The 72,089-nt window shown below is 39.3% G+C and overlaps 1 protein-coding gene across 1 annotated transcript; it reads right to left on the reverse strand.

Annotated features, from left to right (window-relative positions):
- Positions 1 to 13,597: 13,597 nt before the first annotated feature.
- Positions 13,598 to 42,475, reverse strand: CD53 (CD53 molecule). The gene is made up of 9 exons (XM_007977619.3): positions 42,425 to 42,475; positions 40,458 to 40,550; positions 22,381 to 22,460; positions 21,316 to 21,504; positions 19,450 to 19,524; positions 18,796 to 18,891; positions 16,790 to 16,870; positions 15,626 to 15,709; positions 13,598 to 14,398 (listed from the first exon to the last, which is right to left on the reverse strand). The coding sequence occupies exons 3-9, from the start codon at positions 22,441 to 22,443 to the stop codon at positions 14,327 to 14,329; spliced, it is 660 nt and encodes a 219-aa protein (XP_007975810.1). The 5' UTR covers positions 22,444 to 22,460; positions 40,458 to 40,550; positions 42,425 to 42,475; the 3' UTR covers positions 13,598 to 14,326.
- Between the last annotated feature and the right edge of the window lie 29,614 nt (positions 42,476 to 72,089).

Raw genomic sequence — 72,089 nt, forward strand, 5'->3', positions numbered from 1 at the left:
ACTTGTTCTCCTCCTCCATGGATAGTCACTGCTCTGACTTTATGATAATGACTTTTCTTCCTTCACTTTTGCTGTTGGTGAAGGTATCCCTAAATAATATGGTTTTGTACATTTTTGAACATAATTAATAAATTTATTTTTATAGCCTTTTTATAGTTTAATATTTTATTTGTAGGATTCATCTATGTTGTTAGAAATATTTGTAGCTTATTTTTTACTATGTACTATAATTCCTTATGTGGCTGTACTATAATTTATTTGCCCATTCTAAGTTTATGATAATGTAGATTATTTCTAGTCACAGGTAGTTAAAAATAATGCTGCTACTGACATTCTCATACTTTGTTTTGGTGCACATAAACATGCATTTATGTTGAGTATATACTTAGGAATGGACTTGTTGGGTCATATCTTCAATTCTACTATATAATGACGTACTGTTGTAAAACATTGTTGTACCATGAAACATTTCTACCAGCAGTTAATCAGGTTTCCTGAGGCTCCATATCCTTGGTAAGATCTGTATTATTTATATATCTGATCTTTTAATTATTTTCTAATAATTATTTTCTAATCTGATCAGTATTTCTTTCTTTCTTTCTTTCTTTTTTTTTTTTTTTTTTTTTTTTTTTTTTGAGTCAGATTCTGTAATCCCAGCACTTCAGGAGGCTGAGGCAAGTGGATCACCTGAGGTCAGGAGTTTTAGACCAGCCTGGCCAACATGGTGAAACCCCATCTCTACTAAAAATACAAAAATTAGGCAAGTGTGGTGGCTCATGCCTGTAATGCCAACTACTTGGGAGCCTGAAGCATGAGAATCGTTTGAACCCAGTAGGTAGAGGTTGCAGTGAGCCAAGATCGTGCCACTGCACTCCAGTCTGGGCGATAGAGCCAGACTCAGTCCATAAATAAATAAATAAATAAAAGAAATGCTATTGATTTTTGTACATTGGTTTTGCATCCTAAAACTTCACTTGTTTACCAATTCTAGGAGCCTTTGGGCAGAGACTGTGAATTTTTCTAGGTACAGAATTATACTGTCTATGAAGAGAGATAGTTTGACTTGCTGTTTTCCAGTTGGTTGTCTTTTATTTCTTTCTCTTGCCTGATTGCTCTGGAGGGAATTCCAGTACTCTGTTGAATAGGAGTGGTGAGAATGGGCATCCTTGTCTTGTGCTGGTTCTCAAGGGGAATGCTTCCAGTTTTTGCCCATTAGTATGATATTGGCTGTGGGTTTGTCATAGATAGCTCTAATATTTTAAGGTATATTCCCTCATTGCCTAGTTTTTTGAGGGCTTTTAATATGAAGGGGTGTTAATTTTTATCAAAAGCCTTTTCTGCATTTCTTGAGATGATCATGTGGTTTTTGTAGTTCTGTTTATGTGGTGAATCACATTTATTGATTCATACATGTTGAACCAAACCTTTTATCCTAGGGATAAAGCCCATTTGATTGTTTGGTAGATTACCTTTCTGATTTGCTGCTGGATTCAATTTGCTCGTATTTTGTTGAGGATTTTGTGTTTGTGTTCATCAGGTATATTGGCCTTAAGTTTTCTTTTTTATTTTTGTCTTTGCCATGTTTTAGTATGAGAATGATGCTGGCCTTGTAGAATGAGTTAGGAACAAGTCCCTCCTCCTCAATATTTTTGAATAATTTTAGTAGAATTGGTATCACCTCTTCTTTACACATCTGGAAGAATTAGCTGTGAATCTATCTGGTCCAGGGCTTTTTCTGGTTGATAGGGATTTTTTTAAAAATAGCTCATTCAATTTTGAAACTCGTTAATTGATCTCTTCAGGATTTCAGTTTCTTCCTACTTCAGTCTTGGGAGGCTGTATGTTTCTAAGAATTCATCCATTTCTTTTAGGTTTTCCAGTTTGTGTGCATAGGAGTGTTCATAATAGTCTCCAGAGTTTTTGTTTTTTGTTTTTTGTTTTTTCCTGTGGGGTTGAGGGTAGTGTAACCTATGTCATTTCTAATTGTATTTATCTGTATCTTCTTTTTCTCATTTATTAATCTATGGTGAACTATTGTTCTTGTTTATTCTTTTGATGGACCAACTCTTGCCTTCATTGATGTTTTGTGTGGATTTTCACATCTCAATTTCATTTACCTCAGCTCTGATTTTGGTTATTGCTTTCCTTTTGCTAGTTTTGGGGTCGATTTGTTCTTATTTTTCAGTTTCTCTAGGTATGATCTTAGGTTGTTAATTTGAGACCTTTCTAACTTCTTGATATAGGCATTTAGCACTATAAACTTTCCTCTTAACACTGCTTTGGCTGTGTCCCAGAGATTCTGGCATGTTGTATTTTTGTTTTTATTCATTTCAAAGAACTTTTTGAATGTTTGCCTTAATTTGATTCTTTACCCCAAAAGTCATTCGGAGCAGGTTGTTTAATTTTCATGTAATTATGTGGTTTTGAGAGATCTTCTTGGTATTTATTTCTATTTTTATTAAACTGTGGTCTTTGAGAGTGTGGTTGGTATGATTTTCAGGTGTTTTTGTTTTGTTTTGTTTTTCTGAGACAGAATCTCACCCTGTTGCCGAGGCTGGAGTGCAGTGACAAGATCTTGGCTCACTCCAACCTCTGCCTCCTGGGTTCAAGCGATTCTCCTGCCTCAGCCTCCCAAGTAGCTGAGATTACAAGCATGTGCCACCATGCCCAGCTAATTGTTTTGTATTTTTGATAGAGACGGGGTTTCACCATGTTGGCCAGCCTGGTCTCGAACTCCTGACCTCAGGTGATCCACCCACCTCAGCCTCCCAAAGTGCTGGGATTATAGGCATGAGCCACTGTGTCTGCCCCAGGGATTATTTTTTTTATTTTTGAGAATTGCTTTAAGGCAATTGCGTGGTTGATCTCATAATATGTGCCATGTGTAGATGAGAAGAATGAATATTCTGTTTTCAGGTGGAGCATTCTGTTGATGTCTGTTAGGTCTGTTTTTTTCAAGTGTCAAGTTTAGGTTCTAGATATCTCTGTTAGTTTTCTGCCTTGATGATCTGTGAAACTGTCTGTGGAGTGCTGAAGTCTCCTACTAATATTATGTAGTTATCTAAGTCTCTTGGTAGGTCTGTAAGAACGTGCTTTATGAATCTAGATGCTCCAATGTTGGGTGCATGTATATTTAAGATAGTTAAGTCTTCTTGTTGAATTGAACTCTTTTTCATTGTATAATGTCCTTTTTGATTGTTGTTGGTTTAAAGTCTGTTTTGTGTGATATAAGAATAGCTACCCCAGCTGGGCACGGTGACTCATGCCTGTAATCCCAGCATTTTGGGAGGCAGAGTTGGGCGGATCATCTGAGGTCAGGAGTTCAAGTCCAGCCTGATCAACATGGAGAAACCCGTCTCTACTAAAAATACAAAAATTAGCCAGGCATGGTGGTGCATGCCTGTAATCCCAGCTACCTGGGAGGCTGAGGCAGAGGAATCACTTGAACCTGGGAGGGAGAGGTTGCGGTGAGCTAAGATCACGCCATTGCACTCCAAGCTGGGCAGCAAGAGCTAAACTCCATCTCAAAAAACAAAACAAAACAAAAACAAACAAACAAATAACAACCACCAAAAAAGCTACCCCTGCTCCTATATGTATCATTGCATGTGAGATGAATCTCTTGAGGACAGTATAGAGTCGGGTCTTGTTTCTTTATTCAACTTGCCACTCTGTGTCTTTTAAGTGGGGTGTTTAGCCTATTTACATTGAAAGTTAACGTTAATATGTGAGAATTTTATTCTATCATGTTGTTGGCTAGTTGTTATGTAGACTGGTTGTATAGTTCCTTTATAATGGCAGTAAGCTCTATGCACTTCAGTGTGTTTTTGCGGTGATAGGTATTAGGCTTTCAATTTTATGTTTAGCCCTCCTTAAGGACCTCTTGTAAGGCAGGTCTGGTGGTGATGAATTTTCTTAGCATTTGCTTGCCTGAAATGGATTTTATTTCTCATTTGCTTATGAAACTTAGTTTGACTAGATATGAAGTTCTTGGTTGGATTTGTTTTTTCTTTAATGATGATGAATATAGGCCCCCAACTTTTTCTGTCCTGTAAAGTTTCTGCTAAGAGGTCCACTGTTAGCCCTTGTACATGACTTACCCCTTCTATCTAGCTGCCTTTAAGATTTTTTCTTTCACATTGGCTTTAGAGAATCTGATGACTCTGTGGCTTGGGGATAGTCATCTTGCATAGTATCTTACGGGGTGGTGTGAATTTCCTGAACTTGTGTGTTGACGTCTCTAGAGATGTTGGGAAAATTTTCATGGACAATATCCTTAAATATGTTTCCAAAGTTGCTTGCTGTATCTCAATCTCTTTCAAGAATCCAATGAGTTTGGTCTCTTTAGAGGTTTTGTTCATTTTCTTAAAATTATTATTTTTTTATTTTTATCTGCCTGTGTTGATTCAAAAGAATGGTCTTTGAGTTCGGAGATTCTTTGAGTTCTGAGATTCTTACCTTAGCTGGGTCTATTCTGATATTAATGCTTCCAATTACATTATGAAGTTCCTGTGCTAATTCATTTTGGAAGTTCAGTTTCGTTCTCTCTTAAAATGAATATGTCATCTCGACTCTTGAACCATTTTACTGTTTTCTATGGATTGGGTTTCAACCTTCTGTATCTAAATGAGCTTCCTTGACATCGAGATTCTGAATTCTATGTTATTTCAGTCATTTCAGTCTGGTTGAGAACCATGGCTGGGGAGCTAGTGTGATCATTTGGAGATATGAAGACACTCTTGCTTTTAGAGTTGCTGGAGTTACTGCACTCGCACTTTCTCACCTGTGTAGGCTGATGTTCCTTTAATCTTTGAAGTTATTGTCTTTTGCATGAGGTTTTTTGCTTTTATATTCTTCACCATCATGCCCAGCCTCCCCAAAGCTTTCTATGTTTGCTTTTACATCTAAATATTTAATTCACTTGAAATTGATTTACAAATTGTTGTGATGTGAGATAGGAATCAAAACTTGTTCTTTTTATATAGAATTTCTGTTTTCCCAGGAACATTTGTTGAAAAGACCCTTCTTTTATCATCTCTCTGAAAGGTCACTGTGATATATATCAAGCATCATATTAGCATTTTGAAATATACACAAGTTGGGCACAGTTAAAGCAGTAAAGGCAAATTGTATTCAGTAATAACTATTGCAATAGGGGAGGGAACCATGTGTCATCTGAGTTCAACTCTGTTGAAACAAAAGGCAAGATATTTTTTAGCATCTAGAGTATGCTAATGGTAAGGTGCTGAAGGATATGAAAGTGGGTTGGTGTGTGTGACTAGGCCATCTGGGTTTACTAATTGGCACTTACTGGAAAAGAAACAAACTTCTCAAATCTTTTTTTTTTTTTTTTTTTGAGATGGAGTTTCACTCTGTCACCCAGGCTGGAGTGTAATGGTGCCATCTCACAATCTCAGCTCACTGCAACCTCTGCATCCCGAATTCAAGCAATTCTCTGCCTCAGCCTCCTGAGTAGCTGGGATTACAGGTGTGTGCCACTAAGCCCAGCTAATATTTATTTTTTTGTATTTTTAGTAGAGAGGGAGTTTCACCATCTTGGCCAGGCTGGTCTTGAACTCCTGACCTCATGATCCACCCACCTCGACCTCCCAAAGTGCTGGTATTACAGGCGTGAGCCACCATGCCCGGCTCCAATCTTAATCACAGGAGGCAATGGTGGAAGTTGGAGCAAGATGACCACCAAAATTAAGTCCTTACCCTCCCACAGAGACTGACAGCAAGTTATCTCCCTTAATGTTTGCATTTCTAAAATCTCTGAGAAGAAAATTCTGGTAGAACACTTACATCTCAAAGGGTGGCAAAAAATACATAATTGCAAGCCTTCTAAAGTCAATGTTTTAAGAGGAGGTTCAGGGATCTACTCACCTATCACCAGGTTTTGGCTGGAACAAACAGGAAATTATCCCATCAGAAAGGGGGATTCGGCTATTTTTCAAGACACGACCTTAGGCTGCTAGAAGCCATGCTAGAGTATGGTCAGGTCTCTTAGTGCAGGGGTTTGGACTGAGTTGTTACATGCTGAGAATTCTTTTGTACTTCTCAGCATAGGGCCTCTTTAAGAACTCTCTAATATATTCTACTGGTCTGTTTAACCTGTCCCTGAAACAACATAAACTATTATAATTTCCATACTATTGTAATAACTTTAAAATATATATCAATATTTTTAAATAAGTTCTCCAACTTGGTGTTTTTTCTTCAAGAGCGTCTCAGTTGTTTTGACCTTTTGTATGTACATGTAAATTTTAGAATCAGCTTGTTCAAGTTCCATTAAAAAAATCTGTTGGGATTATTTTGAGACTGCATTGAATCTATGACCCAATTTGGAAAGATTGGGCATATATAAAATATTGAGTCTTACTGTTGGTGAGTATGGTAGTATCCTGTAGGTATACATCTTCAGGATATAGCTCTCTTCTTTAGAATTCCAATCAAATTAGAATATTTTCTGTGTAAAGGTCTTGTACATCTTTTTCAGGTTTATTTATTTATTTTTTTGATGCAATCATAAATGTTCTCTCTTTTGAGACAGGATCTCACCCTGTCACCTAGGCTGGAGTGCAGTGGTATAATCATGGCTCACTGCAGCCTTTAATTCCTGGGCTCAACTGATACTCCTGCCTCACCTTCCTGAATAGCTGGGACTATAGGTATGAGCCACCATGTCTGGCTAATTATTTAATTTTTCTTTGGTAGATATGGGGTCTCACTATGTTGACTAGGCTGGTTTCAAATACCTGGCCTCAAGCAATCCTGTGCTTCAGCCTCTCAAAATACTGGCATTACAGGCATGAGCCACTATGTCTACTCTGTTATCTCTTTTTTATTTTATGTTTCTGGTAAGTAGAAATACAGTTGGCTTTAGTATATTGATTTTATATCCAATAACATTGCCAAAATCTCTTATTAATTCTTATAGTTTATCTGTAAATGTTTACATTTTTACTGGTTGTTTTGTGGTCTTCTCTTCCTTCTTTCTTTCCTTCTTGTCTTCCTTTAGTGAAGATTTTTCTCTGATGACATGATTTAGTTTCTTGCTTTTTATTCTTTGTGTATCCATCATATGTTTTCGCATGAGACTTGCAAATACTATCTTATATCCCATTATTTTAACCTGATAACAACTTAACATTGTCTGCATTTTAAAAAAAGCAAAAAGAAAACTAATAAAAACTCTGTGCCTTAACTTCATCCTTCTGCTCTTTAACTTTTTGTTGTTTTTATTTATATCTTATTGTACTGTCTATGTCTTAAAAGTTATTGTAGTTATTATTTTTGATTGGTTCATTGTTTAGTCTTCCTACTTAGGATAGAAGTAGTTTACACACCACAGTTACAGTGTTATAATATTCTCTGTTTTTCTGTGTACTTACTATTACCAGTGAGCTTTGTACTTTGTACAGGAGCTATGATTACTTATTGCTCATTAACATCCCTTTCTTTCTGATTGAAGTACTCCCTTTAGCATTTCTTGTGGGACAGATCTGGTGTTGATGAAATCCCTCAGCTTTTGTTTGTCTAGGAAAGTCTTTATTTTGCCTTCATTTTTGAAGGATATTTTTGCTGGTTATACTATTCTAGGGTAGGTTTTTCTCCTTCAGCACTTTAAATATGTCATGCTCTCTTGGCTGGTAAGGTTTCCACTGAAAAGTCTGCGGCCAGATGTATTGAGCTCCATTGTATGTTTTTTGTTTCTTTTCTCTTGCTACTTTTAGAATCCTTTCTTCGTGCTTGAACTTTGGGAGTTTGATTATTAAATGGCTTGAGGTAGTCTTTTTTGGATTAAGTCAACTTGGTGCTTTATAACCTTCTTATACTTGGATATTGATACCTTTCTCTAGGTTTGGGGAATTCTCTGATATTATCCCTTTGAATAAACTTTCTACTCCTATCTCTTTCTCTACCTCCTCTTTAAGGCCAATAACTCTTAAATTTGCCCTTCTGAGGTTATTTTCTAGATCCTGCAGACATGCTTCATTGTTTTTCATTCCTTTTTTTTAAATCTCCTCTGACTGCATTTTAAAATAGCCTGTCTTCAAGCTCACTAATTCTTTCTTCTTCCTGATCAATTCTGCTATTAAAAGACTGATGCATTCTTTAATATGTCAATTGCATTTTTCAGCTCCAAAATTTGTTTGATTCTTTTTCATTATTTTAATCTCTTCATTAAATTTATCTGATAGAATTCCGAATTCCTTCTCTGTGTTACCCTGAATTTCTTTGTGTTTCCTGAAAACAGCTATTTTGAATTCTGTCTGAAAGGTTGCATTTCTCTGTTTCCCTGGATTGGTCCCTGGTGTCTTCTTTAGTTTTTTGGTGACGCCATGTTATGTCATGTTTTCCTGGATGGTGTTGATTCTAATAGATGTCCTTTAGTGTCTGAGCATAGAAGAGTTAAGTATTTACTGTTGTCTTCACCATCTGGGCTTATTTGTACCTGTCCTTTTTGGGAAGGCTTTTCAGACATTCAAAAGGACTTGAGTGTTATAATCTAAGCTGTATCTGCTTTAGGGGCACCCCAAGACCAGTAATGCTGTGGTTCTTAGGGACTCATAGAGGTTCTACCTTGATGATCTTGGATAAAATCTGGGAGAATTCCCTGGATTACCAGGCAGAGAATCTTGTTCTTTTCCCTCACTTTCTCCCAAACTAGGGGATTCTCCCTCTCTCTGTTCTGAGCCACCTAAACCTGGGGGTGGAGTGGCACAAGCGTGCCTGTGGCCACCACCACTATGACTGTGCTGGGTCATACCTGAAGCCAGCACAGCACTGGGTCTCACCCAAGGCCTGCTGTAACCACTCCCTGATTACTGCCTATGTTCACTTAATGCCCTGGGGCTCTACAATCAGCAGATGGCAAAGCCAGCCAGGCACCAAGTTCCTCTAGACCCTGGGTGATTCCAGAGGTGCTGTATGGGAGTCAGGGACTAGGGTGGTAAACCTTAGAACTCTAGCTGGTATTCTGTTGTACTGTGGCTGTGCTGGCATTCAAACCACAAGACTCAGTCCTCCCCACTCTTCCCTCCCCTTTCCAAAGGCAGAGGAGCCTCACCCTGTAGCCACCACCATCACAGGCCACAGGGAGTACTGCCAGACTACTGCTGATGTTCCTTTAAGGTCCAAGTACTCATAAGTCAGCTTGTGGTGAATGCTGCCTGGCCTGGGACTCACCCTTCAGGGCAGTGGGCTCCCTTCTGGCCCAGGACAGGTCCAGAGATGCCATTCAAGAGTCGAGTCCTGGAGTCAGGGACCTCAGGAGCCTACTTGGTGCTCTATTCCCCTGTGCCCATGCTGGTACCTAAGGTGGTAGATAAAGTCCCCTTTACTTTACCCTCCACTTTTCTCAAGTAGAAGGAGTTTCAGCCAATAGCCACCACAGCTAGTAATGAATCTCACCTGAAGCCAGCAAGTCTCAGAGGGTCACCAAAAGCCCTCGACATAGTAACTTGGTTTCACTGCTGGTTATTCAGAGCCTGAGGGCTTTTCACTTAGCAGGTAAAGAATGACGCTAGGACTGGGTTCTTCCTTTCAAGGCAGTGGGTTCCCTTCTGGCCCAGAGGTTGTCTAGAAATGTCATCCAAGAGCTAGGGCCTGAAACAGGGGTCTTGCAACTCTGACTGGTGTCCTATCTGCTGTGGCTGACCTGGTATCCAAGATGCAAAACAAGTCCTTCTCTCTCTTCCCTCCCCTCTCCTTAAGCAGAGGGAAGGTGTCTCTTTTGGAGCTGTGAGCTGTGCAGCCTGGGGTTAGGGGAGGGGTGATGCCAGTACTCCCTTAGCCACCCCCGCTGGTGTCTTAGTAGGTCACATGCCCCTCCCAGTCCACTGTCTCTGGGCCTGGTTCAATGCTAGGACTTACCTAAGATTTGCCATCCTTATGGCCTAGACTGCCTTTCAAGTTTACTTAGAAACACATAGCACTGTAGCCGTTGGTGATGACGTTTGCAGGAACTCAAGTTTCGACAATTGGGATTGGCAATTTCCCTCTGGTTAGGGCTGATTTAAATGCTCCCTCCATGGGTAGGCACCAGCAGAGTTTGGTCCAGTTTCCTTTCTGCTCTAACGGGATGGCACTGAGTTCAGTGCCTCACAATTGCTGTGTTCTCCCTCCCCCGGCACCCAGAGACGCTCTCCGCATCACGCTGCTGCTGCCGAGGGTCGCATTAGAGATTCAAAACTCTCTCCAGCGTGCCTTTCAGTGATACAAACTTAACAGCAGGTCCTATGAGGACTCACCTGATTTTTGTTTTTTGTAAAGGTGTTTTTTTTGTGTGTTAGTTGTTAAATTGGTGTCCTTGGGTGGGGAGGGGAAACTGGTATTCTATTCCACCATTTCACTATACCTTCTATCTTTTGTTTATACTCAAAGAATACATTGTTATAACTTTTATAAAATCAGTGGTCATTTATATTTTCCACGTATTTACCTCTTCTCTTCTCTTTGATCCTTCTTGTGTTTCAGACTTTCCATCTGCGATCACTTTTTTTAATGCCTGAAATTTATTCTTTAGAATTCTTTCTTCCTTCTGCCTTTCAGTCTGTACTCCTTTTTTTTTTTTTTTTTTTTTTTTTTTTTTTTTTTTTTTTTTAGTGATTGATTTGGTTTGATTTGATCGCTGTAAGCAAGTGGGAGCATGCTATTAAAGGATGTTTCTTGCCCTTGTTCACAAAGCCTTATTATGAGAGGTTTACATATACCCATTTAAAATGTAAATCTAAGCATGCTTCTTTTAAGATGCACTATATGCTGTATTCTCTTGGTGAGTAAAACAAAATGAGAATGGCAAGAGGAAGGCTAGAGAGCTAAGAGTGGGCCATCCCATGTAGGGCTTGACAGCTATAATAAATAAAAAAAATCTAGACTTTATCCTAAGAACAACAGTCATTGAAGAGTTTCAAGCATAAAAGTGTCATTACTACATTTATGTTTTAGAAATATTACTTTGGCTGCTATATGCAGAATAGTGTAGATAACGGCCAATGGTGAATACTAGAAGAGCAGATAGTAGACTGTTGAAGGAATACAGGCAGTTAATGAAATAGGGAGAATGAGTGAATTAATGATACTTGGTGGGTGAATCCTTAGAGCCTCATGACTGACGGTGACTTGTTTTTGGGAGTAAAAGACAGGCTAGAGTTAAGGACAAAGCCTAGGCTTCTGGCTAGGAAAACTAGGTGGGAGATGTTATCACTCACTAATATGGGGAACAAAGAAGAGAAGCAGATTTGGAAGATAGAATGATAAGTTTCATTTTGTGCATGTTTAATGTGAGATACTTTTGAAACTTGTGACAATCAAGAGAATGTCTCACCATGGATGGTGGCTCACGCCTATAATCCCAGCACTTTGGGAGTCTGAGGCAGGTAGATCATCTGAGGTCAGGAGCTCAAGACCAGCCTTGCCAACATGGTGAAACCCCATCTCTAGTAAAAATACAAAGATTAGCCAGGCGTGGTAGTGTGCACCTGTAATCCCAGCTACTCGGGAGGCCGAGGCTGGAGAATTGCTTTAACTAGGGAGGTGGAGGTTACAGTGAGCCAAGATCAGGCCTCTGCACTCCAGCCTGGTGATAGAGTGAGGCTCCATCTTAAAAAAAAAAAAAAAAAAAAAGGCTGGGTGCGAGGTGGCTCACCCCTGTAATCCCAGCACTTTGGGAAGCCAAGGCGGGCAGATCACAAGGTCAGGAGTTCGAGACCAGCCTGACCAACATGCTGAAACCCTGTCTCTACTAAAAATACAAAAATTAGCCAGGCGTGGTGGTGTGTGCTTGTAATCTCAGCTACTCAGGAGGCCGAGGCAGGAGAATCACTTGAACCCAGGAGGTGGAGGTTGTAGTGAGCCAAGATTGCGCCGCTGCACTCCAGCCTGGGCAACAAGAGCAAAACTCTGTCTCAGAAAAAAAACAAAAACAAAAAACAGCAAGAGAGAGAATGTCTCCTCTGCTACTTCTTTGTCTCAGGAAAATGCAAAAGCTGTAGGCTTTTCTATAGACTACCACTGAAATGACTAATTTTTTTATTTTTTTATTTTTTATTTTATTTTATTTTTTTTTTTTATTTTTTTTTTTTTGAGACGGAGTCTCGCTCTGTCGCCCAGGCTGGAGTGCAGTGGCGCAATCTCGGCTCACTGCAAGCTCCGCCTCCCGGGTTCACGCCATTCTCCTACCTCAGCCTCCCGAGTAGCTGGGACTACAGGCGCCCGCCACTGCGCCCGGCTAATTTTTTTCTATTTTTTAGTAGAGACGGGGTTTCACCATGGTCTCGATCTCCTGACCTTGTGATCCGCCTGCCTCGGCCTCCCAAAGTGCTGGGATTACAGGCGTGAGCCACCGCGCCCGGCCGACTAATTTTTTTAAAGGGAGAGGGGAGATGATACATAAAACTTCAAGAAGAGAAACCAGTTCTTCTCTATCCCTTTCTCTGACTTCTCTACATTTGGCTACCTATTAGATGTGGTCTTATTTTCTGCCTTACAAAGTGTGGTTATATGTAGATAATTAAATTTAGCTTATAGACAATTCAATTTAGCTTCTTTTTTTGACCAAACAAATATGGTGGGGTTGGCAACCTCTTAGATGACCTCCAATGATCTCTATCCACTACAGATTTACACCCTTGTCTATAATCTCCCTTTTTTTTATTTGAATGTGAGCTGAACATTTCAAGTCACTTTTCTTTAATTTTTTTTTTTTTTTAGTTATACTTTATGTTCTAGCGTACATGTGCACAATGTGCAGGTTTGTTACATATGTATACATGTGCCATATTCTCACTTTTTAAAAACAGTATATGGCAGAAATGATATGGTGGCACATCTGAGGTTATAAAAAAAAAAACTGTGACGTGGCTCACGCCTGTAATCCCACCACTTTGGGAGGCTGAAGCGGGTGGATCACCAGAGGTCAGGAGTTCAAGACCAGCCTGGCCAACATGGTGAAACACCATCTCTACTAAAAATACAAAAAAAAATTAGTTAGGCATGGTGGCACACACCTGTGGTCTCAGCTACTCAGGAGGCTAAAACAGGAGAATCGCTTGAACTTGGGAGGCGGAGGTTGCAGTGAGCCAAGATTGCACCATTGCACTCCAGCCTGTGACAAAGCCAGACGCTGTCTCAAAACAACAACAACAACAACAAACTGTGGCTTCTGTTTTGGGTGCCGAATCTCATGCTCTTTCTTGGATGTCTTTAAATGCGGGGAAGCCAGCTTCCATGTCATAAGGAAGCCCTGTGGAAAGGCACAAGTGGCAAAGATCTGAGGCTTGACAACAGCCAGGTGAGAGAGCTTGAGAGTAGATCCTCTTTCAGTTGAGCCTTAAGGTTACTGCAGCCCAGGCTGACATGTTGACTGCAGTTACATGAGATACTGTGAACCAGAATCACCCAGCCAAGCTGCTCCTAGATTCCTGACCCACAAAAACCAGGAGATAATAAATGTTTGTTGTCCTCAGCCACTAAATTTTGGAGTAATATTTTATGCAGCAGTAGATAATTAATATACACCTGGCTTGGTGCATTAATCAGGGTAATCAGGCTGGGTCATGGAAGGAGTGTTTGATATATAGGAATATTGTGATTCAGATAATAAACTGTTTTATTTATTGAAGAGTAAAATAGTACATTAACAAAATCTTATCTGATAGAGAGATAATACCAGAAGTCTTCTTACTGTGATTATCAGCTAAGTTACTGGTTGAAGTTAGGATATAAATCACTGGATAGTTTTTGTCTGGAAAGATTTAGAACACATCAATAAGGCCCTCTAATAAAGAAACTGAAATGAGATCTTGCCCTTTAGAGAAAGAGAACTGTGTAATTCCTGTAGCCAGGGCTCTCAGTCAAAGAGAAACAGAAGGTTGTGACAATGGTCCAGTGAGCTTGGCCCCAGAATTCCCTTCAACTTGTCTCTTGCTTGACGTTGGGGAGAAGACTGGGCATGATTTAGAGGCTGGAGACTAATTCGACAATGGGAAGATGCAAAAATTCATGTCCTGGGTTCACCTTTGATGTTGGGCCATTAGATCCAGTTTTTCTTTGCCTCTCATGTCTCAAAAATGCTCAGATATTAGTTTCACCACTTTGAGAGACATGGTTGCTGCCATCAGTGGGTGAAAGATTGTCTTGCTGCCTGAGGTGGGATGTGCATGGCCAACACCCACTTCTCTGGTTGTATAAGACAAGGACCTAAAAAGGGAAAGGCTGGGAGGAGGATCATCCAGCAGGTGATCATTTAGGACTTCATGCTATAAATGGTTTTGCATTTCCAGAGATGAAACAAGTCTCTTCACCACAGGACAATTGCAGATCATAACCCTATGCTCTGACTGGTTTTATCAATCTGGCAGTTCAGGGTCAGTGCAAAGGACATCCCCAACACCTGTGAAAAGAGTTGGGAAAATTTGAAGTCTTCATAAGAAAAGCCATTTCTTTCACAATTCCTGGGATTGGCCTCTGAGAAAAAGAATGTATCCATTACACTGAAACCACCCTTCCCACCATTACTTTCAAGTCTCTCTCAGGAGCTCTTTCCTTTAGTTAAAGAATAGCAGTGGGGAGAGAAACGGGGTCAATGATGACAAGATAACAGGCTGTAAAGTACTGGAGCATGTTTTATCTTCTGAGGAAGTCACAGAAGCCCTACTACTAGGATGGTCATATTCTGCTCACTGAACACTGTGCAATGACTTATTTCTATCCATGCTCTGTGCCTCCTTTGTTTCCAAGCAGAGAAAAGTCATTTTCTCTGAGCTTCCTGGTTGAGTTTTAACTAATCTATGATATAGCCAACACTTGGGTGGAAAAATGTTAGAAATATCACATTATTTTTGTCCTTTTTTATTAAAAAGGACAAAAAACTACCCTCAATTCACCCATCACTTGTCAAACTAAGCACAGAAACAAAGAGGAAATTGATTACAATTTTCATCATCAGCCCCTTAACATGCAAGATCAGGTTTTCAAATGAAATACTTTATCAATTCATCTTTTTGAGACCAGCTGAGGAAGGATCAAAGTGGGAGTCTGCTTGTTGGCTTTCTGTTTGACTGCGAATCAGGTGAATCACCCATATCTCTGAGGAATAAATTGACCAGAGAGATGTTCTTTTTTTTTTTTTTTAAGGAGACGGAGTCTCGCTCTGTCGCCCAGGCCGGAGTGCAGTGGCGCGATCTCGGCTCACTGCAAGCTCCGCCTCTGGGGTTCAGGTCATTCTCCTGCTTCAGCCTCTGGAGTAGCTGGGACTACAGGCGCCCGCCACTATGCCCGGCTAATTTTTTGTATTCTTAGTAGAGACGGGGTTTCACCGTGTTAGCCAGGATGGTCTCGATCTCCTGACCTCGTGATCTGCCCGCCTCGGCCTCCCAAAGTGCTGGGATTACAGGCGTGAGCCACCATACCCTGCCAAGAGATGTTCTTACAGCACATTTTCTATATACCTTAAAGTAAATTGTTAATTACATTATTTGCTACTTGGCTGGGGGAATTCAGATACTAGTAAAAATAGCTAACATTTATTGTGTAAATACTGTGTACCTGGTACTATTCTGAAACCTTACCTGACTTAACTCATGTAATCCTCACAGTAACCCTGTGATTAAGTGCTTACCTCAATCACACATACACAGATGGTGATGATTCCGATATACAGGAAATTGGAATGAAACCACAGTCTTGCTTTCGCATAGCAACCCTAGAAAACATTTCAGTTACAAATGATGCCACTCTAAACATTTCAGTTACAAATTGCACCATATCAAGAGGATTATTTGGAAGATACAGTGCTTTGCATTTTGCTTTATGTAATACAAAGAGACTGAGGTATTATATTTTTATTTTCTTTGCATGAATGAAGAAACAGGCATAAGGTGGGAAATATTAAACTAGAGATTTTTCTGGTGTTGTTATCATTACAGTGGTACCTAATGTAGAAGTCCTAGATCCTTACCCACTGAGTTAAACTAGCTTCTAAGAGGCAGGTCAGCCACCAACATCCTACTGTCTTTGAACACTCAGTGCTGATCAGAGATTAACATACGGCATGCAATACTAAAATTGGTTTGCATTTCACTTTCTGCTTCAAGATTCAGTAAATCCATCATAGCCCTACCAAGCACCAGGGCAGCTCTGGTCAGTGCGTGTCCTAGTCTTTCTCCACAAACCTGAAAAATCCTGGAGATTTCCAAACCCCTTCAGGAGCAGATAACAGGAGGACACAAGACCTCAGGGATTTGGTCTAGTTGGAAGATAGTTATGCTTCTTCTCAGAGCCTATTCTGGAGATCCAAATTAATTGGACAGGTTGTTTCAATAGTTCCACTAACTCTGTCTCCCTCAACTCCTTACTCCTTCACTTATGATTCATTTCCCTAAGGGGCCGGATTCTGCCATCTCCAAGGAAGAAGAGCAGAGAAAGAGGGAGAGGGGAAAACTTTTCTATCTTGACCCTATTCATTTCACTTTTAACCATAAGGAGACCTACTTCTTGCTTAAGAAATATCTAGACACAACCCTCTGCTACTTTCACACAAACTGTTCCTCTCTAATGTAATAGTCTAGTGTAGCAAGATCAATCATAGTCTCTAGTCTAAATGATTTTGTTCCTATGTTTTTCTGACTTTTCTAATTACCCAAGGTTGTTGCCTTGGCCTCTCTTTTATTCAAGGTCCCCTGTTTCTCGATAAAAGGTCTAGGTCTTCTATGACTGCAGTTTCCAAGGTAATTAAACATTTAAACAAAGAGGTCAATAACAGAAACATTGCTAACAAAATTACCTCCACATTTGGATCTGAGGGGCAAGATGCTGGTGGGCCACTGGTCCAATCACTCGTGCCATTTATACCACAGCACCGGAGCTAAAAGCCAAACCCCCAAAATGATGATGGTTAGAAAGTCGACAGTGAAAAAAAGCTGTGGACCTTAGAGGAAAAGGTGGGCCCTTCAGAACTGACTCTATAGCAGAAGTCCAGAATTGGTCTGATTACTATGGGCTCCTTGAAACAAAGTGCTTTCTAATCTGTTATACCATTTCATTCCCATAAGATCCTTGTGGAGTAGAGACCCCTGTGCTTAATCTAGTCACATTTTACAGATCAAGAATAAGGCACCCAGGGACTGCATAATGGAGGGATTAGGCTGACCACCCTTGGACTCACCAGACAGTCTTAAGATCACAGAAAGTAGGACCATCAAACATGATGTACCTGCTTACATGATGCAATAGGAAGTGACAGCTATGGCAATCTTATCACAAAACAAAAACCACATCAAACTTTTAAGTTCACGGGGCTTACGGGAGACAGAGACTCCCTGATACCAAAATACTCGAGAAAGCAACTAGCCAGATCTAGAGAGTGGAGAAGTCTAAAGAACAAACAGCCTAATTTCTTTCCACAAAAAGCAAGAACAAAGAGGGGTACTATTATAGATTAAAAGATAAATAGAGAGACCTATCATTCAAATATAAACACATAGGCCTTGTTAAGATCTTGATTTGAACAAGTCAATTAAAATTTTTTGAGAAAATTAGGGAAATTTAATTATATACTTTATTAGTGGTATTAAGAAATTACAAAATTTTAGGTGTATTAAAAAGAAGTTCTTTTATATTTAGTGGGTGAAATAATATATTGTCGCCGGGCACGGTGGCTCATGCCTGTAATCTCAGCACTTTGGGAGGCCGAGGCGGGCGGATCACAAGGTCAGGAGATCGAGACCACGGTGAAACCCCGTCTCTACTAAAAATACAAAAAATTAGCCGGGCATGGTGGTGGGCGCCTGTAGTCCCAGCTACTCAGGAGGCTGAGGCAGGAGAATGGTGTGAAACCGAGAAGCGGAGCTTGCAGTGAGCCGAGATCGCGCCACTGCACTCCAGCCTGGGCGACAGAGCGAGACTCCGTCTCAAAAAAAAAAAAAAAATAATAATAATAATAATAATAATAATAATATATTGTCTAGTATTTGTTTTAACATATTCTAGCAAAAAAGTGTGGGGAATTAGAGGAGATGACATTGGAAAAATATTAACTATTGAAGAGTTGAGAGATTCATTTTTCTGTTTTTCTCTTTACTTTCGCATATTTCTAAAAATTATATAATTAAAAGTTTTCTAAACTGAATTGAAAAAATAAAGAATTGGAGATCTAAAGAAGTTAGGTGACTTCCCCAAGGCTACCCAATTGTGGTCTCCAGGTTCTAATTCCTGTGCCATTTCGTCTACTCCACACTAAGCCAGCGTGCAGTCATAGTGGTACTGTTTTGAGACACAAATCGTTTATACTGGTGCAAGGCTCCATCTTTATCTCCCAACACATCACGTCAGGAACGTAGAGCTTGTATATGCTGTACATATACATATACATGTTTGTGGGTGGAAACAGCGCATGAGGAATGGGGTGTTGGTGGGCTATGTAACAAGCCTGATTTGGGCAACTCAGGAATTCAATGGCAATTTCTTCTGTTATACAATGCTGTTTTCAGTAAAATTTTGGAAAATACATAAACTAATCCAGTTTGCTGTGTTTGGGTCTTCACATCCTAGTAGAACTTAGATAATAAACCTATTCACGTTAGAAAAGGATGAAAGAGAGAATGTAGAGAACTTTGTATGAATCAGACTAATTACTGGGCTCCCATATTTGTGATAGCCAAGGCATTATTCTGGGATTCAGCAGTGTGGACCTTAGATTCTTAAACTTCCAGAAAAAGGAACTAGCCCCCAGGGTTTTAGACTTGAACATGACGTCTGGGCTGATCTGAAGAGGATTCCACTTGTACTCACAAATGACTGGATGGAGTCCCACGCTGCCTTGGTGCTGTTGTCTGAGTGGTAACGGTGGATGCTGTCGGTCAGACCCTTAGCCACATACTCATTCAGCTGGGCAGGCACATTCCAGCAGAGGAGACATGGTAAAAAGCAGGTGAGTTCAAGGAATAAGGAATTTCCAGTATAGGTTAGTGGTTCCACTTGCTCTTCCCTTCCAAATGGTCTCCTCAGAACTAAGGGTGAGGGGAGGGTGTTTATCTATGGGCATGCTGAGCATGAGATGACATTGAAGGAAGAAGTATTTAGTAGGCTTGCTTCCTTCTAGAGCTCTGGCTTTACAAGGGAGGAAAAGGGGTAATTAAAGCAAGGACTATCCTTAGGCACTGAGGCAGACATTCTCTCCTGCTAAATACACAGAGGAAAGCAAGTAGAGGAAGAGACATTTGTTTTACTGTTCTTTCCAGGCACCCCTCAAGATACCACTCAGATACAATCTCTTTCATACAAATTTTTTCTCCCCCCAATTACAATTACTCTCTCTTTCCTCTATCCTTCCATTTCATTTCTATCTCTATTATAGGACTTATTTTGTAATTTTGTAACAACTTCTCCACTGCATACTCCCCACTTTCAGTATTAAGATAATGAGTTGTGCTCTTTATAACTTACCTTCTGTTCATACACAAAGAGCAGGATGGCCAAGGTCACCTCGGCAAGGAGGATAATCAGCAGCAGGATGAAGAACTGGGACAAAGCAGATACATTCTCACAGCACTGATCCCCATTCTCGTCCCACTCCCACTCAGCTCTGGGAGCATCCAGGGGTATTTGCACATGTGCAGGATGTTCCTGTTCTGCCTCCTCAGGCCTTTGTAAGCCTTCTTTTGTTTTGTGAAAATATGTGTTTTTTTTCTACAATTAGACTCTAGAGGGCAGATCAACTGTCTTCTTTGTTCTCTCCTACCTGCTGTGCCTATCAGAGCACTATATGCGTAATACATACACAACACCATCTGTTGAATAAGTTAAGCAATTTTGACATCTACCTATTGAAGCAGTTAAGCAAAAGGTCAATAAACTAGATCATTTGGGGCCTGGTCCTTTCTACAAGATCAGGATACCTCTGCGTGGAGGACTGCTGGTAGTGGCTGAGAGGAGGCCTATACAATGGTGAAAAGAAGGGTCCTAGCCATGGTTCTAACTCATATTTGTTTCCAGCTTCCGATGCTTACTCCCTTTATGCTAATAACACACAACATAAAACATTTTCACTTATTCCTTCTCCTTTACCTTTTTTACCCCAACATTAATTTTGACTGCTTAAAACATTTACCTTACCCCATGTCTGCTATCTTCCATCCTTTGCCATTAGTCTGAGAACTAACTCAGAAGAGGGACTTTTTTTTTATTCCTTCTCTTGGCTGCAGTTTAAGAGTTGACCCATACCGACTGGGCGCAGTGGCTCACGCCTATAATCCCAGCACTTTGGGAGGCCAAGGCAGGTGGATCACCTGAGGTCAGGAGTTAGAGACCAGCCTGACCAACATGGAGAAACCCTGTCTCTACTAAAAATACAAAATTAGCCGGGCATGGTGGCGCATGCCTGTAATCCCAGCTACTCGGGAGGCTGAGGCAGGAGAATGGCTTGAACCCGGGAGGTAGAGGCTGTGGTGAGCCAACATCGTGCCATCGCACTCCAGCCTGGGCAACAAGAGCGAAACTCCATCTCCAAAAAAAAAAAAAAGAAAGAAAGAAAAGAGAAAAAAAACACCACGAAAAAGTTGAACCATAATGGAAAAAAAGATTAACCAGATGACTTAAGGAAGAACCAAGCTGATTAGAAACCCACGTCTATTGGTAGAGTGGCACTGTTACACCAAGCTCTGTTCGGGGAACACTAGAGAAATGCAGAGCTCAGTGCTCTACAGTCACTGTGCTTACAGGCAAAACCTAAGCCTTAACGTACTCCTCGGGATAGTACCTGACAGGCAATATGCAAAAGGCGCTAGCATCTCTCACATTACACCTTAATGGCTGCAGTCAGAGCCCTCAACTAAGTTGGATCTCTGCGGAGTACCTTGTGCATATATGAGTTAAGGAAGCATCCTCTGGCATTTGGGGAGGAAAGAATCTAGAAATTATTTTTCCATTAGTTAGTGACTCTGAGTCAGATCCTGAAAGTACATAATAATAGCTAGCATGAGGAGGATTTTGGAAGATAGATGACACCTGGTTTCATCCAGACATAAAGAAAAAATAAAATGCTATGAAGGGGAATTATAATAATGACAAAGCTCATTATCAGCGGTGTAAAATGGCTACCAAGGGGGATAGCAATGCCCTTTCTCACCTGTCCATGGGACCTTAGTCATACATAATATACTATTGGTCTGGGAAGACTTGGCTGATCTGAGGTACCAATCTCATTTTCCTAAGATCTTTCTGTGCCTATAAGTGACCTACCAAAAAACATCTTGCCTGGGACTTAGGCACCATCTCCCTGACTTGGGGCACCACATCTCTGTAAGGACTCACCGACATAAGCAGGCACTTGTTTTCCTTGATAGAGCCCATGCAGCCCAGGAAGGCAACTACCATGATAATGGAGCCCACGATGACAAACACATTGCCCAGCGTGAGGGAGGGGAGGTTATGGAAGAGCACTCCGAAGTTGTTGTGGATCAGCAGGTAGATCCCAAAGCCCAAAATGCAGCAGCCGCAGATCTGAAAGGAAGAATCCCACAACATCCTGAAGCAAAATGTGGTTCTTGGGTATCTCCTCATATTCTCACTTCCTTGAGATCAGAATCACTTTATTTTTAACTGGCTCAATCAGAGTCTCATGAACAATTTTTTTACCAAACTTTTCCATGCTTACATTGGAGAGGCAATCTCAGCTTTCTCATGTGAAGACCTACTCACAACTCTTCCTACCCATTTCGAAATACCAAGGAAAGAGCACTCCTGTGAGCCGCACAATATCTTCACTATATATAGGTCTAACTTCCTGTTCCTTATCTTTTCAGTCGCTCACACATGGCTTTCCCTGTGGAAACCATGACCATGCAGAGAAGATGTCCTGCTTGAGGAAGCTCATCTTGCTAGGCAGAAAACTAGAGAAGCCAAACTTATAATAATCTTCTCATATACACAAGTACCAACCCATCCTGTATCTGAAATTCAATTGCTGAATTTTGTACAGTGAAACCTCCCCGGAAAGGGTGACTTTCCTTTCATTCACTTATTGTTTCAAGGAATCTAAAAAAAAAAAGACAAGAAAAACAGAGGCACTCAATACCCAGAGCACACAGTCTCAGGTTTCTCACCTATACATATGAGCTATAAGTAGTAGTAAACTAAAGCCCTCAGAGAGAAACAGCACCTCCATTAATAACTGCACTAGTACCTTTCAATTTTGCAGGTTTATTCTGTGGCAGAAAGAGGGGAAAAATTATTATTCCTTTGTTTCTAGGATGGTTGTGCTGGACATGACCCAAACATGCATGCATTTTACCCCACACCAGCCTCTTCAGTAGAGGAGAGAGGAGAGCTTAGCTGGGGAAAGGTGAGCTTAACCATGCTCAGAAGAGATACACTTACCCAAAAGAGCAAGTTGAAGAAAAACAGGACATACTTCAGCAATTTCAAGCTACTCATGCCCATGCTGTGATATTCTTGCCCTAAGGAATAAGGAAGAAGAAATTAAGTTACCTGGCTCTGTAAGGTAGCCAGAGATCAGAGTGTGCAAATGTTCAGGGATCTCTAGCATTACCTTGGGGTTAAGCTGTGGCTCTCCTCTGGAAAGTTTCCCCAAACTCTCCACTTTCCTAGTTTCTGAACTGAAATACCAACTGGCTCATCTAAGACATTCAGTTTCTGTCCAATTCAGTAAGTCAACAATGCTTAACACTGAATTAAGCACTGTAGAAGAAAATAGAGCCATTCTTAGAAGAGGATGGGTCACAGTGACAAAGACCAGGCCAGTGCTTCAGCTCTATCTGCAGCATTAGCAACTAGTGTCTGGGCACTTACTTAAGACCTTGAAGTCAGGGATGAACTGGTCAATCAGCCATCAAGAAAGCCAACAGCTTGATGGGCCAGTTTCTTAAATACTCTATGATTCATGTACATACTACATTTGATAGTAAACTTCTCCACATGAAAGTGGGGAGAACATAGCCACGCCTCATTTATTCTTTTACTGCAGAAACATTTATAATGTTTTCTGTTCTAGATGTTGTGGAAAACACAACTGTGACTAAGCAGTAGCTATCCTCCAGAAGATAACAGTCTTACAGCAGAGATAAAACAAGCCAACAAATATGCAATGGGGAAGTAAAAAAAGATAGCAATGTAAGTTTTATTTTTTTTTTCAACTAGAATATCATTTTCTTAGTGAGGACATCAGTTTCCAATGTCTGGTCCTCAATTCTAGAAATCCAGATACAGAATTTTGACCTCTCCTCCCTTCCCCTCCCCTCCCCTCCCCTCCCCTCCCCTTCCCTCCCCTCCTTTCTCTCTCTCTCTCTCTTTCTTTCTTTTTTTTTTCAGAGTCTCAATCTGTCACCCAAGCTGGAGTGCAGTGGCACAATCTTGGTTCACTGCAACCTTCGCCTCCCAGGCTCAAGTGATCCTCCCATCTCAGCCTCCCAGGTAGCTGAGACTAAAGGCATGAACCACCATGCCCGGATAATTTTTGTATTTTTAGTAGAAAGGAAGTTTCACCATGTTGCCTAGTCTGACCTCAAACTCCTGACCTCAAGTGATCCACCCACCTCGGCCTCCCAAGGTGCTGGGATGATTTCAGGCATGAGCCACCGTGCCTGGCCAGAATTTTGAATTTTCTGTCAGAGGTAATGATATTCTATAAAGTGACTCATTTTTAAAACTGTGCACCGGACTGATATTTAAAGCAGAATGTTGAGGCAGTGTTCCATTAACATTATGCCTTTTCCAGTGCATGGATCAGTTGTGCAATCCATAGTATCTTCTTTGCAGTTTCAAGGTACCTGGGAATCACATGGTCTTGAGGGAATAGTTCATCCAGGCTGTAGATAATCCTGGTGAGCTACTTCTCTTCCACAATAAAGTGAATTTCTCTGTTGTAAACACCAAAAATTTACATCTATTTCATACCCTTTTCCTTTACTTTGTGCTTTTTTCCCCCTTTTTCTTCTTGTCTTACTCCTCAGGATTATCCTTAAATCTACATCATTACTTTAATAAAATTAAAATAAAATTAATTGGATTATAAATGTATTTGAATATATATCAAGAGTCAAGTGTGATGATTTACTACCCAGGCTTTGAGGTCAAACTCGAATTTTCCTCTTACATATGCCATTAAACAGCTTTGTGAGAATTGGACACCAAACTTAACAGTTCTAGTCACAAGTTCTTCCTACCTATGTAAAACAGGCCAATACTTATCCCTCTTAGGGTGGATGTGAAGATTAAATGATCTTATCACACAGACTGGGATACAGCGAGACCGGTACTCAGTAAATTGAACCCATGATTATTTAGTCTTTTTTTTTTTTTTTTTTTTTTGACAGAGTTTTGCTCTTTCACCGAGGCTGGAGTGCAGTGGCATGATCTAGGCTCACTGCAACCTCCGCCTTCCGGATTCAAGCGATTCTCCTGCCTCAGCCTCCAGAGTAGCTGAGATTACAGGTGCCCGCCACCACGTCCAGCTAATTTTTGTATTTTTTTTTTTTAGTAAGGACGGGGTTTCACTATGTTGGCCAGGCTGGTCTCGAACTCCTGACCTTATGATCTACCTGTCTCAGCCTCCCAAAGGGTTGGGATTATAGGCGTGAGCCACCACGACCTGCCAATTATTAAGTCTTAAAGAACTACGCTGTTTATCAGGAGTGAATGATGAATTTGGGTGTTTCCCAGCCCTTTATCAGTATCAAAGTACTCAAGAAACAGTGATAAAAAGAAAATCTTAAAACAACCAGGGGAAAAAAGACCTGTTAAGGAATAAGGAACAATTGTAAGGATAATAGCAGACTTCTTACTGGAAAATAGGCAAGCTGGAAGAAAGTGGAGCAACACCTTTAAAATACTAAAGAAAAAAAATTGTCATCCTAAAAATCTATACCCAACAAAAATACATTTTACTAACTTAAAAAAAGGACTTTAAGGTATACAAAAGGTGAAAGAATTCCACACCAGTAGATCCATACTACAAGAAATGTTAAAGGCAATCCTCTAAGTAGAAGAAAAATGAGACCAGATGGAATTACAGATTTACACAAAGGAACAAAGAGCACCAGAAAAGATGGCTACAGGAATAAATGCACAATACTTTTTTCTTTTTATTTAAATCTCTTTAATTTATTTTTATTTTTATTTATTTATTTTTTTTGAGACAAGGTGTTGCTCTGTGACCCAGGCTGGAGTGCAGTGGCATGATCTTGGCTCACTGCAACCTCCGCCTCACAGGTTCAAGAAATTTCCACGCCTCAGCCTCCTGAGTAGCTGGGATTACAGATATGCACCACCAAGCCCAGCTAATTTTTTGCATTTTTAGTAAGAGGGGGTTTCACCATGTTGGCCAGGCTGGTCTCGAATTCCTGACCTCAGCTGATCCGCCTGTCTCAGCCTCCCAAAGTGCTGGGATTACAGGCTTGAACGACTGCACCTGGTCTTAAATCTTTTTAAAAGATACTGAACAGTTCAAACAAAAATAATAACAATATTGCATTGCATTAATAATAAATGTAAAAGTAAACTTTATGATAATAATAGTGTAGAGGCTGGGAAGGGAGAAATGGAAGTATACCATTGGGAGCTTCTTATATGTGAAGTGGTAACCTCACTTGAAGGTAAAAATCTTTAAAAATACTAGATTAATCAAAAGAAGCCAGAAAAAGAGAAAAGGGGGAACAACAGATGGGAAAAATAAAGAACAAATAGAAAAATGGACAAATAAAAAACAAATATGCTAAAATCCCAACCATATCAACATCACAGTAAATGAAATGGTCTGAATACTTAAAATATGAAGCAGGAATAAATAGATGAATTATAAAAACAAGACCCAATTATGTTGCCTACAAAAAATGCATTTAAAATATAAAGAAGCAAATACATTTTAAAGTAAAACGACAGAAAAAGATATACCATACTAACACTAATAAAAGGAAAAAAAGGCTGGAGTGTCTATATTAGACTAAAACAAACACTATTACAGAAAAAATCATCAAGGATAAAGAAGATTATAATTATAAAGGGACTGATTGAGCTAAAGAACATAAAAATCTTAAGCGTTTTTGCACCTCGTCAAAATTTGAGACAGAAATGAACAGAACTGAAAGAAGAAATAGACAAGTATACAGTTATACTTGAATAGTTCAATATCCTTCTCTTAATAATTGATAGAATCAGTAGACAGAAAAGCAGTAAATATTTGAACAACAGCACCAATCAACTTAAACTAACTGATTGTGATAGAACACTCCACCCCACAACAGCAGAATATACATTCTTTTCAAGGTTACATGAAACATTTACCAAGATAGACCATTCTGGACATAAACCAAGTTTCAATAAATTTAGAAGGAATTGAATTAGAAATCAATAACAGAAATATCCCTGGAAAATCTCCTCAAATTGGGAAACTAAATAGCGTACCTCTAAACAGTTCATAGATCAAAGAAGAAATCAAAGAGAAAATTAGAATTCTGAATTGAGAAAAACTTTAAAAACATGTTGAAAATGTGTGAATGTCACTGAAGCAATATTTCGGGGTGAATTTTAGTGCTAAATGTCTATAGCTGAAAGGAGAGTAGTCTCAAATTAATGATTTCCGATTGCATCTTGAGAAACTAGAAAAAGTATAACAAATTAAACCCAAAATAAGCAGAAGGAAGTAGGTAATAAAGATAAACACTGAAATCAATTAGACAGAAAAACAAAACAAAACAAAAAAAACCTCACGAAAGCTGGCTCTTTTAGAAGACTGATAAAATTGATAAACTTATACACAGGTAATCAATTTTAAAATAGAGAACAAAAATTATCAATACTAGGAATGACAGAACAACACTACAAATTCTATAGATATCAAAAGGATAAGTCAATATAATAAATGACTTGATGCCAATACGACTTAGATGAAATAGATGAATTCATCGAAAGGCACAAATTACCAAATCTCTCTCAAGAAATAGATAACCTGAATAATCCTATCTCTAATAAGAAACTGATTTTGGAGTTTAAAAATCTTCTCATAAAGAAAACTGCTAGTCCAGATGTCTTATTGATGATTTCTACTAAACATGTAAGGCAGAAATAATACTGATTCTATATGAAATCTTCCAGAAAATAGAAAAGGAAGGTACACTGTCTAGCTTATCCTGTGAGGGCAGAATTTTCAATTACTAAAAGCAGAAAGATATTACAAGAAATAAAACCACAGACCGACATTCCTCAGAACAAGATGTGAAAATCATAAACAAGATTTTAGTAAAAAACATCTAACAATATAGAAAAATGATAAGAAATTATGAACAAATGGGGCTACTCTCAGGAATGCAAGGTTATTTTAACATTGAGAAAGGTACTTAATTAATCATATTAACAAACTGAAAGAGAAAACAAATTATCTTCTGAATAGATACAGGAAATTTATTTGACAAAATTCAACATCTATTTCTGAAAAAAACTTAGCAAACTAGGAATAGAAGAACACTTACGCAAACTTATAAAAGGCATTTATGAAGGGCATAAAATTAGGAACATCATACTTAATGATATAATACCAAATGTCTTACCCTTATATAAGGAAGAAAATAAGTCTGTTTACTCTTAACTACTCTATTGAGCATTGTATTGGAGTTTCTAGGCAGTGCAAATGAAATATGAAAAGAATGGCATCCAAATTGGAAAGCAAAAAAGGAAAACTGTCTTTGTTCATAGATATCATGAATGTCTTTGTAGAAAATCTAAATAAATCTACAAAAAAACTACTAGAACTAACAAGTAAGTGTAGCAAGGTTGCTAGACACAAGATTCAATCTACATAAAATAATAGCATTCTATGCACTAGTAACCATTAGAAATCAAGTATTTTTTTAAAGTATCATTTACGATAGCATCATATATGAAATACTTAGGCATAAATCTGACAAAAGTTGTGAAATAATTGTATGTTGCAAACTTAAAAACAAACATTGCTGAAAGAAATTGAAAAGATGCAAATAATGGAGAGATATACCACATCCATCTACCAGGAATTCAATATTTTTAAGATGTCAATTCTTCTAAATTTATCTATAGATTGTAATCCAAATCAATACTACAGCAGAATTTTTTGTAGACTTCAAGCAATTAATTCTAAAATTCATTTGGGAATGCAGAAGACTTAGAACAGTAAAAATGAGTTTGATAAAGAACAAAATTGGAATACAAACACTACCTAATTATATATTACTTTCTATAAAACTACAACAATAAAGACAGCATAGCACTGGTGTTAAATAAACATATCAAGAGAACAGAATAGAGAGTCCATATGTATATGGACAACTGATTTTCAAAAAAATACAAAATTAATACATTAGAGAATGAACAATACTTTTTTCAACAGATGGTGCTGAAACAATTGTCTATTAATATGCAAAAAATGAACTTGCAGTTATACCTCTCTCCATATGAAATCGTAACTAGTAGTGAATCATAGATCTAAAGGTAAAATCCAAAACTATAATTCTCCAGAAGGCAATTTAGGAGAAAATATTTACAACCTTGATTACGCAAAGAGTTCTCAGATAAGACACCAAAGGCACAATAAGTTGATAAATTGGACTTCAAAATTAAAAACTTCTGCTCTTCAAAAGACACTGTTAAGAGAATGAAAAGACAAGGCGCATAAGGCAAAAAATATTTCCAAATCACACAGAAGATAAAAGGCATGTATCCAGAGTATAAAAACAACTCTTGAAACTCAATGGTAAGAAAATAAACAATTCAATTTTTAAAATGGGCAAAAGATCAGAACAGACACTTAAAGAAAGAAGATATTATATGGATGGCAAATAGCACATGAAAAAAATCTCTACTTCATTAGTAATTAAGGATATGCAAATTAAAACCATGGTAAGATTCCACTCCACATCTCCTAGAATGGCTAAAATGTTTTCAAAACCTGACCACACCAAGTGTTGGCGAGGATGTGGTGAAACTGGAACTCTTACACACTGTTGGAGGGAATGTAAAATGGTATAGCAATTTTCAAAAGCAGTTTGCTGGTTTTGTACAAAGTTAAACATATACTTATCATATGATCCAGCCATTCTACTCCTAGGTATTTACCCAAAAGAAATGAAAGCATATGTCCATACAAGGACTAGTACAGGAAAGTTCATAGTTTTATTTGTAATAACCCAAACTGGAAGCAACCCAAATGTCCATAAACAAGTGAATGTATAAATAAAGAGTGGTATGATTTTACAATGGAAACTACTTAGCAATTTAAAAAAATGAACTATTGTTACACTCTACAGCATAAGTGAATGTAAAAATAATCATGGTGAATGAAAGAGGGTAAATAAAAAAGAGTACATTCTGTACGATTCCAGTTATATAACATTTTAGAAAATGAAAACTAATCTATAGCAACAGAAAGCAGATCAATGGTTGTCTGAGGATGAAGGTAGGGGAGGGTAGGAGGTGAATAGAGGGAGCAGGGAAGGGTGAGAGAAAGGGACTACAGAAGGTCACAAGGAATCTGTAGTGACTGATGCATATGCTCAGTGTTTTGACTGTGGTGATGGATTTATGCATGTACATTTACATCAAAGGCCCCTCCTAATTTACTCGTGTCCATCAATTCACACTCACGGCAACACCCCCTGTATTATACTTTAAAATTTAGCAAGCAATATTGAATCCTTGTCTTAATGCTTCCTTCTTTACTTTGCTAATGTGTTTCTTTGCTGAAATTTTCCCTTTTCTTTTTGGTCTCTTATTCTAGTTAGTTACTGATCATCCTAATGATTCAGCTCAAGTGTCACTTTTCCAGGAAGTCGTCTCTGTTTATGTCTAAGTGTTCACACCCAACCCTCACTTGCCCTAAGGAGTATCTGTAATACCTTTGTACCTCTGCCATTGTACTAACCATTCTGTTTTATAAGTGACTATTCCCTCACTAGAATGTGAGCTCCTTGAGGGTAAGATCTATGCTATTCATCTTTGAATTCTCAAAGCCTCATTACCTCAGAATTATCTGATGTAGTGGAATGAACATGACACTGCAGAGTCAGGAGCCTTGGGCTTGAATTTTTAGTCTACTAATAAACTAATGTTTTGGACATAGGCAAATAACTAACTTACCCATCAATAATAGAAAGGCATTGAGCCAGATGCCTCCTAGAGTCACATCAGCCCCAACATCCTGGTATCCTATGACAATTAGTTCAGGCCCCTGTAACCTGATTGTCCACAGAGCACCAACTGGCTAGGTGCCCAAACTTAGGGACATTCCTACCGATTCTTTCCTTCACAGACAGGAAGAAGAACCTCTTCTTCCTTCCTCTCCCACTTTCTACCTTTTCAGACTCATACTAAACTGAGTAAGAAAATCTTCTCACCTGGTGAAGATTGTCACTACTTTTGCCACATGCCATAAGGGCCCCAGAGAGAATGCTGCTCCATTTCCCTTTCCCCTTCTTCACTGCTATTGGGCAGTGATTAAGCCTCCCACCCCTTCCAACTACCATCTAGAGGAACTGACACCTCTCCCACAGTCAAAGTCTATGACTCTCAGCTCCATGACTCATAGATCTACGCAGAAAGCCACCAACATCAGTTTCCAGGAAATCTGCATGACCAAACTGCACTTAGCTGTGGCTACCTTCCACAATTCAACATGGAGGTTAGGGATCAACTTTACCCTTTAGTTTCCTCCAATGGGCTTGAGCTGGTAGACCTGTGGATTTCTAATTCCATCCCTGTCTTTTTTTGACCTGTACTAACAGCATCACGTAATCTACTCGTGAATTTAATCAAGCTTAGAAGTGGTTAAGGTTGGATAGAGGCTTTAAGAACCTCTATCAGGCTGGCCATGGTGGCTCACACCTGTAATCCTAGCAATTTGGGAAGTTGAGGTGGGATGAGCCCTTGAGCCTAGCAGTTCAAGACTAGCCAGAACAACATAGCGAAACCCCATCTCTATTTTTAAAAAACTTTTAAGTTAAAAAAAAAAAAAAACCTCTATCAGTTCTTCATCTTCAGCCTTATCTGATCCAATGTTACAAGCTGGTCTGGAGCCCCAGTAAGACAGCTTTGGTGCTACATAGACCATTACACTTATGAGATATTAATAAGTGCTCCTCAAACAAAAGCCAAGATAAAGAAAAAAACAGTGTAAGAGAAAAGCTTCTTATATGCTAATGTGCGCTGTGAAAAGAGAAACACATACTTATATAACTGCAAACCTATTTTTATGTTGGAGATTACTTATTAACAGCTCAAAGAATATAGTATTCCTTGGAACACAGTTTGATAAACACTAGCTTTGGAATCAGACAGGTCTAGTTTTGAATTCTGGTAGTACTACTTATCAGAAGTGTGACCTTGGGCAACTTGCTTAACCTGTCTTTCACTGTATCTTTGAAATAGGGCTATTAATACTTACCTCAGAGGTTGTTCTGAGGGCTAAATGAGATACTATTTCCAGGATGGCCCAGTCCCTGAGTATCTGCCTTATTCAGTGAATACTCACTGAAAGATCAAGTTCAGAGCTTACCTACCAGTCCATTCCTAAGGGTAACCCTTAGCTTCTAATAGATTTTTAGGAATAAAATATACATGGGGCCAGAATAATCCTTTGCTTGTTTCATAACTTTTAAAAAGAGATTTCTTGTGCCATTTGTAAAAACAATTTAGAAAATCAAACAATAGAGAAAAGTACATGTTTCTTTCTCCATTTGTACGTATTAGGACAAATTGAAAATTTCAAATTTCAGTAATAAAAGATAAATAAATAAACGTAAGTATAGTTTCTGTAAGACTTCCTTTCAGTGAAGAAAAGTGTTTAATAGAAAAAACCTTTGTATGCTAAGATTGAGAATACATTATTAGAACACATTTCTTTCTCCACTGAAATCTGTTAAGACATGTTGGGAAATCCCAGCAATAAAAGGCAAATGTAAGCACACTTTCTTTAAGATGCATAATTGTTTTCTTTCAGTGAATGGAAGAATTTGGTAGAGCAATACCTTTGTAAGCTAAGAGTGAGAATATATATTATTAGAACACATTTCTGACTCCATTGAAATCTATTAGGAAAAGTTGAAAAATCCAGCAATAGAAAGCAAATGTAAGCATGCTTTCTTAAAAAAAAAAAAAAAAAAAAAAAAAAAAAAAAAAATCTACATTTAAAAAATAAAGAAAAGTATAAAGAAGAAAGCATAAAGTCTTCTGAAATCCCACCTCCCAGAGATAACCATCATTAGCATTTTGGCAAACATCCTTCCAGACACTTCTCTATATACATTTCTCTATATACAGATTTGTCAATTTACATACAAGAGCATTTGCGAGGTAATTACGGCTCCCTATCCCTTCCTACACAGAGCCTGTAGCACTCTTTGTTCCTTAGCAAAGAAAATTGAGGCTGTGATTAAGAAAATTTTTTTCTAAATAGGAGCGAAAATCTGTTCCCAATGAGGGCTCCCAAATTTAGGCTTTCTTGCTCAAACAAATTTAGATACATAATAGATAGTTCACTGAATCCCACAAAATACTGAGTTCCTCATAAATGTCTTATTTATAATCCTCAAATCAGCCTGACAACGTAGGTGTCATTAGCCCCATTCTGCAGAGAAGTCAAGGACTGGCACAAGGTCACCCAGCTAAGAATCATCAAAGGCAGGGTGAAGGCCAAGGTCTTTCAGCCTCCAAAGCCCAAGCTCTTTCCACTATCCCAGGCTCTGGTTTTGTGCCTGTTACTTCCCAATTCATTTGGTGCAATGTGTTGAGCATCCAGGAGAAGACCTTCCATTTTTCATCAGCTTGTGCCTCTGCAGTTTGAACTCCTATGAGCAGTGGCTGAGATGCAATCAGAGTTATTGCTGTACGTCCTTTTGAAGAGCAATAAGCAGTTGTAGAGAAAGAAGCAGGAGTAAAATAAAACAAAGCCAAAGCATCAACTCTCATGTATTAGTGTTGGCTCATCTCTCCATCAACTTATCAAGGAATGTCTGTTACCTTATTCCTTCCTAAAATTGTAATCTGGTAAAAATTTTGTTTCATCTAGGCCACTGTTAGGGGAGGGGATTTGGTGATTTATAGAAGAAGAGAGAAATAAGGAAGAAGAAAAGAGGAGAGAAAAAATGAAGAAAGACAAATCCAGATATCTTGGAATCTCACTTCCTCCCATTTGGGAGCTTATCAAGACACTACTAACAGCTGAAGTGGGACAGGGACTCTTCTAATAAGCTTACTCCCTAAATCAGGAACAGTCACCTAAAACAGTTAGCACTGTTACAGAGTCAAGAGACCAGAGGTTCTCTTTCCTCCTATGTAGAAATATACAGAACTTTACAGACAGGGTCCCTTGGCTAGAGCCCTGTCCATGGTTTCTGCAGGCTGGCTGTGCTCAGATTAAGCAAGACTCTTTGTGGGATAAGAAAAGCCACTTTGTTGGTATTCCTATCAAAAATTTAAATAACCTGAATCTAATCATGAGGAAGCATCAGATAAACTCAAATGGAGAAACATTCTAAAAAAGAATTGACCTTACTCTCCAGGAATATCAATGGCAAGAAAAACGCAGGAAGTGTTCCAGACTAAAGGAGACAAAAGTTAGAGTTGAAGGCAATGCATGACTAAAAATTTCCTTTTGCTATAAAGACTATTAATGAGGTAATTGGTGGAATCTGAATAAAATCCCAGATTGTTAATTATATTGCATAAGTGTTAATTTCCTGGTTTTGATCATTGTAAAGTGGTCATATAAGAGAACGCATTTGTTTGTAGAAATATACACTAAGGTATTTAGGGGAAAGGGCATCAATCAAGTTACTAATTACTCTTAAATGAGAGAGCCAGAGAAGAATAAACAAATGAAGTAAAATGTTAACATTTTGGAAATCTGGGTGAAAAGAATTTAGAAATTTTTCATAATATTTTTTCAACTTTTTTATCAGTCTGAATTTTGTCAGAATTTTTTTAAAGAGTTGGAAAATAAATAAATGATCTAAGGAATTCTCATCTCAAAATCATTACAATTTAAGTCTTCTATGTTATAAATATTGAGATTCTACAATAGTTATTTTAAGAAGACTAAACCATGGAATAATTCTTGAATGCCTTTATTTGCTCCTGATATAGAGTAAGCCATAAGTTCAAATTTACTTTAACAAGTAAACTTTAACAAGTTTTAAAACATATGAGGTGTTAAAATCATTTCTTACCCCTATTCCTCAATCTAGTTCTCCTGAAATAGAAAAGACCAAACAAAAAGATTTGGAAAATAAAATATATATTTAATTTTTCTAGTATTTAGTTTTCTAGCATAGTGGCTTAGGATCAATTACATTTACAAGTAAGCTGTATTTTTATGTTTGTTGATGTTAAAATGCACTAAGAATTTATGTAAACGAAGAATAGTCTAATGATGCCTACTTAATAAAAAATCTCTTAGGAAAGGGACTATAGTATAATATAGAAGCAAGAGCATGCCATAGAGAATCAGAAGACATTCTAAATAACTACTAAGTAATTTTATGATTTTGGACAAGTCATTTTACTTGAAAAGTAAGCAGATGGGACAGTTGCAACAGCTCACATTTATTGAGCTCTCATTATGAGTTAGATACTTTATTTGAATCTAAATAATCTCTAACATCACTTTAAGTACCAATATTCTAATTCTTGGAATATAGCACTCTCATTTTAAATGATTATAAAAATGTATCCTTGTGGCATATTTGCTTTTACAACAATTCTTGGTCATAGCTATGAGGTATTGATGCTATTGCTTGGGTAGAAATTCTGCTATGTGCTGGTTTTTCGAAAAGATCAACAAAATTGATAGATTGCTAGCAAGACTAATAAAGAAGAAAAGAGAGAAGAAACAAATAGACACAATAAAAAATGATAAAGGGGATATCACCACCGACCCCACAGAAATACAAACTACCATCAGAGAATACTATAAACACCTAATAACTAGAAATTCTAGAAGAAATGGATAAATTCCTGGACACATATACCCTCCCAAGACTAAATCAGGAAGAAGTTGAATCCCTGAATAGATCAATAACCGCCTCTGAAACTGAGGAAATAATTAATAGCCTACCAACCAAAAAAAGTCCAGGACCAGATGGATTCACAGCCGAATTCTACCAAGTTACAAGGAGGAGTTGGTACCATTCCTTCTGAAACTATTCCAATCAACAGAAAAAGAGGGAATCCTCCCTAACTTATTTTATGAGGCCAACATCATCCTGATTCCAAAGCCTGGCAGAGACACAACAAAAAAAGAGAGGTTTAGACCAATATCCCTGATGTACATCGATGCAAAAATCCTCAGTAAAATACTGGCAAACCGGATCCAGCAGCACATCAAAAAGCTTATCCACCATGATCAAGTGGGCTTACTCCCTGGGATGCAAGGCTGGTTCAACATATGCAAATCAATAAATGTAATCCAACATATAAACAGAACCAAAGACAAAAACCACATGATTATCTCAATAGATGCAGAAAAGGCCTTTGACAAAATTCAACAGCCCTCATGCTAAAAACTCTCAATAAATTCGGTATTGATGGAATGCATCTCAAAATAATAAGAGCTATTTATGACAAACCCACAGCCAGTATCATAATGAATGGGCAAAAACTGGAAGCATTCCCTTTGAAAACTGGCACAAGACAGGGATGCCTTCTCTCACCACTCCTATTCAACAGAGTGTTGGAAGTTCTGGCCAGGGCAATCAGGTAGGAAAAAGAAATAAAGTGTATTCAATTAGGAGAAGAGGAAGTCAAATTGTCCTGTTTGCAGATGACATGATTGTATATTTAGAAAACCCCATTGTCTCAGCCCCAAATCTCCTTAAACTGATAAGCAACTTCAGCAAAGTCTCAGGATAGAAAATCAATGTGTAAAAATCACAAGCAGTCCTCTACACCAATAACAGACAAACAGAGAACCAAATCATGAGTGAACTCCCATTCTCAATTGCTTCAAAGAGAATAAAATACCTAGGAATCCAACTTACAAGGGATGTGAAGGACCTCTTCAAGGAGAACTACAAACCACTGCTCAGTGAAATAAAAGAGGCACAAACAAATGGAAGAACATTCCATGCTCATGAATAGGAAGAATCAATATCATGAAAATGGCCATATGGCCCAAGGTAATTTATAGATTCAATGCCATCCCCATCAAGCTACCAATGACTTTCTTTACAGAATTGGAAAAAACTACTTTAAAGTTCATATGGAACCAAAAAGGAGCCCATATTGCCAAGACAATCCTAAGCCAAAAGAACAAAGCTGGGGGCATCACACAACCTGACTTCAAACTATACTACAAGGCTACAGTAACCAAAACAGCATGGTACTGGTACCAAAACAGAGATATACACCAATGGAACAGAACAGAGTCCTCAGAAATAATACCACACATCTACAACCATCTGATCTTCGACAAACCTGACAAAAACAAGAAATGGGGAAAGGATTGCCTATTTAATAAATAGTGCTGGGAAAACTGGCTAGCCATATGTAGAAAGCTGAAACTGGATCCCTTCCTTACACCTTATACAAAAATTAATTCAAGATGGATTAAACACTTAAATGTTAGCCCTAAAATCATAAAAAACCCTAGAAGAAAACCTAGGCAATACCACATAGGCATGGGCAAGGACCTCATGTCTAAAACACCAAAAGCAATGGCAACAAAAGCCAAAATAGACAAATGGGATCTAATTAAACTAAAGAGCTTCTGCAGAGCAAAAGAAACTACCATCAGAGTGAACAGGCAACCTACGGAATGGGAGAAAATTTTTGCAATCTACTCATCTGACAAAGGGCTAATATCCAGAATCTACAAAGAACTCAAACAAATTTACAAGAAAAAAAAATGACCCCATCAAAAAGTGGGCAAAGGATATGAACAGACATTTCTCAAAAGAAGACATGCATACAGCCAACAGACACATGAAAAAATGCTCATCATCACTGGCCATCAGAGAAAAGCAAATCAAAACCACAATGAGATACCATCTCACACCAGTTAGAATGGCAATCATTAAAAAGTCAGGAAACAACAGGTGCTGGAGAGGATGTGGAGAAATAGGAACACTTTTACACTGTTGGTGGGACTGTAAACTAGTTCAACCATTGTGGAAGACAGTGTGGCGATTCCTCAAGGATCTAGAATTAGAAATATCATTTGACCCAGCCATCCCATTACTGGGTATATACCCAAAGGAGTATAAATCATGCTGCTATAAAGACACATGCACACGTATGTTTATTGCAGCACTATTCACAATAGCAAAGACTTGGAACCAACCCAAATGTCCATCAATGATAGACTGGATTAAGACAATGTGGCACACATACGCCATGTAATATATGCAGCCATAAAAAAGGATGAGTTCATGTCCTTTGTAGGGACATGGATGAAGCTGGAAACCACCATTCTCAGCAAACTATCACAAGGACAGAAAACCAAACACTGCATATTCTCACTCATAGGTGGGAGCTGAACAATGAGAACACTTGGACAAAGGAAGAGGAACATGACACACAGGGGCCTGTCATGGGGAGGCAAGAGCGGGGAGGGATAGCATTAGGAGATATACCTAATGTAAATGATGAGTTAATGGGTGTAGCACACCAACATGGCACATGTATACATATGTAACAAACCTGCACATTGTGCACATGTACCCTAGAACTTAAAGTATAATTTAAAAAAAAAAGAAATTCTGCTGTGTGCTTATGAAATGGATAATGAAGAGAGAGCACTCACCTCTAACTCTCAGCATAGAGATTCCTGGCCTTTACTCTGAGTGGTCATTCACTGACTTTGCAAATGCATGTCTTTCTCTTTCCCAGAACCTAGCTCCAGTCAGCCTTCCCAAACTGGCCACCCAACCTCCACCTCAATCCTTCCCTCCTCTGCCCCAGCAGCCATTGCTGTCCTGCTCTGCACAGCTGTCTGGTTTCTCTGAGTTACTTTGTTTCAGTGCCCTGCACCTGCAGTGGCAGATGGGTCCTGGGAGCTTCCTGACGACAGATGCCCAGTCTCTAGGGCCCAGGGTGATTTACACATAGTAGATGCTTGCTCAGTACAAGAAGTGCCCTGGGCTGACTAATCTAGGAACGCAAAACAAACCACTATAACTGAATCAGTGCAGTACTTCCTGGAACAGAAACTAAGCTGAAAACAATGGCTGTAACCTCACAAGAAGCTCCACCCTTCCTTCTGCTCTAAGTGAAAATCTAGGTTGAGGAGGGAAAAACCTGCCTCTTCTCCCTCATTTCAACCCCACATCCCATCAATTCTGTCATGTGAACATGGTGGGCATAGCCCCACCCAGAGCTGGACCTAGGACCTGCCTGGTCAGCGATCTTGCCCTTCACTTTCTGGTGCCAAGTAGGAGAAAGGACTTTCCACTTCATGTGACTCTGTAAACATGGTGTGTTACACTGCAGTCTCACTTGCTCGCCCTCATTTCTAACATGCCTGGAGGTACACACTTCTTTGAATTTGAATATACAGCACCCTTGGTCTAGAATGTCTCCATAGCAAACCCATACTTCTGTGAAAGTGAACCCACCAGTCACCTCTCCAGGGATTCTTTGGCACACTCCTAACTCCTCCTACAGTTTGTGCACGTTCTCCATCTATTATAGAAAAGAGCACATTGCACTGTATTTGTATATTGCTGTGATTGTAGTCCACAATAAACTGTACAACTCCTTTCAGATGATAATCTTCTCTGTTATCCTGTATCTCCAGCACCAAGTGCCATATCTGGCCATGGGGTAGGAGTGGGAAAGGAGAACCGCAGTCCAAGGGCCTCTGTGCAGTCAGGGGTCAATCAGAGGGCATAAAAAAGGAAGGACCGACAGACTTCATCCTTTCCAGTTTGTGCCTCTTGTCAGTGAACAAAGGTGAGGTCACTTAGGTGGTGGTAACCATAGCTGTGAAGGCATGGACTCAGAATCATTCCTCATGAATGTAAAGGTACCCAATCCTTTCATTTAAAAGTTAAATGTTCTTAACTGGCTCACACAGGAAACATCACAGGAAATAATGTTTCAATTCAGTCTTTGCTCCCATTCAACCACAATTTCAAAATAGTACAGATTCTCCTCAAGATTGAGAAAGCAAAACCTCTTTGTTTATCCAGCAGCTAGGAGTCTGCTTTTTCTCAGCTTTCTTCCAAAGCATATGCATAGTATGATATCTCTTATCTCCCATGGGAGTTCCTTAAGAGTAGGACTGTTTGCTAGATAAATATTCTCCTTCTACCTTTTCGTCTCCCTCCCCTACAATTCCCAAAGCACAGTGCCTGGCCTCAGGAGGCACCTAACACTTGATTATTAAGTGTTTTTTCTTCTAAAAGCCACTTTCAGTGTCTTCTAAAAGTGTTTTAGACGACTGCTTTTTATTTTTTAATTCAAGGCTCAATAAGCTCTGAGGTGTTTTGGGAATCTAGAACCCTCTCCCCTGTCCCCACCCCTCTTGGAAATCTAGAGCCCTCTGCCCTGTTCCCAACCCTCATTCTTAGATGGGTGGGTGTAGTCAAAGAGAACTTTCTCCTTTCTGCTCTAGGGCGTAATCAAGCGAAATTCTCAAACAGGTCTTGGAAGAAGAAAGCTCTTATATAGAGTTTCCTATGGTGGTCACAGAGAGTCAGGACCAAAGCTCTGCTATCACTTTGCTGAGTTCATGCAACCTCAGTCATTAGTTACAGCACATGATTGGAAATTACTGCAGTATCAAGTTTTGGGGATTGCATTTATACGTGCATCAGTGGTCACGTTTTGTACACCAAGGATAATCTGGAGAAATGCCGAGGATCATAATGCGCTTCCTGCTCCTTAAAAGCCAACAATCTACACGTCCTTTAGAGGTGTCTAACTTTCACCTTTTAAAATACAGTTACTGAGTACATCCTGGTGTTTTGATTTTTAGCCACCTTTTTATTTAGTGGCTTTGAAGAGTCACTAACTTAACTTTAGAAAATTTCTCAAATGAAAAAGAACTGTGTCTTCTAGCTGTCTTTCTAAAGACAGCTCTGGCTGTGGGTTCTTTCCTCACTTTAAAATCACAAGGCCAATTTTCTGAAAACCAGAGCACATAGGAAATCTCCCCATTGTCATCTTGCAGAGAAAGCTCCAGGCATCAGGAATTACTACACAGAGTAATTCAAGCTCTGTAGCAATTAAGGCGTGTGAATGCCTCAACTCAGAGATTTAGATACCGGGAACCTGATTAAGTAAAAGCATTTCTGGCCTGATTGCCTGTGGGGATGTTACTAGTATCTTGTTAATCTGTCTTACTTTGTGCACTAAATATTTGCGAAAGAGAAGTTGCAGGAGATTTTATGGTTACTAACGAGGTATATGGAGACCCCTAAGAATACACCCTACCCCACATTAGACAGCAAACCAGGTTAAAATGTCATCAACCTTACCTTTTCCAGACACCGTTCCTCAGTCCTTTAGGCAGAATTTAGTGATTATCCTTGAGGTGGCTGAGACAAGGCTGGTAACACGGGTATCCGGGGCTATTTGTGTAAAAGGAGAAGTAAAGGGTGAAAAAATATGATCGTGCTGTGACGACAGGAAGCCCAGATGAGAAGAAGGAGGAAGTGAGGCTGAGTCCGCCCTCTTTCGCCTCAGAGACTCAGTCCTTCCCCAGTGGCTTTTTAGAAACTTCCTCCCACAGCCCACCCTAAACTAGTTTGGTGAAACAAAGGAAAACTTCATAACCAAGTTGGTTCAGGCACAGATCTCTGAGCAGTGGTGGATTCTAGGGTAATTTTGGCGATGATTTTTGCTTAGAAAAGGACAGTGCTTCTCAATCAAGGTGGCATCTCAGAATTAACTGTTTATTTGTTCAAAAATAAGCATGCCTGGCCCCACCACCAGTTTCCTATTCAGGTAGACAGACTGGAGGGGAACACAAGAAACAATATTTCTAAACATTTTCTAGGCCTGAGACTTTGGAATGTCTTTCTGAAGATTCTCTGCTCCCTCCTCACACCCCCTGTCTGGCTTCAGCCAGTCTCTAGACTTCAGTTAATTGGACACCATTTGCAGACTTCTCTGTCTCAAGAGCAAGATTGTCTTAAGGTGAGTCCCCAAGGCATAATCCCAGGGGCACTGGTAGAAATGATTTGGTTAGTACAGGAAACACCACATTTGGAGCCAAAGATCTGAGTTTCAGTTCCAGCTTTATCTCTTTTAGCCGTGAGATCTTGAGCAAGTCTCAATCTGTCAGCCTCAGTTTATTAATGGTAGCATCTAATAATAATCCTACTAGTTACTGTTACATCCTTATTTACATACACGAAAACAGGGGCTCAAAGAGGTTAGAAAATTTGCCCAAGCTCATACAACTAAGACATGTCAGAGCTAGGATTCAAATTCCAGGTCACAGAGAATGCCTTTTGAGAAACACTGTGATCAATGTATTTTGAAAAATGTGTTTCTACTTTCACTATGCTGCATCACTGGAATTTTCTTAGACTGGGTCAAAGGAGTAGGTGACAACCCAAATGTGTCACTAGCTAACTGTGAAACTTGGAAGCAATCACTGAGCGCCAGTGTTTTCATCTTATAAATGAACAGATAGATGACACTCTTTGTGATGCTGACTTGGAAGCATGCCTCCGGGAAAGCTAGCTGTCTCCTGCTTCCTTCACCCTGAGACATTCAGCTCCAGAGTAATCTCCAGCCAGGGCTGTCTTGTGGAGAAAACTGAGTTAAATGAAGGTAAAAAGGTATTTACTGCGGAGCTTGTCAGTCCTTAATATTCTCTAAGCAGGGAAAATAATATACAGATTTCCCCAAACTTATCTGAGCATCAACTCCGTGTGTGTGTGTGTGTGTGTGTGTGTGTGTGGTTTCTCTTAGGGAACAATTTTTTCAGTGTGACTACACTTTAGGGAATGCTATTAAAAACTTTCTGCCCCTCACTCAGGGCTGCTGCCATGCTGACAGATCCCTGAAGTGGTGGGGCTGAGGAGAGGCTTCTGGCTGAACTCCTATTTCCTAGTTATCTCACCCATTCTGATGACTCTAATTACTATCTGTCTGCTCCAAAGATTCACAAATCTATATGAATGCCATGATCTCTCATTTGAGCTCCACTCTCTCCCAGGCACCTCGAATCCAATATCCAAATTCAGTTTGATGAACTTGGCATCCCCACACTCAAGCCTGCTCCTCCCACCATGTCCACCATCTAGGAAAAACCTGACTGGCCTTTCAGCCACGTTCATGAGGAACCAGGTATCTTCTTAAGCTACTCTCTCTCCCACACCACCACCTATTATCAACCACCAAGTCCTGTCAACTATGCTTTTGCCTAAATATTTCTCAAACCAGACCACCTGTTTCCAACCCCATAGACGTTACATTAGTCCTTATCTCTTACCTGTGTTACAAGATGCCAGTCTCCTTCAAGACCAGCTTGGATGTTTCTTCACTCTGTCCTCAGGAAGAAGGGAGGAGAGCCTTCTAAAAATGCAAATTTAATCACATGACTCCCCAGCTTAAAACTCTCAGCTGGCTATTTCTTCCCTGGCCCCACCCGGGAGATCTCCTCACACTGGATAACACTGGATGTGGAATTCCTTTGAGTTGCTTAAACAAATCAAGCTAGTTCTGTCTCATGCGTTCTCTCTAGAATATCCTCTCACCTGTTCACCTAATTCCTTACTCATCCTCCATCATAGCACTAGAAAGCCCTCCAGGCAGGGCCAGTTACTCCTGCTCTCTGCTCCCATTGCCCACAGGCATCCCTCCACCCTCTGTCATTCCTTGTTTTTCATTGTTTTTCCCCACTAGACTCAAAGCTCTGTAGGTTCTGTGTTACTCTGTGTATGTTAGGTGATCTTGCTCATGACTGTATTTTTAGTGCCTGGTATTGGGTCTGGCACGTAAGAGGTGTTCTATAAATATTTCAATAGTTTCAGGTAATGTGAGGCCTGAAAGTTAGGGGAACCAGAATTTTGGGACAGGCAGAGAGAGTAAGGGGAAAAAAGAGATAGGTAGACTGAACGTCTGCAGAGGCAGAAGTGATAAATAAGGGGGAATCTTAGGAATATCAGGAAGACTATCTCAAGACAAATTGTTCACAGCAGAATAGATGACCATTTTAATGGAGAACATTTTTCCTTAAATGTGCCTCTTTCCATCATTTCACTGGGAAGAGTTGTTCAAAGTGCCAGACAACTAGAGGTGGCTGTTTCCTGGGATTAGGGGTTTGGTAGAGAACAACATGCCCACTTATACCCATACCTATAAGATTTTATTGAGAATTAATTCTGTTTCTGACCATCAAATATTTAGAATTCATTTGCAGAGACAAGAACAAAAACAAATGGAGAATAAGACAATGTCAGGGAACTCCATGTTATTGAATGACTCAAAAGAATGCTCAAAAACTTTGAAAAAACTAAATTAGAAAAGGCATTTAGCAGAAGCTCAGACTTATGGCTTGATCTTCTCAATACAGGGTATATTAATCACCATTATAGATGATAATAGAACCTGAGAGTTTAGGAAACTTGAACTTGGCCAGACGAATAGTGGGAATACAAATTATGAGTACTCCACTATTATGTAGTCGTACTGGCCAAAATACATTCTGAATAGACAAAACCTCTTATGGATATTGTGAATTGAGTTCCCATTTAGACCTTTTTCAAAAGCCTTCTAAGTGAGTAGTTCTAACTGTTTTATTATTGGAAGATAATCACTGTTGAAATATGAGAATACAGATAGAACTTCCAAGTTTATTTCAGAGTTATTTAAGTACATAAGGATATTAGAGTTTAGGAGGCATAGATTTTGTGAGAATTATAAGATTGGAAACTTCAAATGAGAGATTAAAGTTAATTAGTAGTACATTGGATTTTGTTTATGGGCTCTAAGAGTAAAGTTTTGAAGAAAATGCAATAGAACATCATTCTTAACTTTCATTTTAGGTTCAAATGTACATTTGCAGGTTTATTATATAGGTAAATTGCGTGTGACACGGTTTTGGTGTACAGATTATTTCATCACCCAGGTGATAAGTGTAGTGACCAATAGGTAGTTTGTTGATCCTCTCCCTCCTTCCCTGTTCCACCCTCAAGTAGGCCCTAGTGTCTGTTGTTCCCTTCTTCGTGCCCATATGTACTCAGTGTTGAGCTCCCATGCATAAGTGAGAATATGTGATACTTGGTTTTCTGTTCCTGCATTAAATTTTTTAGGATAAGGCCTTCTACCTGCATCCATGTTGCTGCAAAGAACATCATCTCATTCTTTCTTATGACTGAATAGTAAGTATTCCATGGCATATATGTACCACATTTTTTTTATCCATTGATGGTCATTTAGATTGATTTCATGTCTTTGTTATTGTAAAGAGTGTTATGATGAACATACATATGTATGTATCTTTATGATGGAACAATTTATGTTTCTTTAGATATGTACCCAGTAATGGGATTGCTGGGACAAAAGGCAGTTCTGTTTTATGTTCTTTGAGAAATTTGCAAACTGTATTCCACACTGGCTAAACTAATTTACATTCCCACCAACAGTGTGTAAGCATTCTCTTTACTCTGAAACCTTGCCAATACCTGTTATTTTTTGGCTTTTTAATAATAGGCATTTTGACTGGTGTGAGATGGTATCTCGCTGTGGTTTTTTTTTATTTTATTTATTTTTTTTTTTGAGGCAGAGTCTTCACTCTGTCGCCCAGGCTGGAGTGCAGTGGCACCATCTCGGCTCACTGCAAGCTCCGCTCCCGGGTTCGTGCCATTCTCCTGCCTCAGCCTCCCGAGTAGCTGGGACTACAAGCGCCCGCCACCGTGCCCGGCTAATTTTTTGTATTTTAGTAGAGACGGGGTTTCACCGTGTTAGCCAGGATCGTCTCGATCTCCTGACCTCGTGATCCGCCCGCCTCGGCCTCCCAAAGTGCAGGGATTACAGGCGTGAGCCACCGGTGCCCGGCCTCGCTGTGGTTTTGACTTGCATTACTCTAATAATTAGTGATGCTGGGTATTTTTTCATATGCCTGTTGGCTACATGTGTGACTTCTTTTGACAAATGTCTGTTCATGTTCTAGTTTTTGCTTGTTAATTAGTTTAACTTTCTTATAGATTTGAATATTAGACCTTCGTCAGATACATAGTTTGCAGATATTTCCTCCCATGCTCTAGGTTGTCTGTTTACTCTGTTGATAGTTTCCCTTTCTGTTCAGAAGCTCTTTGGTTTAATTAGGTCTTATTTATCAATTTTTGTTTTTGTCACAATTGCTTATGACATCTTCATCATGAAGTCTTTACCAGGGCCTTTGTCCAGAATGATATTTCTTAGGTTATTTCCCAGGGTTTTTAAAATTTTAGGTTTCAGATTTAAAATTTAATCCAGGCCAGGCACGGTGGCTCAAGCCTGTAATCCCAGCACTTTGGGAGGCCGAGATGGGCGGATCACGAGGTCAGGAGATCGAGACCATCCTGGCTAACACAGTGAAACTCCGTCTCTACTAAAAAAAACATAAAAAAACTAGCCGGGCGAGGTGGCGGGTGCCTGTAGTCCCAGCTACTCAGGAGGCTGAGGCAGGAGAATGGCATAAACCCGGGAGGCAGAGCTTGCAGTGAGCTGAGATCCGGCCATTGCACTCCAGCCTGGGCAACAGAGCGAGACTCTGTCTCAAAAAAATAAAATAAAATAAAGTAAAATAAAATTTAATCCATCTTGAGTTGATTTTGGTATATGGTATAAGGAAGGGGTCCAGTTTCAATCTTCTGCACATGGATAGCCAGTTAGCTCAGTACCATTTATTGAATATGGAGTCCTTTCCATATTGCTTGTTTTTGTCAGTTTTGTTGAAGATCAGATGGTTATAGGTGTGCAGCAATATTTCCGGGCTCTCTATTCGGTTCCATTGGTCTATGTGTCTGTGTTTGTATCAGTACCATGCTGTTTTGGTCATGATAGCCTTGTTGTGTAGTTCAAAGTCAGGTGACATGATGCTTCCAGCTTTGTTCTTTTTGCTTAGTATTATCTTGGCTATTTGGGCTTGTTTTTAGCTCCATATGAATTTTAAAATAGTTTTTTTTTCTAGTCTTGTGAAAAATAGTGTTGGTGGTTTGATAGGAATAGCATAGAATCTGCAAATTGCTTTGGGCAGTATGGTCATTTTAACAATATTGACTCTTCCAGTTTATGAGCATGGAATGTTTCCCATTTGTTTCCGTCATCTCTAATTTCTTTGAGCAATGTTTTGTAATTCTTATTGCAGAGATCTTTCACCTCCCTAGTTAACTGTATTCCTAGGTACTTTATTCATTTTGTGGTGTTTGTGAATAGGGTTGCATTCTTGATTTGGTTCTTAGCTTGGAAGTTGTTGATGTATATAAATGATACTGATTTTTGTACTTTGGTTTTATATATGTTGAAACTTTACTGAAGTTGCTTATCAGATCTAGGAGCTTTTGAGAAGAGACTATGGGGTTTTCTAGGTATAGAAGCATATTGTTGGCAAAAAAGGATAGTTTGACTTCCTCTCTTCCTATTTGGATGGCTTTTATTTTTTTCTCTTGCCTAATGGCTCTGGCTGGGACTTCCAGTACTATTTGAATAGGAGTGATGAGAGTGGGCATCCTTGTCTTGTTGAAGTTCTCAAGGGGAATGCTTCCAGCTTTTGCCCATTCAGTATGATGTTGGTTGTGGGTTTGTCATAGACGGCTCTTATTATTTTTAGGTATGTCCCTTCAATGCCTAGCTTATTGAGGGTTTGTAACATGAAGGGATGTTGAATTTTATCAATAGCCTTTTCTGTATCTATTGAGGTAATTCTGTGGTTTTTGTTTTCAGTTCTATTTATGTGATGAACTGCATTTATTGATTTGTGTATGTTGAACTAACCTTGCAACCAAGGGTTAAAGCCTATTTAATCAGGTGGATTAGCTCTTTGATATTCTACTGCATTGAGTTTGCTAGCATTTTGTAGAAGATTTTTGTGTCTCTGTTAATTAGGGATATTGGCCTGCAATTTTCTTTTTTGGTTTTTGTTTCTGCCAGGTTTTGGTATTAGGATGATGCTGGTCTCATACAAGTAGTTAGATTGGAGACCCTCCTCCTGAATTTTTTGGAATGGTTTCAGTAGGAATGGTACCAGCTCTTCTTTATACATCTGGTAGAATTTGGCCATAAATTCATCTGGTCTTGTGCTTTTTCTGGTTGATAGGATTTTTATTACTGATTTAATTTTGGAACCTCTTATTGGTCTGCCCAGGCATTCAACTGCCTCCTGGTTCAAATATGGGAGGGTGTATGTTTCCAAGAATTTATCAATTTCTTCTAGGTTTTCTAGTTTGTGTGCATAGAAGTGTTCATAGTAGTCTCTGAGAGTTTGTGTATTTCTGTGGAGTCATTGGTAATGTCCCTTTTGTCATTCCTGATTGTGTTTATTTGTATCTTCTCTCTTTTTTTGTCTATCAGTCTAGCAAGCAGTCTGTCAATCTTATTTATCCTTTCAAATAACCAGCCTTTTGATTTGTTGATCTTTTGTATGGTTTTTTTGCATCTTAATTTCCTTCAGTTCAACTCTGATTTTGGTTATTCCTTGTCTTCTGCTAGCTTTGGGGTTACTTCGCTCTTGTTTTTCTAATTCCTTCAGGTATGATGTTAGGTTGTTGATTTGTGGTCTTTCTACCTTTTTGATGTGGGCATTTAGTGCTATAAGCTTTCCTCTTAATACTGCTTTAGCTGTTTCCCAGAGATTCTAGTATAATGTATCTTTGTTTTCATTAGCTTCAAAGCATTACTTGATTTACGCTTTAATTTCATAATTTACCCAAAAGTCATTCAGGAGCAGGTTGTTTAATTTCCATGTAGTTGTGTGATTTTGAGTGATTTTCTTCATACTGATTTCTATTTTTATTTCACTGTGGTCTGAGAGTGTGTTTGGCAAGATTTTGGTCTTTTTAAATTTGCTGAGGGTTGTTTTATGAACAACTGTGTGGTTAATTTTAGAGTATGTGCCATGTGCAGATGAGACAAATGTATATTCTTTTGGTTTTGTGTGGAGAGTTCTGTAGATGTTGTTTAGGCCCATTTGGTCAAGTGTCAGGTTCAGGTCCCAAATATCTTTGTTAGTTTTCTATCTCAGTGATCTGTCAGTGGGGTGTTGAAGTCTCCCACTAATATTGTGTGTTTGTCTAAGTCTCTTTGTGGGTCTCTAAGAACTTGCTATATGAATCTGGGTGCTCCTGTGTTGGGTGCGTATTTATTTAGGATAGCTATGTCTTCTTGTTGAATTGAACCCTTTACCATTATCTAACCCTCTTTGTTGTTTTTGATCTTTGTTGGCTTAAAGTCTGTTTTGCCTGAAATTAGAATAGTAACTCCTACTTTTTTCCGTTTTCTGTTTGCTTGATAGATTTTTCTCCACTTCTTTACTTTGAGTCTGTGGGTATCATTGCATGTCAGATGGTCCTCTTGAAGACTACATACAGTTGGATCTTGCTTCTTTATCCAACTTTCTGCTCTGTGCCTTTTAATTGAGGCATTTTGTCTGTTTACTTCCAAGGTTAATATTGATATGTGAAGATATGATCCTGTTGTCATGTTGTTAGCTGGTTATGCAGACTTGTTTGTGTGGTTGCTTTATAATGTTAATGGTCTCTGTGCTTAAATGTGTTTTTGTGTTGGGCTGGTAACAGTCTTTCATTTCCATATTTAGCACTCCTATAAGTGCCCCTTGTAAGGCAGGACTAGTGGTAATGAATTCCCTTAGCATTTGGTTCTCTGAAAGTGGTCTTATTTCTCCTTTGCTCATGAAGTTTAGTTTAGCTGGATATGAAATTACTGGTTGAAATTTCTTTTCTTTACAGATGCCAAATATAGCCCCAATGTCTTATGGCTTATAGGGTGTAGGGAAAAGAAAGAAAGATCAGACTATTACTGTGTCTATATAGAAAGAAGTAGACATAAGAGAGTCCATTTTGTTCTGTATTTGAGATACTGTTAATCTGTGACCCTACCCCCAACCTTGTCCTTGCAAGAGACATGTGCTATGGTGACTCAAGGTTTAAAGGATTTTGGGCTGTGCAGTCTGTGCTTTGTTAAACAAGTGTCTGAAGGCAGCTTGCTGGTTAAAAGTCATCACCATTCTCTTAATCTCAAGTACCCAGGGATACGCACACTGCCAAAGGTCACAGGGACCTCTGCCTAGGAAAGCTAGGTATTGTCCAAGGTTTCTCCCCATATGATGGTCTGAAATATGGCCTCGTGGGAAGGAAAAGGCCTGATCGTTCCCCAGCCTGACACCCGTGAAGGGTCTGTGCTGAGGAGGACTAGTACAAGAGGAAAGAAGGCCTCCTGGCGGTTGTTGGCAGTTGAGATAGAGAAAAGCATCTGTCTCCTGCCCGTCCCTGGGCAATGGAACATCTCGGTATAAAACCCGATTGTATGTTTTGTTTACTGAGAAAGGAGAAAACCGCCTTAGGGTGAAAGACAGGACTTGCTAGCGCAATGCTGCTCTTTATGCACTGAAAAGGTTTATGGAGATATTTACATATGCATATCAAGGCACAGCACTTTTCCTTAAACTTATTCATGTCACAGAGATCTTTATTCATGTGTTTTACTGCTGACCTTCTCCCTACAATGATCCTATTATCCTGCCACTTCCTTTTCTTTAAGATGGTAAAGATAATTATCAATAAATACTAGGGAACTCAGAGACCGGTGCCGTCGTGGGTCCTCTGTATGCTGAGCGCCCGTCCCCTGGGCCCACTTTTTCTTTCTCTATACTTTGTCTCTGTGTCTCATTTCTTTTCTCAAGTCTCTCTTCCACCTAACGAGAAACGCCCACAGGTGTGGAGGGGCAGGCCACCCCTTCAGTAGGGTTTCTGCTGAAAGGTCTGCTATTACGCTGATGGGATTCCCTTTGTAGGTGTCTCCTCCCTTCTCTTTAGCTGCCTTTAACATTTTTTCTTTCATTTCATCCTTTGAGAATCTGATTACTTTGTGACTTGGGGATGATCATCTTATATAGTATCTCACAAGAGTTCTCTACATTTTCTGAATTTAAATGTTTTTCTCTCTAGCAAGGTTGGGAAAACTGTATTTTTTTTTTTTTTTGAGACGGAGTCAGTCTCGCTTTGTCGCCCAGGCTGGAGTGCAGTGGCGCAATCTTGGCTCACTGCAAACTCCGCCTCCCGGGTTCACACCATTCTCCTGCCTCAGCCTTCCTAGTAGCTGGGACTACAGACGCCCGCCATCTTGCCTGGCTAGTTTTTTTTTGTATTTTTTAGTAGAGACGGGGTTTCACCGTGTTAGCCAGGGTGGTCTCGATCTCCTGACCATGTGATCCGCCTGTCTCGGCCTCCCAAAGTGCTGGGATTACAGGCTTGAGCCTCCGCGCCCGGCCTTGGGAAAACTTTAATAGATAGTGTCTTCAAATATGTTTTTCAACTTGCTTGTCTTCTCTGCCTCTCTTTCAGGGTTGCCAATGAGTCATACATTGATCTCTTCACATAATCCCATATTTCTCAGAGGTTTTGTTCATTCTTCCTTATTGTTTTTTCTTTATTTTTGTCTGACTGAGTTAGTTTGGAGAACTAGTCTTCAAGCTCTGAGACTGTTTCCTCAGCTTGATTGATTTTTTTGTTAATACGTGCATTGTATTATGAGATTCTTGAAATGAATTTTTCAGCTTTATCAGATCAATTTGATTCTTTCTTAAAATAGCTATTTCATCTTTCATCTTCTGTAGCATTGTATTGTATTCCTTAGATTCCTTAGATTGAGTTTAGACTTTCTCCTGTCAATGATCTTTGTTCTTATTTGTATTCTGAATCCTCTTCCTGTCATTTCAGCCTGGTTAAAAACCATTTCTGGGAAACTAATATGGTTGTTTGGAGGTAAGAAGACACTCTGGCTTTTTGAATTGTCGGAGTCCTTGCATTGGTTTTTTTCTCATCTGTGTGGGCTGATGATCCCTCAGTCTTTGAAGATGCTGTACTTTGGATTTTTTTTTTTTTTTTTTTTTTTTTTTTTTTTTTTGGCTTTTATCCTCTTTGATGCCCTTAGGGATTTGGCTGTAACATGAGGTGGGTTCAGTCGACTAGATTCATATCTGGAAAGTTTTATAGGGTGAAGGCTCAGCTCAGCATTTCTGATCTGCATGCTCTAACTCTGGGGGGCTGGTACTCAGCCCCTGGCTTTGTTCTCCAATCTCTCAGGGATGGGAACCTGCTACACTGGTGGGTCCAAAGTGTTCCTAGTGTACTGGCCACAACATTCCAATGGGTGGTTCTAGCCAAAGTGTTTTATCAGGATCTATGTTCACTCATGCATGCCAGCAGCCATGACAGCATGGTGGAATCAACCAGCAGATTTCCCAGCCTCCGTATGTTCTGGAGTCTTTTCTATGGATCTCCTCCCAGTATCTGCAGGTCACAGGATGACAGACAGAGGCTGCAGTAGAATCACTCAGAGACTCCTAGAACAGAGAAGATGGAGCAGCAGAAATAGCAACTAAGCTCAGTGCCAGAACATCATCTTCAGTAAAAAAATGTATCATATAATTTCATTTCTATTATTACTTTGCCTTAGAAATAAGCAAAAGTGCTTAAAAATTCTAATATTTGCCTTCATATAATCTGGATATTTCTGGAGTTTAAAACAAAAACAAAAACATTCATTGGCTATGGGACAACAAATGGTTTTTCAAAACTCCAGAAACATTATACTGAATGGGCAAATACTGGAAGTATTCCCCTTGAAAAACAGCACAAGACAAAGATGTCCTCTATCACCACTCTTATTCAACATAGTATTGGAATTCCTAGCCAAAGCAATCTGGCAAGAGAAATAAATAAATGGCATCCAAATAGGAAGAAAGGATGTCAAACTATCTCTGCAGATTACATGATTATATATCTAGAAAACCCCATGGTCTTAGCCCAAAAGCTCCTCAAGCTGATAAACTCTTCAGCAAAGTTGTACAATACAAAAATCATTAGCATTCTTATACATCAACAACAGCCAAACCAGAAAGGAAATTCCATTCACAATCACCACAAAATGAATAAAATATCTAGTAATCTAGAGTATAACTACTCAAGGAGGTGAAAGATCTCTACAATGAGAATTACAAAACACTGCTCAAAGAAATCAGAAAAGACACAAACAAATGGAAAAACATCCCATGCTCATAAATAGGAAGAATCAATATCATTAAAATGGCTATACTGCCCAAAGCAATTTACAGATTCAGTGCTATTCCTATCAAATTACCAATGTCATTCTTTATAAAACTAGAAAAATCTATTTTAAAATTTTTAAAATTCATATAGAACAAAAAAGAGCCCAAATAGCCTAGACAATCCTAAGCAAAAAGAACAAAGCTGGAGACATCATGTCGTTCACCTTCAAAGTATACTATAAGGCTATAGTAACCAAAACACCATGGTACTGATACAAAAACAGACACATAGACCAATGGAACAGGATAGAGAGCCCAGAAATAAGGTCATACATCTACAACCATCTGATCTTCAACAAAGCTGACATAAACAAGCAATGGGGAAAGACCCTGTATTCAATAAATGGTACTGGGCTAGCTGGCTATCCATATGCAGAAGATTGAAACTGGACCCCTTCCTTACACCATATACAAAAATCAACTCAAGATGGATGAAATATTTAAATCTAAAACATAAAACTTTATAAAACCCTGAGAGATAACCTAGAAAATACCATCCCAGACATGGGAATGGGCAAGATTTCATGACAAAGACACCAAAAGCAATCACGACAAAGGCAAAAATTGACAATTGGGACCTGATTAAGAGCTAAACTTAAGAACTTCTGCACAGCAAAAGAAACAGTCAACAGAGTAAACAGACAACCTACAGAATGGGAAAAAGTATCTGCAAACTATGCATCTGACAAAGGTCTAACATCCAGAATCTATAAGGAACTTAAACAAATTTACAAGAGAAAAACAACCCAATAAAAAAGTGGGCAAATGACATGAACAAACACTTCTCTAAAGAAAACATACATGTGCCCAACAGACACGTGAAAAAAATCTCAATATCATTGATCATTGGAGAAATGCAAATCAAAACCACAATGAGATAATATCTCACACCAGTCAGAATGGCTATTATTAAGAAGTCAAAAAACAATAGATGCTGATAAGGCTGCACAGAAAAGGGTATGCTTATACACTGTTGGTGGGAGAGTAAATTATTAGTTTAACCATTGTGGAAAGCAGTATGGCAATTCCTCAAAGAGCTAAAACCAGAACTACCATTCAACCCAGCAGTCCCATTACGGGTTATATACCCAGAGGAATATAAATCATTCTGCCATAAAGACACACGCATGCAAACGTTAATTGCAGCACTATTCATAAGAGCAATGACATGGAATCAACATAAATGCCCATCAGTGACAGATTGGATAAAGAAAATGTGTTGGCCGGGCACGGTGGCTCAAGCCTGTAATCCCAGCACTTTGGGAGGCCGAGACGGGGAGATCACAAGGTCAGGAGATCGAGACCATCCTGGCAAACACGGTGAAACCCTGTCTCTACTAAAAATACATTAAAAACTAGCCGGGCGAGGTGGCGGGCGCCTGTAGTCCCAGCTACTCGGGAGGCTGAGGCAGGAGAATGGCGTAAACCTGGGAGGCGGAGCTTGCAGTGAGCTGAGATCTGGCCACTGCACTCCAGCCTGGGTGACAGAGTGAGACTCCGTCTCAAAAAAAAAAAAAAGAAAAAGAAAATGTGTTACAAACATACCATGGAATACTATGCAGCCATAAAAAAGAATAAGATTATGTCTTTTGTGGGAACATGGATGGAGCTGGAGGCTTTTATCCTAGACAAACTAATGCAGGAACAGAAAACAAAATACTGCATGTTCTCACTTGTAAGTGGGAGCTAAATGATAGGAGCTTATGAACATAAAGAAGGAAATAACAGTCCCTGGGTCTACTTTAGGGTGGAGTGTGGGAGGAGGGAGAGAAGCGGAAAAGATAACTATTGGGTGTTGGGCTTAATACCTGGGTGATGAAATGATATGTACAACAAACCCCTATGACATGTGTTTATCTATGTAAAAAAACTCCACATGTATCCCCAAACCTAAAATAAAAGTTAAAAAAATTATATTAAATATGAATTAAAATCTAGGTTTCAGACATTGGGTATGTATTGTCAAGAGCCCATATCATTGCTAGGGCCTAATTCAAGTTATGCGTAATATGTCACAGATTACATAAAAAGTACCAAACTATTTGGCAGTATGGCATCTGGGACAATGGTACCAGCATGCAGCTACCATGGATGCAAGCTTTCCAATCTGTATCACATTGGATTAAGCCCCAAAGATAAGGCAGTATTTTTTTTTTTCCTTTTTTGAAATGGAGTCTTGCTCTGTTGCCCAGGCTGGAGTGCAGTGGTGCGATCTTGGCTCACTGTAAGCTCTGCCTCCCGGGTTCACGCCACTCTCCTGCCTCAGCCTCCTGAGTAGCTGGGACTGCAGGTGCCCGCCACCACGGCCGGCTAATTTTTTTTTATTTTTAGTAGAGACGGGGTTTCACCGTGTTAGCCAGGATGGTCTCGATCTCCTGATCTCGTGATCCGCCCATCTCGGCCTCCCAAAGTGCTGGGATTACAGGCCTGAGCCCCCGCGCCCAGCCCATAAGGCTGTATTATGACTGATTATTGTAACTGTCATTAAATATATATATTTATATATAGCTATAATTATATACATATATATATATATAACTGCGTATATGTATGAATTCTATTTCTTTCTGTCATTTCATCCAATTTGGTCTGGTTAAGAGCCGTTGCTGGGTAACTAGTGTGGTTGTTTGGAGGTAAGAAGGCATTCTGGCTTTCTGAGTTGCCAGAGTTCTTGAGTTGGTTCTTTCTCATCTGTGTGGGCTGATGTTCCTTCAGTCTTTGAAGTTGCTGTACTTTGGATGGAGATATATATATTTATGTATCTCCAGAAGAAACATATATATATATATATATATATATATCCAGAAGAAAAACACTGAATTATGAAATCTTAGAGCTAAGAGTATGATGTAATGGAAATAAATAATGGAATGTTGGGAACCTGAAGGCATTCACAGAGACACTTGGTGAAAGTTGTTTAGCATCTTTGAGTCTTAGTTTTTTCATCTGTGCCATGGGGATGGTTTCTACTTTACAACTAAATGAGGAGCACATGAGTAACTGTGTGGAAAAGTTTTATAAAGTTTAAAATAAAATATAAATATTAGTTATTATTATGTTCCTTAGAAAACACCTAGCCAATATTCCTGGTTTTTCAGATTTGGAGTCTGAGCCCCAAAGCAGTTAAGAGACTGGCCCAGGTCTGTCAGCTACATAGGAACCATCACAAGCTTGACTCACTCAGCGGTTGAGGGACAGGTAGGTCCCAGGAGGATGTACAAGAAGTGGTCTCCTTATGCTGCAGACTCTTGATTTCACCATGAAAGCTGTGACTCTCTCTTGTTTAAGTTTCATCTTCTTTGAGCTCAGATGGATGTGGATAGGTGAGAAGCCACCAAGACTGGATGACACCGTAGCCCGACTAGATAGGCTTTCTTGTCCCAAGAGGGAAGAGTGAGAAGTCTCTCAGGAAACACTGCTACATCCTGTGATTACTGCAGTGGCTATGTTATCTCCCATGCAGTTCTCCAATCCGACCTTGACTGTACATCAGTATCCTCTCCCATTTATCACCAAAGGACTGCCAGCTATGAGCAGTAATTTATAGATCATGATGTAGCATTACTCCCTTTTCTTGTCCTCAAAAGTAATTTGACTGTCTGTGGATGACAAGACACTCCTTTTGAAGTCCATCTCACACCTGAGCTTCAAAGAACAAATATGTCAGGGTGTAACCAGGTTATTGCCACACAGGGATGGGCATCCTTGACAAATCTGGAGAAGGCATTGGCAAGTGTTGTTTTAAGACTCAACTTGTAGAAGAAAAGTCAGTTACAGAGATTCAGAAGGCTTAAAAAGGTGTCGTGCTTGTAATGGTGATGTACAAAATTATCTATAGAAGCTAGTCATTCTCCAGGAGCTGTAGCCTTCTCCAGGTACTCTCTCCTTTTTCTCCTCTCAGCCAGGGCACACCAACTGTCTTTGAACTCACAGGAGATAAATTAAGCCAAACATGACCCTTGTGTTTTGCATGTTTTCTAGCAGAAAAATAAGGTAAGCTCTAAAGAAAGAAAAGGCCTAGCAAAAAGATATATGTGTGAAAGTGTGTGGGCACGCATATATGGCACCAAAAGTCTTTATTCAAATGAAGTTTTAAACGGAATAGCAGTAAACAGGATAGATAAAAGCAGAACTGCTCAGGGAGCACAGGGGTGGGGCTCAGAGACTGCCCAGCCACTTTTCTCCTTTGGTGGCTTCTTAGGCACATTTGCCCAATTCTCAGGATAGAAAACCACTGGTCCAGGGGGTCACACTTCTGGGTTCCTTGCCAGTGTTGGAATTTATTTTCAGTTGTGAGACCAGGGGTGTGGTTCCTCCAGTTCTACATCCCTCAGTGACCTGGAAGAAGACTCCCCAGTCTTTGTGCTTCATTGTCATGTCACAATGAAAATAAGCCAGTTCTATACCCAACATTTCCCCTTCCCTATTTAGAAGGCTGGGAGTTGTGGCTTTTTTGCAGAAAGAATAATGAGAATATCTCTCAGGTGATAGAGGTTTGCTCACCACAAAAATACGAGGCCATGTTACCTAATTCAAGGCTGTGACTTTGTAGAAGGTACAAACAACGTGGAGCTCAGTGCTGGCAGAGGATGTCAATGGCGCTGGCATGTGCTGTGATACACTGCACTCTATCCCTGCCAAGCGTAACCAAACAGTGATCCTAGAGGCAATTGTGGCATATGCAGTAGTCTCCTCTTATCTGCAGGGGATACCACATTTCAAGACCCCTGGTAGATGCCTGAAACCACAGATAGCACCAAACCCTATATACACTATGTTTTTTTACCTATGCCTACATGCCCCTGGTAAAGTTTAATTTATAAATTAGGCACAGTAAGATTAACAGCAATAACTAATAATAAAATAAAACAGTAATAACAATATACCAGTCTCACTACTCTTGCACTTAGGGGCCATTATTCAGCAAAATAATGGTTACTTGAACACAAACTCTGCGATACTGAGACAATTGCTCTGACACTCCAGAGGGCTACTGAGTGACTAATGGGGCAGGTAGCCTATACAGTGTGGATACACTGGATAAAGAGATGATTCACTTCTGTGCAGGACAGAGTGGGACAGTGAAATATTTTTAACATGCTACTCAGGAGAACAAGCAAGTTAAAGCTTATACATTTTTTATATCTAGAATTTTCCACTTAATATTTTTGGAGCATAGTTTACTGAGGGTAACTGACACCATGGAAAGCAAAACCTCAGATAAGGGGAGCACTACTGTAAAAGGGAAGTTTCTTAGGTGCCTCTGGACAGAGAGAGAAGCCACTGAGTTGGTAGGTGGTGTGTCACTGGGGAAGAGGCCTAGATTTGGAAACAGAAGCACTGGATTCTAGCCTTTGTTATATAATTATCCAGGAAAAGTCCACCTAAAGTAGGAGATCACTTTTCTATCTGTGAAATAATATAGACTAGGTAAGCCATATATTCTCTCTGCACGTTAAAAATTCTGAGCATTGGCCAGGCATGTGGCTCATGCCTGTAATTCCAGCACTTTGGGAAGCCTAGGCGGGCAGATCACCTGAGGTTGGGAGTTTGAGATCAGCCTGGTCAACATGGTGAAACCCCATCTCTACTAATAATACAAAAATTAGCCTGGGTTGGTGGCACATGCCTGTAATCCCAGCTACTCAGAAGGCTGAGGCAGGAGAATCGCTTGAACCCCAGAGGCGGAGGTTATGTTGAGCCAAGATCGCACCATTGCACTCCAGCCTGGGCAGCAGAGTGAAATTCCGTCTCAAAGGAAAAAAAAAAAATTCTGGGCATTTATCACTTTATAATATCAAAAATAATTCTTAGTAGAGCATATTTTTTTACTAGCATTTGGTGCAAAATGTGGAACCTAGAAGAATTACAAGAGCTCTTCATTTACTGAGCTTTTCCTGTGGGCCCGTGAACTGGACATGTTCTCAGCAGTATGAGATAGACATGACAGGCAGGGCGCGGTGGCTCACACCTATAATCCCAACACTTTGAAAGACCAAGGCTGGCAGATCATTTAAGGTCAGGAGTTCGAGACCAGCCTGACCAACATGGTAAAACCCTGTCTCTACTAAAAATACAAAAAAAAAAAAAAAAAAGCCAGGTATGGTGGTGCATGCCTGTAGTCCCAGCTACTCAGGAGGCTGAGGCAGGAGAATTGCCTGAACCTGGGAGGTGGAAGTTGCAGTGAGCCAAAATCGCACCACTGCACTCTAGCCTGTGGCAGCAAAGAAGATGGAGTGCTGGAGATTCTGTCATAGGTCCTTTGTCTAGCATATTTCCCCAAATCTTCACTTTCCCACTTCTAATTTCAAGAGTACAAAGGACTAGAAAATGCTTTTCCTAGGCAAAGTCTACTCCAGAGAGACTGAAGTCTTACATTCTTGATATGCAATTAACATCTATAATAGTTATTGTTTTTAAATTGATTTTTAAGAGCAGTTTTAGGTTCACAGCAAAATTGAGCAGAAAATACAGAGGGTTTCCACATACCCTTCACCCTCACACATGCACAGCCTTCCCCACTACTGACATCTCACACCTAAGTGGTACATTTGTTATGATCAATGAACCCACAATGACACATCATCACCAAAGTCCGTAATTTACATTAGAGTTCATGCGTGGTGTTGTACATTTAATAGGTTTGGAAAAATGTTTAATGGCATGTATCCACCCCTATATTATCATATAGAGTAGTTTCATGGCTGTAAAATTTCTCTGTGCTCTGCTTTGTGCTCTTATTCCTCCCTCCCTCCTAGCTCTTGGCAACTACTAATCTTTTGACTTCTTCCCATAATTTTGCCTTTTCAGATGTGTCTTTTTTACTTAGTAATATGCATTTAAGGTTACTTCATGTCTTTTCATAGCTTGATGGTTCATTTCTTTTTAGCACCAAACAGGATTCTATTGTCTGGATATACCACAGTTTATTTATTCATTCACTTACTGAAGGACATCTTGTTTGCTTCCAAATGTGGGCAATTATGAATAAAGCTGCTATGAACATCCATGTGCAGGCTTTTGTATGGACATACGTTTTCAACTAATTTGGGTAAATAGTAATGAGTGTGATTACTGAATTTTGTTGTAGAAGTATATTCAGTGTTGTGAGAAACTGCGAGTATACTCCAAAGTGGGTGTACCATTTTGCATTCCCACCAGCAGTGAATGACAGTTCCTGTTGCTCCACATCCTCACCAGCATTTGGTGGTGTCGGTGTTTTGGGTTTTGGCCGTTCTAATAGGTGTGTACTGGTCATCTTCTTATTTTCAATTTTGAATTACAAGTACAGTTGTATGTCATATGTGTAGTTTTATATTCGTTACTTGATTAATGTTTTTCTCCCCATAGACTGTGAGTTCAGTGAAAGCAGGGACTGCCTCTGTTTTTGCCCATCACTTTATTGCTTATGTCCAACACAACGCCTTGAGCATAACAAACCCTTGATGAATATCTTAATGAATGAGTGAACATGCTTACTGGCTCATTTTGAATATGGGCTTCTACATAAGAATCCAAGTCTACGGGAGATGATGGAGCACACTCTGACCTGCATAGATCGTATCCTGGGACAGCAGTTTACCTGGGGCTGTCATAACTCAGTAGAGGTGTCTGGCCATCTGTTTTAGGTAGCTCCTCATTTAGGCAATTGTGTTTCATGTAGAATTTAAATGACTCAACCCAGCTCATCAACATTTAGACAAATACAACTTTTTTCCTTTTCGTATTATCTAGGGCAACCTAACTTCTTCCTCAGGCACTTCTTCAGAGCTTCCTGGATGTCTTTGTTTCTCAGGCTATACATGATGGGGTGAAACAGGAGTGTCGGGATGATGTAGAGCAGAGAGGACCCTTTGCGCAAGAGTCAGAATGAGTTGGCTGAGGGCACAAGGTATGTGGCAATCAGTGTCCCATAAAACACCATGACCACAGTGAGGTGGGAAGAGCAGGTGGAGAAGGCCTTTTTCTGGTCTGTGCCAGATGGAATTCTTAGGATAGCAGAAAGGAAGCAGGAGTAGGAGGCTACAATGAGGAGAAATGGGACCAGAGTCACTGCAGAAGAGGTGACAAGTTCACCAGGAAGAAATACATAGGGGTGTGGAGGTGATGGCTAACTAAAACTAGAAGGACAATGAGGATATTTCCAGAAACAGTTAAGATGTAGAAAACTAAAATTATCATAAAAAGGAAAATACTTAGCTGTCTGATGGAAGAGAATCCTCAAAGCACTAATTCCACTCTCATCATTTGGTTTTCCCATGACAGGATCACCATGCCTCAACTTCACTGGAAACAGAACACCCAATGATAAAACAAGAAAATGCAGAAAGTTCTAGCTTACATGAAGAACATGGACAGTGAAGCGTTTTTAATCCACTCAGGTTTTTGGAAGGTTTCTTATTTGAGTGGAGAGAGATCATCTTTTCATTTCAAGGTCTAAAATGGGAAAGAAAAAAATTTGAAATAAGAACCTATGATTTCAATCTCCTCTTTTCTCTTATCTTGTATCTTCACTTCCTCAGGAGCAATGTCAGTCTTTGAGGAAAACGGAAACAGGAATGCAAAGAGGGAAGGAGGACAAAGAAAGAAAGGAAGAATCACCTACTATATGCCCTTCCTGCATATTCTGTATTCATCTGGTTAGTTATGAAAAGGAAGGAAGAAGATCTGAAGGGAGGTGGGGCCAAGAACAGGATGAGGAGCACATTCTGGAGGATTCGAGAACTCTCACAGAGTACCTAGAGAGTCATGGATCCAAGACAAAGAACTCCTCCCCCCTTCCCTCCCGCCCCAAGCATTGTTTGTTTTTAGTGAAATGGCCCCATCCTATCAATCATGTATCCTTTACTTTTCAGTTTTACTTTTCAGTTTCTTCCTGAGTTGGGAAGGAAGATTTTTATTTCTGTTTCGGTTTCTATGGCACTATCAAGAGAAAATCATGTGAATGTGAGGTTTGAGATTCTCTGATTCCTTTTTTTTTTTTTCCGAGACAAAGTCTCACTCTTTCACCCAGGCTGGAGTGCAGTGGTGCAATCTTGGCTCACTGCAACCTCTGCCTCCCGGGTTCAGGCGATTCTCCTGCCTCAGCCTCCCAAGTAGCTGGGATTACAGGCACGTGCTACCACACCTGGCTAATTTTTGTATTTCTAGTAGGGGCAGGGTTTTACCTTGTTGGCCAGGCTGGTCTTGAACTCCTGATCTCAAGTGATCCACCCGCCTCAGCCTCTCAAAGCTCTGGGATTACAGGCATGAGCCACCATGCCTGGCCGAGATTCCCCAATTCTGAGGTCAGCGTGCAATGCTGGTATAACCCAGGAATGCCTTCTATCGCAATTTTAAATAGATAAAATCAGATCATTGGAAGTATTTTATTTAGGACTGCAGTAAATGGGAAAAGAAGATTCAGAACTAACTGGCCTAACACACTGTGTGCAACCAACCAATTGAGTGTAAGGTAGCCTTGGGTTATTTTAAGTGAGTTAAGGAAGCCCAGGTCTCATCTTCAGTACCATCTTGGTTAAAGCTAACCACGCACTCAACCAAAATGCTCAGGGTGGATAGACAATCTCCCCCAGTCCCCTGCAAAAAACTGCTAAGGCCACAGGCAAGGTCTGAAGCTGAACCCACTTTAGTATCCTCAGCTCCCTTGTGCTGGATCTGCACCTACTTAAGGTAGTTTTAGAGGGACCATTGGCTGCAGGAAAGCAAGTGGAGATGGGACACACACAGGCACGGAAAGCACTGTGTGGCCATAATAATGAAGTAGCTACCATGAGTAGCCAGAGAGTCCCAAACAAAGCCAGGAGCTCTGTTTATGCATCATACTTCGAGCAAGTTGTTTAACAGTTTGCCATAAACTATAAAATGGGATATAGGACTGGAGGACTTAACATGTGCTAAATATGTACAAAAAGCATATAACTGAAAAGACTGGGAAATCGTTGGCTATTCAGGGCTGCAGACATTACTTAAATTTACCAAGGAATTGCTTTTATTTTGAAGGGAGCACTGGAAACAAAGCTCAGTCTCCTTTGCAGTATCCTGTACTCTGTGTGTGTGTGTGTGTGTGTACGTGTGTGTGTGTAGCTGCATGAATAATTAAGCTGTTCCTGCTATCTGTTCTCATATCAATAGCCTTTGGTAATACACTGATCGCATGTTTAAACTGATCCAGTGGGAAGCATTTTGTGGAGTATCAGTTCTAGCTTTCCAGGTGGCTTATAGAAATAACCTGCCTGGCAGTCCTGGTGCCCAGAGGATGCCCTGGTGCCCAGAGGATGCCCAGCAACTGGTGATTCAGACCCTGAACACATGGAGTGGAGTATGGGGAAGGTGCAAAGAGAAAACTTCTCTCCAGCCCCTGCAAAGCACAAATTATGGTCTGAGATCTCAAAGAGAGGGCTTCAGTTCTGACAGAACACAGCCAAACCCCTGGCTGGGGCTGCTGCTAATGATGGTGATGTTCTCTATCCCAGGCACTGTTCTAAGTGCTGAAAATGTAGAACTAAATATCATCGTCACAACAACCCTATGTGGTGAGTATTTTTATTACAGATGGAAGCACACTTTACGTGGAGTCACAGAGATGTTAAATAACTTATCCATGACAATCATCTAAAAAATGGCAAAGATGAAACTTAGACTCACTCTAGATCTCTCGTACCTAACCGCTAACACTGCCCATCATGGAGCCTGAGTACATGTGCATCATCTCACAGCGGTAGGAAGATAAAAGTTTTCACAGGGCAGCCTTTCATCCTGGTTTTAACTTCAGCGAAAGTGAGGCCTGCTTTGTTGCTTGGTGAGAGTACAATCCCATAAAGAGTCACACTCTCTGACAACTTTCTGTATCATCTCCTGAATTTGCCTTCATGCTGCTACTTTTATGTGCACAGGGCATTACCACTTCCCCTCTACCAGGCAATTACATTTCTGCTGCAGGACTGCCTCACCACTTGGATGCAGGGCAGAGCCCCATGATGGAGAATGGAAGGCCAGGTGAAAGTAGGAGAGAATTGACTAGAAAGACAGTGAAGCCTGTGAGAGCACAGGCTGTAAAACTAAACAGGCTGGCTTCAAACTGCTGCTGAGCGACAAAGACATTCAGCAAAGGCAAGTTTGATAACCTTTAAGGGAAAATCAGTTCTACTGTCTCCAGATCTGAGTAGAAAGAGGCCTTCAAGGGCAGCAGAGAAGCCAGTGATACTGACCTCCCACCCTAGCATGCAGCCACTATCTCCTCCCTTATCTCCTCAGCAGAAGTGAGCAAATTTTAAAAGAATATTATTGAAAAAGCTAAAGGTGTGAACTCTGCTAACATGCTCTTATGTTAACTCCGCTCACATAAGGCAGCTTGACTCTAGAGCCACAGCCCGGCAAATTGCACAATATGTCTGTAAATGATGTTGGCACAGGGCTGAGCCCAGGGAATGTGCTCAGTAAGTGGCAGTGCTTTTTCCTCATCCTCTCCTCTCCAGCTCTTCCTCCTCTACTCCCTCCTTTCCTTCCAAATATGCCCAGCACAGTTAGTATTGTCTATAGGTAAATGGACTCTTTCAGGAAGGAACCTGCTCCCATCACTGGAGATGTTCAATGAGAAAAACATGTGAAGACAACTAAAGGAGACTAAATCAGTAGAGAATTATTTGGATCTGACGATTTTTAACATTCCTTTCAAACTTGAGATTTTTTTTTTTTTTCCTAATTGAGAAGCATTTCATTCCCCTAGGACACACACATAAAGCAAATTTAGGAAAAATATAAGACGCTTATCACAAAGCCAAGAAAAAACACAAGTACTCGGTGAATTATCCCGGGCTTTGTAACTTCCACTAACAACAACAAAAAGCAGAGGAGGAATCAGGGGCTATATGAATAGGATCTACCCTCTTAGCTGAATTAAGTGGTCAGTGAACTAACCAATCCATTCAGCCAACATCTAGCTGATGGTAAGGACAGTTGACTCATGCCAAGTGCTGGTCAGTTCAGGTGAACAATTGGGCAATTGGGCAACCATGTAGGCAAATAATTTGGTTTGCCACCAAACCAATATGGAATACTTTATTTAATACAGTAGGCAGTTGTATACACGGACTCATCTAGCAAATTGCGGACTCAAAACAGGAAAAATTCAAGTGTATGCCATCAGAATGGATGAGCTTTACCTGTCAGTGCCTTACAGGAACCCTCTCCCATTTTGGGGAGCCAGGTCACAAAGACTATGGCATGTCCACCTCCCCTGGATTTGTAGAACTGGGCTAGATATCTGGAATCCAGCTTTTATGCAGAAATATGCCACGTGGTGCACTTGACAAAAGCCATGTCAGAGCTGTCTCTCCCCATGAACGTAGGAGGATACTTGAGTTTGGCCCTCATTTATCAGCCTTCTTTTTTCCATATAAACTTGAGTCCCTCTGTGGGCAAAGCCCCTGATACTGGTGCTCATGGGCATTTCCCAAATGACTCTGGTGGGGAATTGTTGTTTACCTTACAAATTCTATGAAACCAAGGTACCTTCACCTTAAAGAAAATGTCTTTTTCCTCCTTACTTTGCATTAAGCTTCTACTTTGATAAAGACTCTTTTTACTTATATGACCTTTACAAAGAGATTTAATTGAAAATGAGTGATTATGTTGTGCTTTAGGGGAATGGATTAAAATAATATTTTGAAGGAAGCATTCAATTTGTTTCTACCTCCTGAAAGAAAAATCACTGCATCTCCTTATTGTCACACGTTTGGTAGGGAACCAAAACAATTATCTGCAATAGTAAACATTTATTGTGAAAGCCATCAATTAAGATTCTAAAGAATTTGTGTCCTCCTGGATTCTTGTCATTGATTAAAAATAGTGACTGAGGGGCTGGGCGCGGTGGCTTACGCCTGTCATCCCAGCACTTTGGGAGGCCAAGGCGGGTGGATCACGAGGTCAGGAGTTCAAGATCAGCCTGGTCAAGATTGTGAAACTTCATCTCTACTAAAAATAAAAATAAAAAAATTAGCCGGGCTCAGTGGCAGGCGCCTGTAATCCCAGCTACTTGGGAGGATGAAGCAGGAGAATTGTTTGAACCCGGGCAGCAGAGGTTGCAGTGAGCTGAGATCCGGCCACTGCACTCCAGCCTGGGCAACAGACTAAGACTCCGTCTCAAAAAAAAAAAAAAAAAAAAAAAAAAGTTACTGAGGCTAGTTCTGTTCTAGGAAATGTGAGTTTGTGATGGAAACCTTATGGAATTAAAGTTCTTATTTATCGATAGGCATTGGCAAACTGGAGAGACATTTGCTCAAACTAACAAATTAATACAGCTCTCCAATAAGTGAAACAAATGAAACTGATGAAATAAACACTAAATTGAAACTATCTCATTTGTTCTTTAGAACTAAAACTTTTTTTGTTGTCTATGCTATAGTATCCAGACCTCCTGCAATCTTGTCCTTATTGATATCTATTTACTAAGTATCTAATGTATGCCAGTTTAACTATCCATCATCCTCACAACACCTCTATATTGCCAGTTTGACAAATGAGGACATCCAGGCTCTGAGAGAGTTCCTCACTGAGAATTGTCCAGGCGGAGGACTGTGAGGGAACTGGGAGCAAACTGCATGTCCCATGAAGACGTGTCTGTCATTACTACCCCATACTTAGGTCCTATCTTGGAGCCTGTCACATAGCAAGGGCTTTAAGATTAATCAGTTAGAGGAATGAACAAATATAGAGAAAATGTCTGACTCCTTCAAATCTAGTGTCCTTTCCATTTTAGCAAACTGCACAAATGGTATTGTCAGCAAGTCAATTTAGGGGAAGGACTCTAGAGCCTGAATTGAAGCTGAATAGGTGTTAGAAGCAGTAATGATGCTAAAAAGATTTTAAATGCCAAATGATACTTCTTAAAAGTCAAAGACCACTGATCAAAATACAAAGATTATTTTATTTAGAGCAAGACCATTTCAGATAAGCCTGTTTCAAGCATTTCAGCTACTTAATTATTTTGCAGAAAGGCTAATTTTCTATTTCTAAGAGATCATTCTACTTTTAGAAATAAGAGATATTTATTTTTTGAGATCAAGCCACTAATACAGGTTTATTCAGGAATAGAAACTCCAAACATATTCTGCAGAGGGTAAGATTCATGTAATACTTGACTCTTAACCCATATAGCACAATACAAGAAGCAATTATAACTCTGATCCTTTGACTTCAGGAAAGATTACAATTACAATCTTTACATATTGGTAGTCTTTAAAAAGTGAAAGAAAATGTAAAAAGAAAATGTAAAAGGCTGAAATAAAAGGATTTTTTAGCCTAATATGTCAACTTCAGAAATTCACATGATTGTGAATGTGATTATGTTGATATAATTAAAAGTTAACTATTTTCGGCTGCCTATTAGTTTTTTTTTTCTCTTTTGCTCATCCTGTAAGAACACCAAGTCCTATTTTATCTCAGAGAATTTGTAATTGTTGCCTCTGCCTAGAGCATGCCCTGCTTTTATTTCTGCATGGTGCGTATCATTATTTCCAAGTATGTTTTTTATTTCCTTGGTAATTGACTGCACCTACTACTAGACTGTAATCCCACAAGAGCAGGGAGCTCTGCTTTGTCTGATATCGTATCCCAGTGCCAAGAACAGTATCTGTCACATAGTAGATAACAATTATTTGCAGGAAATAATGAGAACAAAAAATCTATGATATTACCATGAAGTTTGCAGTTGTTCTTAAGAATTGGGTTCCCAAGGTCAGCTGTTAGAAGTTGGTTATCTTCCTCAGGGACTTTGCCTTCAGGGGAGAAATTATGTTTCTGTGCCTCACCAGCCAAGCTGTCCTCAAGTGCATGTCACAGGACAGGCAGTGTGGACCACAAAACCCTGCTTCTTAGCTTTTCAATAAAGCATTACTTTAAAATAGACATATGAATATTAAGTAAATATATTACTCACTTTGTACAAATTTTACATAAAGATAAATATTTTTAAGTAGTATATACAAACACCAGCTACAGATTAGTTTCTCAAAGATTATTTTAGTTGTTGTCTGGGCCTCAATAGCAAAGTTAACCTGAATCTGCTTAGAACCAGAGCACTGTGGGGAATGTGGACCGTTCTGGCACTTGAGCTTCAGTATCCCTTGATAAGTGGTTCTAGTTCAGTCTCACTTTGCTGTTTATGTCCTGTGACAGAGAGTTACTAATTAACTGTTCATTGACTTGTGAGCATTGCCATACCCAAAAGTTAACAGATGGAGAAAGGAAGGCAAATTTCTTTTCGCTTTGTAAGACTTCATCTCTTTTTGCTTTGTAAGGCTTCATTTCAAAATTTGTCTTAATCTTTATTTCTTGCTATTTTCTTGTGAAAAGGAAGAGGACACCGAACTATTTCTCAAGGTGACTCCTTGAGCCGACATGAATTGGTTGGTCTCTTCCAATCAGAAAAGACTTTCCTGGCAACCATGGCTCTAATTCATTTGTTCCAAATTTATCTTTCTAAATCCATTCTCCAGACATTGTACTTAAGAGTTCTGAGGGAAGGGATCTGCTTGCCTACATAATTATTAGGTTTTAGGGTTCCATTTGGGTTATGTCTTCATTCCTTTATTGACTCTGTACACTGTGCTAATTTGATACTGCAGACAGAAAATTATGAAGGTACACTTGCTTGCCATCCTGTTATTTATAGTCTAATTAGGGAAGTTGATGTACAAAAATCTAGATAATAAAAGGAGAGATTAGTACAACCATTTAAAAAAGAAAATTGAAACACAGTAAGTTAGAAAAAAAAATTGTCCGAGTTCACCTATTGAATCATCAATAGAACTATAGAACCCAGTTCTGACTCCAGCTTCTGTATGATGGACACAAGATTACAGATAACCAAGGAATTTACTAGTCTTCTTATAGACCCTTTATCACCGGTTTCCTTTCCTAGAGGTTGTAGAAATCTTTGCCACAGGGAAATAGTAAAACACTCTCCCCCAGTTTCTTGCTCCTGTTTGGTAGCCAGATCCAGAAAGCAGAGTGGAAGTAGAGCTCCAGAAGGTCCTGGCACAATCAGCACCTCTAGGTCCCCCTTCCTGACTGCTGTGCCCTGACAGGATGGTGGGGCTACCGTGCACAATTGCCTTGGCCAGCCTGGCCTTCTACCTCCAAGTTACCACCAGATAGCAAGGACTTCACCATAGAAGCAAATAAGATTTTTGTGTATTATATTTTTACAAAAATAATAAGTCCGTACTACCCAAAGTGATCTACAGATTCAATCCGTAACAAAATACTAATGACATTTTTTACAGAAATAGAAAAAACAATCCGAAAATGTGTATTAAACCACAAAATACACTAAATAGCTGAAGCTATCTTGAGAAAAGAGAACAAAACTGGAGGCATCACACTACCTGACTTTAAGATATGCTACAAAGCAATAGTAACCAAACAGCATGCTGCTGGTACAAAAATAGTCATATAGACAAATGGAACATAATAGAGTGCTCAATAAATTCACACATTTATGGCCAACTCATTTTTGACAAAAGTGCCAAGAGCACACCTTGGAGAAAAGTGTGCTGGAAAAACTGGATATCCATATGCAGAAAGATGAAACTAGACCCCTCTCTCTCACCACTTACAAAAATCAACTTGAAACTGAAAAAAGACTTAAATGTAAGACCCAAAGCTATGAAACTACTAGAAGAAAACATGGCATTGGTTTGAACAAGAATATTTTTTAATAAGACTTCAGAAACAGACAATAAGAACAAAAATAGACAAATGGAATGACATCAAACTAAAAAGTTTCTGCACAGCAAAGGAAACAATCAACAGGGTGAAGAGACAGCCTGCAAAATGGGAGAAAATATTCTCAAACTATGCATCTTACAAGCTGTTAATATCCAGAGTATATAAATAATTCAAATAACTCATAGCAAATGAACAAGTAATTTTTAAAATGAGCAAAAGGTCTGAATAGACATTTCAGATATTTGACCCAAGACAAACAACCAACATTAAGAAAACGCTCGACATCATTAATCATTGGGGAAATGCAAATCAAAACCACCGTATCACCTCCCTCCAGTTAGAATGGCTATTATCAAAAAGATAAAAATAACAAATGCTGGTGAAGATATGGGGAAAGGGAAACTCTTATATACTGTTGATGGAAAGGTAAATTTGTACAGCTATTATGAAAAACAGTATGGAGGTTCCTCAAAAAAATTGAAAATAGAACTACCATAGGATCCAACAATCCTACTGTTGCTATTTATCCAAAGGAAATAAAAGCAACTTATTGAAGAGATATCTGCACCCTCATACTTATTGCAGCACTATTCACAATGGCCAATATAGGACATCAACCTAAGTGTCTATCAATGGATGAATGGATAAGGAAAATGTGATATATATACACAATGGAATGCTATTCAGCCATGAAAAATAGTGAAATCCTATCATTTGCAACAACATGAATAAACCTAGAGGACATTATGTTAAGTGAAATAAGCCAATCACAGAAGGACAAACACTGCATGATATCACTCATATGTGAGATCTAATAAGTTAATCTCATAGAAGTAGAGTAGAATAGTGGTTACCAGAGACTGGGAAGAGTAGGAAAGAGGGAGGATGAGGAGAGATTGGTCAATGTGTACAAAGTTACAGTTAGATAGAAGAAAAAAGTTCTGGTGTTCTATTGTATAGTGCAGTGACTATAGTCAACAACAATCCATTGTATACTTCAAAATAGCTGGAAGAGAGGATTTGTAGTATTCTCACCATGAAGAAATGACAAGTGTTTGAGGTGATGGATATGCTATTTACCCTGATTTGATCATTACACTACATATACACATATATACTATATATATAGTATATGATCATTACACTATGTATACACACTATATATACACATATATACTATGTATATGAAAATATCACACTTTACCCCATAAACATGTGCAATTATTACGCATCAATTAAAACAAAATAAAACTTGTAAAAATAACTATATATTATTTGATAAAATGAAAATATTTTTGTTATATTGGATGACATAAAATATATTATTAAAATCTTTAAAAGTTTATTTATCTGAAGACAATTGTAGATTACATGGACTTGTAAAAAAAAAAAATAGAGAGAGAGCCCATGTACCTTTTCCCCAATTTCCTCTCAATGAACACATCTTGCAAAACTATATCACAATATCATAACTATAGCATTGATACAGTTAAGATAAAGAATATTTACATCACCCCCAAATTCCTCATGTTACCTTTACATAGCCACCCCCATATCCCCCTCATTACCACCTCTCATTAATTCCTAGCAAACACCAACTTGCTCTGCAATTTTATAACTTTGCATTCATTTCTATAATTTCAAGAATGTTTTGTGTATGGAGTCATACAGTACCTAATCTTTTGGTACTGACTTTATTCACTAAGCATAGTTTTCTGGAGATTCACCCAAAGACTAATTTATCTAGAGATATTGCATGTATCAATACTTGGTTCCATTTTATTGCTGAGAAGTAGTCTATGGTATGGATGTAGCAGTTTGTTCAACCATTTATGAGTTTAAAGACATCTGAGTTTTTTTCAGTTTTTGGCTATTACTGTAAAGCTGCTGTAAATATTTGTGTACAGGTTTTTGTGTAAATGTAAGTTTTTTCTTTTTCTAGAGTAAATGCCCAGGAGCACAATTGCTGGGTTGAATGATGGTTGCATGCTTAGTGTTTTAAGAAACTGCAAAACTGATTTTCTGGAGTAGTAGTACCATTTTATATTTTCACCAGTAATGTATGAATAATTCAATTTCTCTGAATCTTTGTCAGCATTTGGTGTTATCACTGTTTTTTGAATTTTGTATTGAGGTAAAATTCACATTTAAAAAGTTCACCACTGTAACCATTTCAAAGTGTAAATTAAGTAACTTTTAATACATTCACTATATTGTGCAACCATCATTACTATCTAACCCCAGCACATTTGCATTACCCCAAAAAGAAATCCTATACCTATTCAGTAATCACCGTTCATTCTCCTTCTACTTCTAGCCTCTGGCAACCACTGATCTACTTTGTGTTTCTGTGGATTTGCCTATTTTGGGCATTTCACACACATGGAATTGGGTAATATATGACTTTTGGGTCTCGCTTCTTTCACATTATATAGTGTTTTCAAGGTTCATCAAGTAGTTGTAACATGTATTGGTACTTCATTATTTTTATGGTTGAATAATATTCCATTGTCTGGGTATATCATGATTTGGATATACCTCAATTTATTTATCCATTCATCAGTTGTTGGAAATTTGGGTTGCTTTAATTTTTTGACTACTATGAACAATGCTGCTATTCACTATATTGTGCAACCATATATGTACAACCAAATATGTACACTATATTGTGTACATGAAACTTGTGTATTCATGTACAAGTTTTTGTTCGAACACCTGTTTTCAATTATCTGAAATTGCTGGATAATATAATAATTCTATGTTTAACATATTGAGAAACTGCTTATTTCCTTTTGACAGCAAATGTACCATTTTGCATTATCAATATATGAGGATTCTAACTTCTCTAAATTCTTACCAACATTTATTTTCCTTTTTAAAATTATTATGATAGCCTTCCTAGTGGGTGCAAAGTAGTATAAAATTGTGGTTTTGATTTGCAATTCCCTGTGACTAGTGGTATTGAATATATTTTCATGTGCTTATTGGCCTTTTATATATCTTCTTAGGAGAAATGTCTATTCAAGTCCTTTGTCCAGTTTTAAATTGGGTCGTCTTTTTGTTGTTGACTTGTAAGAGTTCTTTATACATTCTGATT

Source organism: Chlorocebus sabaeus, chromosome 20 (genome assembly GCF_047675955.1).
Source record: "Chlorocebus sabaeus isolate Y175 chromosome 20, mChlSab1.0.hap1, whole genome shotgun sequence".
NCBI classification, from domain to species: Eukaryota; Metazoa; Chordata; class Mammalia; order Primates; family Cercopithecidae; genus Chlorocebus; species Chlorocebus sabaeus.

What these genes read in the sequence shown, in the direction of transcription:
- CD53 (XM_007977619.3), bottom strand. Translation starts at nt 22,443, where the DNA reads ATGGGCATGAGTAGCTTGAAATTGCTGAAGTATGTCCTGTTTTTCTTC. An exon ending in ACAAGTGCCTGCTTATGTCG is followed by an intron (nt 19,525 to 21,315) that starts GTGAGTCCTTAC and finishes GCTTTGTCCCAG; the next exon opens with TTCTTCATCCTGCTGCTGAT. An exon ending in TCTGTGTATGTGTGATTGAG is followed by an intron (nt 14,399 to 15,625) that starts GTAAGCACTTAA and finishes CTCTTTTCACAG; the next exon opens with GTGTTGGGGATGTCCTTTGC.